Raw genomic sequence first — 72,089 nt, 5'->3', positions numbered from 1 at the left:
GTCTTTGTTTCATTGTCGCATAAAGTTTGGTGCTTCCAAAGATTATTGACGTATATATATACAAAACATACCTAATTTTTCCTGCTAGTTAGAAAAAAAATGGCGGACGTAAGAATACTCACTTTTATAGTGCCTTACTGAGTCAAACGCTGTCTCTGACCTAGTTTACACCGAGCACTTGGTACGCGTATCAAGTAGTAAATAACTAGTGAATGTGTTTAATCATTGGCTGATCAGCTTAAATTCATTACTTAATACGCGTACCAAGTGCCCGGTGTAAATTTTAGGGCTCTGTCAAACCAGTAGCATAATGGGCGCTAGACAGAGAAAGAAATTGACCTGGACCATGTCTCCTCTTTGTCTTTCTGACGGACACTTTTCAAGAGCTTTTTGCAGGAAATGCGCAGTCCATGCTTTATGTCGATGATTTTTACAAAATTTGAATTAACCCACTATTGCAGCAAGCTCTTTAATTGAAAAAAGCCCAAAAGAAATAATCAAACCATAATAGGTCCAAAATTTGGTTTATTTCGAACTTTCTATGAATGTCCGAAATTATGACAAACGTATATCCCATGGACGTCCATTAAAGGACTTTCTATGAACGTACAAAGTTGTGCCAAACGTATATTCTATGGACGTCTATCGAATGTCCGACGGACCTTATTTGGACTCTTAATGGACGTCCGAATGTCCAGAAGCGGATATCCATTGGACATACAATGGATGTCCTTGTGCTATCTGAGTATTAGTAGAATATATTTTTATTTATTGTTTATTATTATAAGTAAAGAATTAATAACTTAAAACTTTTCGAATGATTATACTGTCCGACAAAGAACGACCGCAAAAATCGCCCGTTTCGTGGTCATCGAGTTTTGATACGATTTTGGTGGTAAATGATTGTATATCATCAAATATTCATCCCCTAAAAATTTTGAATTGAGCATACCTTTTATTACTGAGATATGAAGGATTAAAGTTGATATTATTTATGAATAAAGGTTACGCCATTTTATACGTTCAACATAAAATACTTTAACGTTATTTCTAATATCAAAAAATGTTTCTGATGGAAATTGTTCAAATGGTGGGAAACTAATTCATCGTCACCTCAAATTGACTATCAAGTCAAATAAAAATTGTGAAGGTCATTTAGAAATCAACTTGCGAACTTCAATAAAATGTTTTTCAACTGATGTCGGATATCTGTCTCTGCGATCTAATTACTCGTAACCTTAAATGGACCTTTAAGGAATAATTTGCAAGATCATGTAGAGGTCAAAGGGACATTTTCAGAAAAATTCGCGCATGTTTGTCATTGTCTTTTATATTATTTTTATTTGACGCTTGACCTACGAGAGTAGAGAGTAGAGGCAATCTCTGTAAGCGTGTTTTTTTGTATAAATACACTGGACAGCCCCCGAGATCACGCTTGTACGTTTAATAAAAAAATCACAGAATACTACTTTTGTTAACAATTTTTGCTCAATAATAATAGCTCAATAATAATTATGTAATCTGTAAAATATCTTGGTGAAAAAGCTACCACTATTAAAACTATTTAAAAAATTATAGTAAATACCGCAGCATTTCAGAAATCGGTAGTATCTATATTTGAAATATTGTTATAAGGTCATCGGATTTATAAAAAATATAAGACAAGATAAAACCGTGTTGACATAAGATAACGTTAACGTCCCAGATAACACAGGACGTCCTGAATATGTCCCAGGATGTCCTGGGATCTTGTCAGGATATAATAGTTGTATTATTGTAAATATTTTATATAAATATTTTATGTATAAATTTAACTTCTAAAGTAAGTTTAGAATGTTAAATTCTGTAATAGTATTAATATAAATTGAAATTTTACTCATGTCTTGAGGACATCCTTGGGATGTCCTGAGGATATATGTATTCTAGCTGAAAACGTTATTCTTAAAATATTGTATAAAGAGTTTTATTAGCTACAAAATGTTTGAAGATAAACTTAAATATAATGACTGTATAAATACCAGACATTTTAGATAGCACAGAATGTTCTAAGAATGTGATATCCTGAAAGTCCTCAGGACATCCTAAGACAGTCCTTAGGACGTCCTAAGAGAGTCCTCAGGACATCCTAAAATAGTATTCAGGGACATCCTGGACGTATAGTAATTTTTGAAAAAGACGGATAAATTAATATAGCAAGTGAGAAATCTTTGAATATCGTACGTATTTCTAGAATGTATTGCAAAATCAAATGTGTAAAAATGTTGACTTTAAAGTCAGATTGAATGTCTACACTTATTGAAACAATATGGCATATTAACAATACTAAAAAATTATAAAAGATGACATTAAATAATTTTTTTATTTTATTTTATACAAACGGCGCAAAAACAGTTTTTTAAATAAGTTATTCCACATGCTATTTCGCGCGCATATGTAAAAATGATTTTAAAAAACTGTAAAACTTTATATTTATTTATAAAAATATAAGTTAACTATATATATATGTTTCATCCTTCTGACAACATTTATTGTAATAATCTATAACAAATATGGATATGCATAAACAAGAAGTCATGGATCATCACGAAGCGTTAGGATGCGTATGGTCTTCGAAGTCAAGCAACGTCGGCGATGGTTGATACTTGGATGGGTGACCGTTTTCTCGGGTACAAAGATTAAACATGCTTTAACAGGTACAACTGTCGCTGAAACATGTACAGTCTTCTTTCTCTTACAAAATTATCGTAGAAATAATTTGAACTTTTAATTTTTTGTTAAAGTTTTTTTTCAATTTTCAAAAACTGTTAAAAATACTTAGAAATATTTAAAAAATTTTCTAAATTAATCGGAATTTTTTATTTTTTAAATTTTTCTGAAAAACGTTTCAATTCTTATAAAAAATCGATACATTTATCAAAAATCCTAAAAAAAATCTAAAAAATCTGACAAAAGTGGTCATTGTTTGCTATTTCTGAGGATGTCCTGAGGAAATCTTATAGTATCCTCAGGATGTATAGGATGTATAGGATGTAATTATTCTTAATTAAGTTTTTGTTTTTGTCTTATCTACTTTACTGTTATCAGAGAACATTTTTATTTATTGTTTATTTCAAGTAGAGAGTAACTTAAAACATTTTAAAAGATTACTATTAATTTGTAATATTATTAATCTATTATAAGATTACAAAAGTACACAATTAGAAAGTAAACAACTTTTGACAAAGGATTCATGTTCAGCAGGCAAAAATACGTCGGAAATGACTATTCGCATTCGTGTTACAAAAGTAGTGTCGGACAGCGTAGCATTTGTACTGTAGTTTACTTTCTAATTGTGTACTTTTGTAATCTTATAATAGATTAATAATATTACAAATTAATAGTAATCTTTTAAAATGTTTTAAGTTACTCTCTACTTGAAATAAACAATAAATAAAAATGTTCTCTGATAACAGTAAAGTAGATAAGACAAAAACAAAAACTTAATTAAGAATAATTACATCCTATACAGTATAACATCTTTCAAAAAGCTTTCTGAATGATATCTGATAAAAGATTTCTTTCAGATATCTTTCAGAAAGCTTTCTATTTTAAGGTTGCTCTCTAAGAGATATTCTAAGATTGCTGATATTCTAAGATTGATTAACAAAATTGTTAAACAAGGAAATATGTATCATAAATCTTTATTCATTGATACCAATTTCTTATACATATGGTATACATGATGAGGTTATAAAAAAATTTAAATAACAAATATTTTTCTTTTTAAATACAGGTTTTTTTACTGCAAAAAGACTTATTTTTGAAAATGTACCGGCTGCACTTTAATAAAATAGAAAGTATTGTAACAGCTTTAAAGATGTGTAGAGAGAATATATTTATATTTTTTGATAATTTCTGGTAAAACTCACAGTTGCATAAATGATCAAAGAATCAATACGTTCTTGAGTAGAAAATTTTCAGGGACTTTTTTCACTATCAGTCTTCCCCTTGGTAGTAAAATATGACATAGGATTATAAGCTGTTTTACAACTTTAGCATCTGTAACAGAAAGGATACGTTTTATTTTACACAATTGTCTTTATATAGTGTCCCTGAACATGTTAATCAACGCTCGTAAAAAGGTAGAAGGAATCGAGATGAACATAAAAGTCCAATATTGTTTTTGGTTAGGTCTTTGGTTAGGTCTTGAGTTAGGTCTACCAATATCGAGGTATTAATTTTTTAAATTATTCAAATAAGAGCGCGCCGAGGGAAGAGCTTGATCCGCTAGAGCTATAACACGGAAGAAAAGATCTATCGTGAATGTACGATAAGCTTTCATTAATTTATTGTTCACAATTACGATAGAAATTAATTAGATTTTTGCAGACGCTATTTTCTGACGCAGATTTCTCATACGCTAATATCTTTATTATTAGTGGACCTAACCCAAGACAATATTGGACTTTTATATTCATCTCAATCTCTTCTATCTTTTTACGAGCGTTGACCAACATGTTCAGAGACACCTTGTATAATAGAACATTTATTAAACTTTTTATTATATTTGCTTTAAAAAAGTCTTACAACTCGTACATATCGTATGTTTGTAAAAATTAACTAAGATTGAGAAATAATTAAAAAATGCTGTGATATGCATATGTATTACACTTACAATAAACACTACCGACATGTTCAGAATGATTTTGATTCAGACCTACTCTATTCTCTTTAGTTTTTTGTAAAAAAAGAAACACAATATTCATTTATCTGTATAGGCTTTAGTTTGTTCAAGAATAGTAGTTTTTAATTTATAAGATAAAAAGCGTTGCCCATATAGCACGGAAACCTTTCAGAGATATTTCAGAAAAGTTTCAAGTGAAAAGTGAAACATTTCAGAAACGTTTCCAAATGTTTCTGAGACAGCTTTCAGACAGCTCTGAGATAGCAAAATGTCCGCGATGCTTGCTCTTGAAACATTTCTGAAAGTGTATTAAAAGGTTGCTGAAATATATCTGCAACCTTTCTGAAAACATTCAGAAATGTTTCAAGTGTAAGCATCGCGGACATTTTGCTATCTCAGAGCTGTCTCAGAAATATTTTGAAACGTTTCTGAAATGATTTACTTTTCACTTGAAACATTTCTGAAATATCTCTGAAAGGTTTCTGTGTTATATGGGTGCACTACACGCAGAAAAAAAATTTGTTACCAAAGCTAAAATTTTTAGCCATGAAAGATGTGTCTTTAAGACACAATAATAAATACCACGTAAGCCCCGAGAGCTCACTACGATAGCATAGGTTGATCCGTTTTATGTCACCGTGGTCTGCTTTATGTAGCTTGTGAAGTGTGAATTGCATTACGAGAAAGGTGCCGCGTGCGTCACCTAGTGACGGTCCGCGAACAATATATGTGCTAGATTATTTCATAAGAAAGTTTTCAAAGATAACTCAATTGAAAGTTTTCAAGATAGCGTGTGAAAGATGTCAAAAATAACTCAACTGAAAAATTTATTAAATTATTTTATGTGAAAGGTTTTAGAAATAACTTTCTTAAAAGTTTTCAAAATCTATGTCATGTGAAAGGTTTCGGAAATAACTCAATTTAAAAGTCTGTAAAAATATGTCAAATGAGATGTTTTAGGGATAACTCAACTAAAAGTTTTAAATTTATTGCATGTAAAAGATTTCAGAAAAAACTTTTGAAAGTTTGTTAAATTGTTTCATGTGAAAGATTTCAGAAATAATTAAACGGAAAGGTCTGTAAAAATATTTCATACAAAAGGTTTCAGAGATAACTTGTACTGAAAGTTTCGACAAATTCTTTTCATACGGAAGGTTTCAGAAATATTTTTGTTGAAACATTTCAAATGACATATCACAGAATTCTTTCAGAATTGTTGCACATGAACTGTGAAAAGTTGAAACGTTTCTGAAAGCTTTCTGAAACAATCTGTGCTATATGGGTGGCAAACTTCTTTTAAAACGTAAATTGTTTGTCACCTTTTATCTTATGAATTAAACCACAAGTATAAAAAAATATATAATATTAAACTTATATATAAGGTTGATTGATCAATTAGAGCAAAGAATTTTGTGAATTAATCAATCAAAAAATGCTTTGAAACGCTTGCAGTATCAAGTGGATCGTACCTTCAGTATTGTTTTTTATTCATACATTTGATCTGTTTTTTATATTTGCATGCTGAACTGGTGCAATAAGTTAAAATGGGAAAAAATATATTTGCCTTGCTTTAACTTATTACATCTGTTTAGTAATGCAGCTATAAGAAATCGATCAATTATTTGACTGAAAAATTAAAATGCTTTGATCTATTTAAAAATTATATAGACTATTACTTAAAGCGAAACAAATATTATATAAAAATTCTAACCGATTGACTATATAATTTCTAAGAAAATAAAAATTATAATTAGCATTTTATATATTTTATGACAGGTGTGTATTAAACTAGATTGATATATTATAATATTAAAAAAAATTTTTTGACATAGGGGAGCGTGGGGCACAGTGGCTCAAGGGGCACAGTGGATCATTGGTTATAACTGCGCTAGTATTATGGCTCCAGCAGACCAGCGCGATTCTGTCGCGCGCGACGCGCGATGTCCAATGAGCAACCGCCTTTCCACTCAACTCTGTACGCCCATTGGATATCGTGCGTCGCGCGCGACGGAAATCGCGCTGGTCTGCCAGAGCCCTTAGTTCTAGAAAGATCGCTCTTAAAGCACATAGGTTATGGTTTGTGTCACTACTTGTTAAACCAATGATCGATATCGACAGGTGTATACATGTGACAGAGATCCTGTAGTAAAGTAAATAAAAAAACTTTTTTTCGATATTGTGTTTGTTATGTACTTTTGTATTATTTTTGTGTGAATTCTGATGTAGTTGAGCATTTTTACCCATACAGCACAAAAAGATTGCAGGACTATTGTGGCAACATTTCAACGCAAAATTGCAATATTGCATAAACGTTGTAAAATGTTGCTGCAAGATTGCTGCAAGTTTGCAGCAATGGTAAAATTTCCGCTTTCAGAAATATTGTTACGTAATATTGTAGCAATATTGCAGTAAAATATGTATACAATATTATTCAGAAAAAGATTATTCAAAATAATTCATTCTATTTTAAATAACTATTTTGAATTTAACAAATACAGAGTTATTAGTGAAATTTCAACCAAAAGATAAACTTTGCAAGTTTTATTTTTTATATAAGTACATTTATAAGATGAGAGACAAAACTTGAAAAATTTATCTTTTGGTTGACGTAATCACTAATCACTCTGTTGTTAAATTTAAAATATATTAGTTATTTAAAATCGAATGAATTGATCGGATGATATTTGGGTGATCAAACGATCACCCGGTTGATGTCGCTATATTCACTCCGTATTGGTTAAATTTAAAAATATAGTTATTTGAAATAATTTTGAATAATCTTGTACTTTGTTATACACAAATCTACATAATAATAGTTTTACACACAAAGTAAAACTACACCAGAATGCATGTATCTCTATAGACGAAAATTTTTAAATAATATAGAACGATCACTTTCAAATTATTTTTGAAAAGTTACTGTAATATATTTATTCAAACTGTATTGAATATTAATTTTATTTATTTTCACTATTTTAATAATATTTTAAAATGTTGCTGCATTATTGCTGAGAGATCTTTTACGTTTTCAAGTACTTAAAAGATCTCTCTTCTGAATAACTCTATTTTGTGGCATCTTTGTCCTAAAAAATAAAAGAAAGCATTAATCTTAATTCTGAATCGATATAAAATGTGCGGGTTACATTGGTTCATAATTGGCGCAATAGATCGTGTGTTCACTGAGCCCCACCGATCGTTGATCCAATGTGCTTCATTAGTATATACAGAACTTATAAATAAAAATACGAAAACATATGAAACATCTAGCAAATTCACATACACACATTTACAGTGGATTATTTGACATAGTTCCGAAAAAATGTATACAGTAAAAAGTAGCTTACTGATATTAATTTTTCAACTCTAGAATATGTTACTATAAAGTATAAACAGTAAACTAAAAAAAAAAGGTTTATAAATGCCAAAAATTGTGGAGATATGTTAACTGAAAAAAAAGTAACCCACTGTGCCCCACGCTCTCTTACATAAAAATGATATGAATATTAAGAGCAAGTTTTTTGTATATCTTTTATATAAAAATTTATTTTTTTGCAAAGTAATTATATAAAATATATTTATCGGTAATAAATATTTGTGTCATTCTTTTTAAATATAATTTTTTTATAAGTTGAGTTATATTATTTAAAAATTATTAAACAAAGTTGGGATAAGTCAATCACATCACAATTATATTTAATAATACTTCTTACAATATGCGTCTGTATTTTCCATTTCTATCTACGATAATGCTTGAACAAAAAGCAAATTTTGCTGAGTGTTATTCCATAGTAATTCAAGACAGAAAACAGTGCTGAAAGCAGTATTGTACAACACCATCACTCGATATGCCATGTAATTCTCGCATTATTTATTAATCCACTTACTTGTGCATAAGCTTGAAAGAGAGGTAAATAAGAGTAAGTAATAATCTTAGTAATTATCTAAATGTACCGTAATATGCCGTACGAGGTATTTTAAGCTACTTATTGCGTGTAAAGGAGAGAATGTATTAACGCTAAGCTTCTCATGCTATCTTGAAGTTCTTCGTAAAGTTATAAGAATATTATGCAATGATATACTTCCGCTTGGAACTAACGCTTGACTGCTGAGAAATAGTGAAAATTGAGGAAATCTATTCCAACCAGTATGAAGAGAATTACGCTAGAGAAAGTAATCGCGTTTCTAAAGGTGGATTTAATGTTTGCTTGCTGTTGGCCAGTATCGCGGAACGCGACAAAGTTTCAGATTATTTGTAATAAAATATTTCGTTTAATTTCTGGATTGCATGGACTATTATTACTTATTGAATTAATATACACGATTATTTATCGTAATGATAATATTCGAATGTTTCTGCAATCATGCTGCGCAATAGGCATTTTATTAGAAATTCCGTTGCAGATACTATTATTTACTCTACAGCATGATCGTCTGCAAGTAAGAAATTAGAATATTACTTGTTAAGCATTTCTAATTGAGTAATTATTGTTCTAATTTATAGTCATAATGTATGATAAAGAAATATTTCTTTATTTTGAAGTTTATATTTGAGTAAAATTTTTATATAAAATACAATTTTTATACACTGAGAAAAAAATTTCTTTAAATACATTTAAGAAACTCGGTTTTCTTATTACAAAGAAATGATTTATTTCAGTTTAATAACGATACTATTGATGTCATTAAATCATTACTTAGAGGAACAAAATCAAAAATGTACGAAATGATTTACTTAAAAGAATAAAATATTTATTTGCTAGCATACATTGTTTTGTTGCTGTAAAAAAATATTTGTTTGTAATAAGAAACTGAGTTTCTTAAATGTATTTAAAGAAATTTTTTTCTCAGTGTATAAAATCTGCTTATAATAAAATACATTAAGTATTGTTTTTTTTGATTGTGTACAGACAGTGATTTTTCAAATGGAAGATTATTATCAACGAGCGAAATCAGAAGAAAGAGATGTATTTCAAAAACTCATTGATAAATATATATATTTTTATGTTATAACATTAGGCATGATTACCTTAGCACTGTTTAGTTCACTTCTGGAACCATTGTTTCATGGATCTAATTCCTTTCCGCTTGTAATAAAATATCCGTTTTCTGTTGATCAGCAACCGCTCTATGCAATCGTGTATTTCCATCATACACTTGGATTATATCAAGCTTATTGTCAAGTGAGCTCTTTTGTTTTTCTTGCACTTCTGTTATGGTTTACATCGGCGCGATTTGAAATACTGATCAATAAATTTCGAATGGTTACGAAATACTCTGAATGGCAAAGTTGTATTAGAGAACATCAAGAGCTTTTGAGGTATGTTAAAAATTAGTCGAAAATTGGATCTAGAGTTATTTGAGTTTAGCGAATCCATGAACTTGAATTCAACACATTATGATTATTCATATGCATTTACGTGATCTCACAATATTTATATATATAATATAATTATAAGTATTGAGATAATAAATTATATAATCGGAGCAAAATATATATAATCTAATGATAACATTAAAAAAGTAAAATAAAGATATTAATAATATATAATGTATTGAGAAACATTTATTCATTTTAGTTAGAAAATAAAGTACGAAAAATTGAAAACAAAAAGTTATTAAACATATAAATAAAATTAAGATCATCTATTTGGTTTACACCAAATCTTGGTGTTAAATATAATTTTTTTATTAATTTAATATTCTTAGCTCATATAAATTGTACGCCAACAATTTCGTCAGACTTGAAACACAAAAAGTTATTAGATACATTATAAATATATTACAGATTTGCCCAAGAAGTGAGTTTATCTGTTTCATACCTAGTGCTTGCATCACTCGGAATTAGTACTTATTCGTTAGTATTTGCTGGTATTACTATTCTCAGCGTATGTATATGATTTTTTAAATTATAATTTAATCTTAGATAATAATATATTATTATATACATATATATGTATATATATAAAACAAATTTTAAGTAAAAAATTTATAATTTATAAGTTTACATTTATTCTAATTTATTAACCTTGATGGAATAACATATTCTTTAATTGTAAATTATAAATTATTGTTAATATTTTTTTAAATATTAGCGACTACCGTTAGCCATAAAAGCAGAGTTTTTTGGTGTATGTATTTCAACATTGGCAAAAATACTTCTATGTGCATGGCCAGCTGATTATTTAATGACTGTGGTAAGTTTTGGGATTAAATAAATCAATAAAATAAAATATCCATCAAAATATTCTAGTATATTTAAAATTTATAGTATATTTTAGAGTTCTGATATTGGTGACGCTGCATACGATTCGTTATGGTATAAACATGACATTGATTCACAAAAGATTATGTTATACACGTTGCTCCGTTGTCAGCGACCTGTAATTATAACTGTTCCGGGTTTATTATCAGCTTTAACATTTCAACATTATTCATCTGTAAGAGAATATTTTGTAGTTACTTTAATGTCTTTAATTTTGTTTATTACATTTTGAATTACGTAATTTGTATTTGTAATTTACTTAATTTTTATACATCTCTCTTTTTTTTTAGTAAATATTAATAATTTGTAAATAAATATAAAATGATATATAATAATGTATGTATGATAATAATGTCCTAATTATTAAATACATATATTTTTGTATATGTAGCATAATTTAGTTGTTTTAATTGTAATGAGCTATTTCAAATAATTTTACAGTATGTCTCGACAGCATTTTCGTTCCTGACAACTTTTCGAATAATTCTTTCTGAAGATAATAAAAAATGAAATACTATGAAGAAAACATTTTTTCAATTTTTTGAATTTTTGTAAGTGTGCAACAAATAGAACAAAATAGAACTAGTTTTATATACAATAAAATTTATTTGTCAATAACATTCTTCAAGTTTTTTGTTGATGAATCTTTCAGTTACGAATGTGTGTGTGTGTCAAATTGTATTGTTATGATTCAGTGTCAGTACATTATTTGCTGGTTGAATATAATTTATAAATCAAGAGGCATGGTAGTGCCTCGCGCCAAGTATACGCGCGCGAGATACTGCCGTGGCTCTATTTATGCGAGACGCTGTTTGTGAGATTCTGTAGATTAGTGTAGATCATCGAATCTCAATAACGGCTGAATCGATTGACTTCAAAATAAGCTTAATTTCATACAGCACAGAAGCTTTCAGCAACATTGCTGCAACGTTACAATATTACGAGTTGCAATGTAATATTGCAGGGACGTTTCAGAACATGTTCAATATTGCGCCAAAATGTTCCAGTAAGGTTCCAGAAGTATTATATATAAAATCCGAAAATAGAATATTAAAAAATATGCATCAAGTGTTCCAATATACGTACAACTTCGTGTAAAAAAACACTTGTGACATTTTTAAATAGCTTTGTGAGAATTAAATATTTGAATTTGTGTGCAATATTTATACCAAAGATTATAATCTTTTTGAGATTTATAATAGAACAGTAAATTAAATAATTTTTTAAATAAGAAAATAAAATTATTATATATGATTGATTATGTCAAAAATTGTTCAATTTACTGTTTTATTATAAATCTCGAAAAGTGCAATTAATCGCCTATAAATATTAATGCTAATAAATTTATATGTACAGAGTGTTTGGTAAAGATTTATGCAATCTTTATAAACAGGTAGAGCGCATTAAATTGAACAGAAAAGTCCTTTACCGTTTTTCCATTTTTCGCAATAGTTAACGAGTTATTGATTATACTGGCACACAAAAAAGTGGTGTTTCTTTTTGAAATTAGAAAAAATAAGCCAATTCAGCGAGTCAAATACATAAGAATTAATTAGTTTGGTCCGCCAAACCAACCACTTTTTCGTGTACCTGTATAATCAACAACTTATTAACTATTGCGAAAATTGCAAAATGGTAAAAGACTTTTCTGTTCAGTTTAATGCGCTCTACTTGTTTATAAAGATTGCATAAATCTTTACCAAACACTCTGTATATGTATTCATTAATATTATTGCTTTTGATAATAACTAAAATAATACTTAGTAAAAATAATGCTACTTAGATATTAGAATATTGTGTAAGTTTTTATTCCTATATAAAATGTAATAATAATTTTTAAATTTTCTAATATGCTTTTAATATATTTTAGATTTTAATAGATAAACTTTGAGAATATATAAAAATATTCAAGAGAAATAAGAAAGAAATTCATTGCAATTGCGTAAATTTATAACTTTTTATCCGAATTTTGGATGCAAAAAGACTATAAAGTTACACAAATTGCAACGAATTTCTTTTTATCTCTCTTGTCTTTATATATTCTCAAAATTTATCTACTAAATTTGAAGCATTGTGCATATTTATAGCAACGCGTTTTTAATGCATCAAATACATTGCACTGTAACATTGCAATAGTCTTACATTGTAATATTTTTCAGGGCGGACATTTCAGTGTTGCCGTAAGCTTGCAGTAAAACATTACAGAAACCTTACATTGAAATATTATAATATTGCATGGACGTTACAAAATGTTTCTGCAATGTTACTGCAAGCTTGCGGCAACGCTGAAATGTCCGCCCTGAAAAATATTGCAATGTAAGACTATTGCAATGTTACGGTGCAATGTATTTGAAACGCGTTGCTACAAATATGCATAACGCTTTAAATTTAGTAGATAAGCTTTGAGAATATACAGGGTGAAATGTAATCGGAAGCCATCCCGTAATAGAAAGATAGAAGGAATCGAGATGAACATAAGAGTCCAATATTGTCTTGGGTTAGGTCCACCAATAATCGAGATATTAACATATAAAATTGGCAAATAATTTAATTAATTTCTAACGTAATTGTGAACAGTAATTTAATGAAAGCTTATCATACATTCACGATAAATTTTTTCTTCCGTTATGGCTCGAGCGGATTGAGCTCTTCTCTCGATGCGTTCTCATTCGCATAATTTGAAAAATTAATACCTCGATTATTGGTGGACCTAACCCAAGATCTAACTCAAGACTAAAAAATTGTGAATTTACGCAATTGCAATAAATTTTTTTCTTATTTCTCTTAAATATTTTTATATATTTTCAAAGTTTACCTATTAAAATATATTAGAAGTATATTAGAAAATTAGAAAATTATTATTACATTTCATATAGAAATAAAAACCTACACAATATTCTATTATCTAAGCATTATTTTTATTAAGTAGTATTATTTTATTGTCAAAAGCAATAATATTAATGAATATGTATACGTATATGAATTTCTTAGTATTAATATTTATAGTCGATTAATTGCACTTTGTTTGAAAAGAGGAAGCGTCTCTGCTCCTCGTCGTATCGAATCGCGCGGGTAGCAGAGGGCGACTTCGGTGCGTTGGAGCGTCACTGCCTTGGCGGCTCGCCTGTTTCGACTACTGCTACGATTACGCTCGCTGTACGAGCTTAGCAGCGAGTTGTTTTCCCTTCTTGCTTTCTTTCTTTTTGGATCAAGAGACGCTTCGGATCGCCACGAGATTCCTTGGAGGCCCGAACAACTATCCTTACCATTCCTGTGCGAGATTCCTTGGAGGCTCGATCATCCGTCCTTACCACTCCTGTGCGAGATCGAACCTGAATCCTTCGCAGCTGAGTCGGAGTTTCCTGACTGGAGCGCCTGCCAGTCGACGGAGCATTGTCCTTCGATCCTGCAGTCTAATTCTCCTAAAAGACGCGCCTAACAACCGAACGAAGTCCTTCGATGCCCGTCAAACTCATTCCGTAACCCAGAGCGGCCAGTACGCCGGTAAACTCGATCATATTCGAAAAACTGACGAAACTCGTAGTAAATTACAAAAGTCAGCGGATCCGGGGTTATTCTCGTCCTTGGCACTAACTGTATTACTCTCGCCAAAGGGACGGATTCGCTGAACTCTCGAAAATTATAATTTGCGCTATTCTACAGCTACTCTCGTGTTACATAACATTATAGATAACGTTGCGTTCGCAAATCAGGGCAATTTCTCGTCCGAAGCATTAAATTGCTGTCTCGCTTTGGAAAGATTTGCTGGACATTCAAGCTCGATAACTTTCCATTACTAAACGGCAGATTTTCAATTATTTAATTTCAGCGAGATCTGAGAGGCGAGTCATCGCAAACAAGTTTTGTTTTTTAAATATATAATTATATCAGACTGGATTAGTTTTGATTAGTAAAGATATTAACTTACGGATTTTAAACGCCGTTATTATTAAGTTAATATTTCGTTTTTAAATGTTAATTTGAATATAAAGTAAATAAATTCTTGTTATTTTAAGTTAACGTTATAATTCATTGTGTCTGATCCTCGTTGTTGATCGCTTGCCGAGATATTCCTTATTACTATTCGCACATTATCGTACAATTGAACACATTTTCTGAGATTTATAATAGAACAGTAAATTGAACAATTTTTCAAATAAAAAAATAAAATTATTATATATAATAATTTTTTTTATTTAAAAAATGGTTCAATTTATTGTTTTATTATAAATCTCAAAAAGATTATAATTTTTGGTGTAAAATATTGCACACAAATTTAAATATTTAAATCTTATAAAACTATTAAAAATGTCACAAATGTCTTCTTACACGAAGTTGCACGTATATTGGAACACTTGATTCATATTTTTTAATATGTTTATTTTTGGAATTTTATATTTTTGCAACATTACTGGAATATTTCGGCGTAATATTGATAGTATATGTTTCTAAAACGTCTCTGCAATATTACATTGCAACTCGTAATATTGTAATGTTGCAGCAATGTTGCTGAAAGCTTCTGTGCTGTATGGGATAGCTTGCATCCAATTTATATAACAAAAGTGTTTTTATTGTATCCAATTTATATAACAAAAGTGTTTTTATTGTATCCAATTTATATAACAAAAGTGTTTTATTTTACGTGATTTACGAGTGAAGATATCGCGATTTAAGGTTTCGCATCAAGAGTAAAATTTTTAAAAAACGTCGTCGTCATTATTATTATCGTCGTCCGAGACAGGTGGTGGGGATTTGTACTTTTGGTTTTCGCGCGATAGATGGTTACAAACGTAACAGGGGCACGAGAATTGACAAAAAGTGCATGTTCGTGTCCGCGGAGGAACAGAATGAGAAATTATGTGTCTTGATTGACGGTCGAGTCCGCCTGTCGAGGTAATCTGCGATGAGTTTCACGGTGGTGATGTGACAGTTGTCACAGTTCGAGGTTAGTGACATGTTTTTTTTTTGAAGATTAATGTGTCTCATCTGGTGGGGATATTAGACACTGATGACTGTATTACGTTTTTCCCTCTTCTGTAAGGTTTGATCTATACTCAGGTAGTAAGGTGACGTTAATGCGACGTTAATAATTCGTCATTTAAGGTCGCAGACGTCATGTTACCAAATTAAGACGTGATAGTAACGTCATTTTTTGACCTATTAATTACGTCAGTCATTTATCCACCTTACAACGTATTTCCGACGTCATATTCTTGAGTGAGTCCCAGATGCGCACAGTAATAAACGGATACAGCAAGCTGAGTGAAACGGACATAGTAACAAACGGACACAGACCAAACGGACACAGTAATAAACGGACACAGTGCGAAACGGACACACTAACAAACGGACACAGTGCGAAACGGACACAGTAACAAACGGACACAGTGCGAAACGGACACAGATCAAATGCGCACAGAGCGAAACAGACACAGACCAAATGCGCACACTGCACATGCGCACGGACCAAATGCACACACGGAAAATCGCAAACTCATGTGATGCAATGAATGCTTTGCACGCACGCACGCGCGCGCACACACACACACACACACACACGGGGGGGGGTGCAAGGGGGGTTTTCGGCCCCCCTCCCGCACCCACCCGTCTAAGTCGTTAACCTATGTGGACTTTACTCTGCTTGCAATGTACATGGATTGTATTTGGTCCGTGCGCACGTGCAATGTGCGCATGTGCAGTGTGCGCATTTGGTCCGTGTGTATTTGGTCCGTGCGCATTTAGTTTGTGTCCGTTTCGCTCTGTGCGCATTTGGTCTGTGTCCGTTTCATTCAGCTTGCTGTGTCCGTTTATTACTGTGCGCATCTGGGACGCTCCCATATTCTTGACTAATTAATAACGTCAGTTAATTGATCATTTTACGACGTATTAATAAGGTTTTATTAGTGACTAATTACTGACGTTAACTATAATTCTTTGTAATAATTGACGATTTGACCTCAAATGACGAATTACTGAGGTCTAGTGGACGACACCTTGCTACCTATAACTACACAGGCACACACAAAAAAAAAAAGTGGTTGGTCCGGCGGACTAGACTAGTCAATCCTTATGTATTTCGACCCGTTGAATCCGAATCTAAGATCAGAATTGCAAAGTTAGCTCGCATTTTCTAACCACAAAAAAAATTCTTTTTTAATTACACAGGCACACAAAAAAAAAGTGGTTGGTCCGGCGGACTAGACTAGTCAATCCTTATGTATTTCGATTCGCTGAATCCGAATTTAAGATCAGAATTGCAAAGTTAGCTCGCATTTTCTAACTTCAAAAAAAATTTTTTTTTAAATATTGGTCCGGTGGGCCAGACTAGTCAATTCTTATGTATTTTGATCTGCTGAATCCGAATCCAAGGTTAGAATTGCAAAATTAGCTCGCATTTCCTAACCTAAAAAAAATTTTTTTTGAGGTTAGGAAAAAATGAGCTAATTCAGCAATTTTCACCTTGGATTTGGATTCAGCGGGTCAAAATACATAAGGATAGACTAGTCTGGTCCGCCGGACCAACATTAAAAAAAAAATTTTTTTTGAGGTTAGGAAAAAATAAGCCAATTCAGCAATTCTGACCTTGGATTTGGATTCAGCGGGTCAAAATACATAAGAATAAACTAGTCTGGTTTGCCGGACCATCATTTAAAAAAAAATTTTTTTGTTTTAGGTTAGGAAATGCGAGCTAATTTTGCAATTCTGACCTTGGATTCGGATTCAGCGGGTCAAAATACATAAGAATTGACTAGTCTGACCCACCGGACCAATATTTAAAAAAAAATTTTTTTGAGGTTAGAAAATGCGAGCTAACTTTGCAATTCTGACTTCAGATTCGGATTCAGCGGGTCGAAATACATAAGGATTGACTAGTCTAGTCCGCCGGACCAACCACTTTTTTTTTTGTGTGCCTGTGCTATTAATCATTATTTAAAGATTGGTTAATAAACAACATTATTAAAATTAATACAATATTTTATATACTTAATATTATTAATATTTTAGAATTATCCCAGACAGCACATAATATTTATGATAAATATTTATTAATATTTATTAATATTTATTTTTTCAAAATATTATATAAATATTTTACACATATTTTATATACACGAAAAAAAAAATCTTTATTCAACATATTATTAAAATAGACTAAATATTTTATATAAATTTATGATAAATAAAAGATAAAGATTTGTATAAGTAATATTTTGTAAATATTTATAAATATTTCATAAATATTGTTATAATATTTATGATAAATCTTCATGATTTGTCAAATCTAAGACCACAAAAATATTTATAAAATATTTGGATAAATATTTATAAAATATTTAAATAAATATTATAAATATTTTATAAATATTTTATAAATATTTTATAAATATTGCGTTTTGTCTGAGGTATAATTTAGCTTTATCAAAAGAACAGAGCAAACACATATTTTTATAAGTTATTCCACATGTTATTTCGCATATGTAAAAATCAGGAAAAAAACTGTAAATTTATATTTATTTATAAAAATATTAGTTAACTACAAGTTTCATGTTTCTCGCATCTATTGAACTGATCTATAACAAATATGTATTTATGAGCATCAAGCGTTCATGGATCATCACAAAGTGCTAGGTAGCATACGATCTTCGAAGTCAAGCAAGACGACGTCGATTCAGAGTTGGATGGGTGACCGCGGAAGTTAGGCAATCCCAAATGTGACTATGGTGTGGTGGGTCACGATGCTTGTCGAGAAACAACGTAAATTTTTTTTTTACATTATAATTATGTTATTTCGATATTTTCACAATGCAAGTATACTGCACATATAGGACATGTGCCCAAAATATTTTCTAAAATGTCAAAATAACGGCGACTTTTACTACCTGGGATAGTCATAAAAATGACGTAAGTAAACGTCATTAACCTGACGTCATTTTTGACGTCGAGACAAGCTCACGTCGTCATTACGTCAATTTGACGTCATAAACTGACGTCGAACGGGTCAAAAACTGACGTTATATTCACGTCATTTCGACGTCAGCTGGTTGCCTGGGATATTACATATAATAATGTATATACAGAATATACATACATACAATATACCATATACACATGTATATACTATGAATCTTCTATGTACATTAACCCGGTTTCATTTGCACATACATTTTACATCCAATGTATATACATTACATTAAGAATGTATATACCTGGAATATGTAATATACATAAATGTATGTACAATGTATGTACTAAGTATATTTTTATGTTTTGTGGGATATATATATAAAATATGTAAAATTTTCTTAATTATAGGTAATAGTAAATTATTAATAAGCTTTAATTTTATCGTAAATTACTATTATTATGCTTACAATAAGCTTTTTATTATTTATTTTTGAGATTGAACATGCATCAGTTTTTTTTAACAGTCAGATATATGTATATAATTATCTTTATATATGTATATAACTATCTACGATACTAGCTTCTTGAAAATGACGTCAACAATATGAAAATAATGACGTATTTTTGACGTCAATATATGACGTCGTTAAGATGAGACAAATGTACGTCAGTTTTACGACATTTAGACGTCATTTTATCTCGATATTATGACGTCTGGTTTGTCATAAAATGACCAAAAAATGCCGTCAATTAGACGACATCTTGCTACCTGGGTATGTGTATCTGTAAGGAGGTTTATATTATTCTGCCAGTTTGCACAATAAATTCGTATACAATTTTAAGTATGTTAAGCTTTATCTTTTTTAGTCAGTTCCACACGTTATTTGGTTTACTTGCTCCTTCTTCGTCGAGTCTTTCTATAAGCTTTGTTTTTATTCTGGTTTGTGCGTGTGTGGACATTCAAACACAAAATGGTTGACCAATTCGTATTGGCTTCCGCACTGACATCTGGCGGAGCTAATGTATCCTTTTCTCCATAGGCTAATGTTGAGATTGAAATGATTTGCCCTCAGTCGGTTAAAAAAAACTGCTGCTCTTCTGGGTATATTTGTACCTTTAAACCATGGGGTACTATCTTGCTCTTTATAGAAGTGTTTGAAGTAGAATTGTCCTTTGTCCTGTGCTTGTGTTTGTAGTTCTTGTTTATTATGCCATTGGTACTTTAATGTCCGGATCATGGTCTTGTAATGTTGCTTATTTTGCTATTCTGTCTGCCTCCTCATTGCCTCTAATACCTTTATGTGCGGGTATCCAGCACATAATTATATTCCTGTTTTGTGTATTGGAAACACGGGTAATCCATTTTCTGGTTTCTATTGTGTAGTAATTACGTTTGGTAGTAATTTGATTGTTCTTAAGTACCTTAAGAGAGCTTTGACTGTCTGTCACTAATATTGTTGTTCCTAGTGTTTAGGTATGCCCACTCCACGGCTTTGGCAATTCCTCACATTTCTGCTGTGAATATGCTGCTGTTTTTGTTTAAACTGGTGCAGTATGCTGTATTCACATTTTTAACTACGAAGGCACTGCCAACGGATTTATTATTTTGACTTTTTGATCCATCGGTGAATATCCAGGCTGTGTCGTTGTCAAGGTTGTGCTTGTTTTTATTTCTTTAAGTATTTCTGCTTCCTCTATTTTTTCCTTATGAATTATGCCTGTTTCTGTATCTACTTGTATTTCTTCTGTTAGTGTCCAGTAATCTGTATTGAAAATGTCATCTTTAATGTCAGTCGTTAGATTGTTTCTTTCTTTGGTGATTCGTTGCCACGTGTCTGTTATTGTGTTTTTTTGTTTCCATGGTATCTGAAGTCTGCTTTTGTCTTCCTCCATGTTCCATTCCTGCACTATTTCAGCAAGTGTCGAATCCTGTGTTTTGATGTGTTTAAGTAGGTTGTTTCTAGCAAGATATTTGTCTCTGAGTTTGATAGATGTAAGCTTAGATTCTGCTAACATTGCGTTGGTAGGTGTGCTAATTCTATACCCCAGGGCAGGTTCTGATCCCAATATATTGGACTTTCTCTATTTTTTGGATAGCATCTGTATTATTGATAGGTAAATATACTGGTAAACCGTAGTCAATTCTGGATCTAACCAGGCTTTTGTACAGTAATAGTGCTGTATTAACTTCCATACCTTTTGATACCTTGTTTGCATATTTAAGTATTCCATTCGCCTTAATGGCTTTCTCTCTTATGTTTTGGCACTGTTTTTTAAAGCTAAGTTTGGAATCCAGCCATATGCCCAAAAATTTTGTTTTGGCGCACAGTTTTATTTCCTTGCTTTATATTTTAATACTTATTTTCCTGTTGAATATACCTTCCCTGTTGAAGTCTATTAACTATTTTGATTTTTTCCGGTTGAATTTTGTTCGAGACTATAACCATTATTTTAGAGTTTTAACATTTCCCCTTTTTATCGGTTCTGTTTTATCCGCGAGTAGTGAGAGCTCCTGACAGCCATCGAGCTCCTGGTAGTTCATTTCTTCGATGCACCGAGTCGCGCAGCGCTGTCACTAGCTCCTCACGCGCGCGATTTTCGTTTGCTCTCATCGCCGCTAACTATGCATCTCGGTAACTATGCAAATAAACATGCAAAAAAGGGCACGTCCAAATCCATGCCCAAATAAGTCTCGATATCGGTTCCCTACCGCCCCTTTTCTCGCCTCCGATCGTAATTGTTTTACGATGCATAATTCTTCAGTCTCTCGCAGCCCGGCACCTAAATCAGATCGTCCAGCCGATCTCTCCCGTCTTCCGCCGATCCTAGCTGCGGGGATTCACTTCCGCCTTTTCCTATCATTCGCGCCGTGATAGTGCGAGTGAATTATTAGTTAATCCGCTCCTGCCAAGCATTTCTTAATTTTCATAGCCGCGTGAATGTTGTGAGTGTATTACGTCCGTGCGCCGGTGATCGTATCTTTCCCGCGAACGTCCTCTGCCTCGCGCACAAAATCTCCGTCGGATCGCGCGCAAGATTTCCGGATTCGCGAGGGCCTCGATCTCGTGGCTCTGCAAGATTTTCGCGTCGATTAGGCAGCGCAATATCAGGGCGTATAAAGATATCCGACACATTGTAAAAGATACGGTTCGCCCCTCGCTTCGAACGTTCGTTTTGGAATAAATAATTCAGTGTGAGTGACACCAACGCCTCCTCTACATTCCTATCACCTCCCGTGAACCTCCCGCATTCCTGACCACTCACTTCGCGTCTCTATCGGGACGGATCCCGACATTCCCTCCGTGCGATCACGGTTACCCTACGCACGCGCGAACAAATTTGGTCCTTCGAGCCGGATCGGAGTGAGTTTTAAATTTGCGGTCACGCGGAGGTGATTCGAGTGATTTACGTGATAATCCATGTCGCTCACCATGGCGGACATTCTTGAGAGGCAAAGAACGATCTAGAGGATGATCGAACGTGCCCTCGAGAACTTCAAAAAAATTGGAAAGGGCAATCTGACCACGGCGAAGATTCGTTCCCGCATCCTGCTTCTCAAGGACAATTGGAGCCAATTCGTGACTGGGCATGCTGCCTTGAAGGAAGCAATTCCCAAGGTCAAACGAGAGGAGTTCCCGTACTTCAGCGAGGACCATTTCGAGAGAGCCCAGGATGCCTACCTCAACGCTCTGGACTACATGGCGGATTGCTTAGAGGAGCTCGAGCCGACTGTGAGTCCGAACCATTCAAGTACCTTCTACGTCGACCGACGTCAGGATGCGCCCGCGGATGCGCCCGCGACTGCACCCGCGTTTTCGTTGCAGCATCTCCCTCCCATTCAATTACCGCCGTTCGATGGTAAACCCGACGAGTGGGCACAGTTCCGCGATCGGTTTACTACGTTGATTCGCGACAATAAAGACTTGAATGATTTCGCTCGCATGCACTTCCTATCCTCGTGTTTAAAAGGCCGCGCCGCGGAATGTATTACGCATCTTCCTATTACCGCGGAAAATTTTGAAATCGTGTGGGCCGCGTTAACTTCGCGCTACGAGAACAAGCGGTGCACACTTAACATTCATCTCTCCGCTCTGCTCGGTCTTTCTAGCGTACCGCGTGAATCGGCTTCCAAGTTGCGATCTTTGTATGATAGGGTTAGGGCCGCTCTAAAATCCTTCCCGAATTTAGATCGTACTACCGACAACCTCTGGAACGATATGCTCGTGTACCTTGTCACGCAGAAACTCGATCCGATCACGCGGAAGGCTTGGAATTTACAGGAAAGCGGTCGCGACGATTCGCCTACGTACGACGCTCTTGAACGCTTTCTCGAACATCGCATTCGCGCATTGGAAAACAACGCAACCGGCGCCCCCGTAAAGCCCGGCGCAAAACCCGCTCCATCCGATCGCGTTCACGCTGCTACCGCGTCAGCAAACGTGCCGCCAAAATGCCCGCTGTGCGACACGCCCCATTATTTAAATTCCTGCGTTAAGTTTAGGGAAAAGAATCCAAATCAACGTCGAGAAATGGTGAAGCAGCAAAAACATTGTTTCAATTGCTTGAGCGAAAAGCATACCGTTATGTCGTGCAAAAGCAAATTCTCATGTCGAGTGTGCAAGAAACGGCATCATTCGCTTCTCCATCTCGATTCGGATTCTTCTTCCAGCGCCCCCGAAGCGGCGTCACCTAGTTGCTCGTCGTCTGTCGCTCCGGCTGAAAAACCCGAGGTGAGTTCTCTTACCGCTTTGACCGCGCCGCGACGTCGAACGCATGTACTCCTCGCGACCGCGTGGGTAACGGTGCGGACGCCGTCGGGCCGCACCGCCGTCGTGCGAGCCCTGCTCGACCAAGGCTCCGAAATGACCTTTATTTCTGAGTCATTGGCGCAACTCCTGCGAGCAAAACGCCGTCGCATGCCCATCTCCGTCACCGCCGTCGGTGGTGTACACGCCGGCACTGTTAAACATGCGACACAGATATTTATTTCCCCGCGTAACGCTTCTACTTATTCCACTGACGCGCTCATTCTCGGCTCGTTAACCACTTACGTGCCAAAGCGCGGTGTAGACATTTCGGCGTTCACGCATCTTTCGGATTTATCGTGGGCCGACCCGGATCCGACAAGCTTCGATCCTATTAGTATTATCATTGGGGCTGATCTATACAGTGCTTTACTTCGTGGCGGCGTCCGCCAAGGAGACGTCGGCCAGCCGATCGCCCAAAACTCCGTTCTTGGCTGGATTATTTCCGGACCGATTGATGTTCCCGCGGCGAGATCCCCGTCGCATTCATCCGTACAGAGCTCTCACGCCAGTATCGCCACACACCAAATTTCGTGTTCTCCTGCTCTCGAGGATGAGCTTCGTCGTTTTTGGGAAGTCGAGGAACTTCCACGCCAATCTATTCTCTCGCCGCAAGAGAGACAATGCGAAACGCATTTCCGAGAGACTCATTCTTGCGATGCTGATGGGCGGTATATCGTTCGCCTTCCGTTTAAATCCTTTCCCCCTCTCGATATCGGAGCGTCGCGTCTCCAAGCCGAGCGTATGTTAAACACGTTAACGCGGCGGTTTAAAAACAATTCGACATTGGCAAGCGAATATCGAAACTTTCTCGCGGAATATGAACGTCTCAATCATATGCGACCTTCGTCTCAACCGCGGAGCGAAACCATGCAGTGCGTTTACATTCCGCATCACGGAGTAATCCGAGAAAATAACGCTACCACCCCTCTCCGCGTTGTGTTCAATGCATCAAGCGCCACTTTCAACGGGTCTTCGTTAAATAACCATTTACTCGCCGGCCCAAAATTACAAACCGACATTACGTCAATTTTATTGCAATGGCGACGATACCGATTCGTATATTCCTCCGATATCGCGAAGATGTATCGCCAAATTCGCGTCGATCAACGCGATATCAATTACCAACGCATTTTATGGAACGCAACACCGCATGAACCGCCTACTGACTACCAGCTGTTAACAGTCACGTACGGTATGTCCTGCGCGCCCTTCCTCGCCCTTCCTCGCCCTTCGCGTTTTGAAACAACTCGTCGACGACGAAGGTCACCGATTTCCGCTCTCGGTATCTATTCTACGCGAGAACATTTACATCGACGATATTCTATTCGGCGTAGACAACGCGGAGTTCATTTGATAAGCGCGAGATCAAGTAATCGCTCTCCTGAAATGCGGCGGATTTGATTTAAGAAAATGGGCAAGTAATTCGCCCGATCTCCTCGCGGATCTTGATCCCGCCACTCTGAGTTCGGCAGGCAAAAAACCTTTCTCCCCTGACGAACAAATCAAAGTTCTCGGGTGGAATCCTACCACCGATATTTTTGAATTCAGCGTTGCACTTTCGAGCCCCGTTCCATCTAGCAAACGTATTTTGTCCGCTATTGCAAAACTGTACGACCCTCTCGGATGGGTCACTCCGGTAATTATAACCGCGAAAATTCTTATGCAGCAATTATGGCGACAGAAATTAGATTGGGATGATACGCTTCCCCCTATCCTGTTGTCTCGGTGGGAAGATATTTATTCTCGGTTCGTGCATTTAAAAAATTTGCAGATCTCGCGATGGTGCGGACTCGGATCGGATGTTGAATCCGCTGAGATACACGGTTTCGCCGACGCGTCAAACACTGCTTACGCTGCTGCCGTGTATCTCAAGGTTGTTTCGTTGGGACAAACTACAATTTCCTTGCTAGTCGGTAAATCAAAGGTCGCGCCGTTAAAACCGCTAAGCGTGCCACGACTAGAATTATCCGCTGCGTTACTACTGGCTCGACTTGTCAATTTCATGCGCGAATCACCCGGTTACAGCAATCTTCCGTACTTTTGTTGGACGGACTCCATAATCGTCCTCGCGTGGGTGACTCAGCATCCGTCGCGCTGGAAGACATTTGTTGCCAATCGCGTCAATGAGATTCAGTCTCGTCTTCCAAACGGGAAATGGCAACACGTCTCAACAGAAAACAATCCCGCGGACTGTGCTTCGCGCGGCCTACTCGGCAACAAAATTGTCAACCACGACCTGTGGTGGCACGGACCATCTTGGCTGCGCCTTGATGCTTCCGCATGGCCTTGCTCCGACGCTCGACTACCTCCACAAGCTCCATTGGAGGAAAAGGTGATAGCCTTGCAATGTTCTCCACCGATCGACACTTGGGATCTCACGACGCGATATTCCTCATAGCCTAAATTAATTCGCGTCACCGCCTATATTTTGAAATTCGTACGCTTATGCCGTCGCTCCTATTCTAACGACAATTCATTGTCGTCCTCCTCAAAAACACTTATTATTTCCGCATCGGACTGCAACGATGCACGAATATTTTGGTTAAAAAAGATTCAATCGAGCACATTTCCGGCTGAAATACATTCTCTGGCCAACAATCATCCTCTCTCGTCTAAATGCTCGATTATCGCTCTCCGGCCGTTCCTTGATAAGGACGGAATTCTACGCGTGGGTGGGCGATTGACTAAGGCCCCCTTGTCATTTTCTGTTCGGCACCCGATTCTCCTAGCGACTCATCCATTGGTGTCGCGAATTGTAACTCAAGCTCATCTACGGGCATTGCATGCCGGACCTCAGCTCACGATAAGTTTGTTACGTCGCGATTTCTGGATTCTCCGCGCTCGTAACATCGTAAGATCCATAATTCATAACTGTGTCGTATGTACGCGCGAACGCGCCGCGATTCCTACCCAACTAATGGGTAACCTTCCCGAGGCTCGTGTGTCGGCGTCTGCTCGTAGTTTTTTGCATTGCGGGATAGATTATGCTGGTCCCGTGCAGATTCGCGCCTCTGCGGGTCGAGGCATTATATCGCGTAAAGCCTATATCGTCCTTTTCATTTGTCTAGCGACCAGAGCGATACATTTAGAGTTAGTCGGAGATTACTCCACCTCGGCTTTTTCAAACGCTTTTTCCCGTTTTTGCGCACGTCGCGGCCTTCCCCAAGCCATGTATTCTGATAACGGAACAACGTTTGTCGGAGCTGATCGCGAGATGACCAAAGCGTACAGAGCGGCTGTGCGCGATCATAATTTTTTAAATTTAACCGCATCCGATAATGTGACGTGGAATTTCATTCCACCATCTGCTCCGCACTTCGGCGGCTTGTGGAAGGCCGGCGTACGAAGCGTTAAAAACCATTTGCGTCGCGTATTAGGCACTCATAGGCTTACCTTCGAAGAATTCACAACTTTGTTATGCAGGATCGAAGCCTGCTTAAATTCACGTCCGATCGCGCCTCTTTCGAATACGCTTGACGATTACGAATATTTAACTCCGGGTCATTTTTTGGTCGGATCCGCTCTTATTGTAAATCCGGAACCATCGCTTCTTCAACTCAACGAGAACCGCCTCTCGCGATGGCAACTCGTGCGACACATCACCGAGCGATTTTGGAAGTTATGGTATAATGATTACGTTACCACCTTGCAACAACGAACAAAATGGCGACAAGTCAAGCCGCAACTTCAGGTCGGTCAACTCGTTCTCTTACAAAACTCCATGTTACCTCCATGTAAGTGGGAGCTTGGCCGAGTGACACAATGTCACGCCGGGTCCGACGGATTAGTTCGCGTAGTTACTGTCAAAACAGCCACGTCCGAGTATCAACGACCTATCGTTAAACTATGCGTTCTCCCGATTGATAGCGAGGCGTCGAGCAACTAATTGCGTTTTTTAATTTATTAGTTCTGTTAGTTCCTAAGTTAGATTTAAGCGTTCTCCGATTAATTCTATGTTACTTGTTTTATCCGCGTTTAGTCATGTAATTTCTACTGTATTGCGTCATGGCGGGCGGAAGGGAACTCCGCAATTTTATTCTGATGTAACGACGTTTCGGAATTAACCACTTAATTCCGAGGCGAGCGGTATGTTCGAGACTATAACCATTATTTTAGAGTTTTAACATTTCCCCTTTTTATCGGTTCTGTTTTATCCGCGAGTAGTGAGAGCTCCTGACAGCCATCGAGCTCCTGGTAGTTCATTTCTTCGATGCACCGAGTTGCGCAGCGCTGTCACTAGCTCCTCACGCGCGCGATTTTCGTTTGCTCTCATCGCCGGTAACTATGCATCTCGGTAACTATGCAAATAAACATGCCCAAAAAGGGCACGTCCAAATCCATGCCCAAATAAATCTCGATATCGGTTCCCTACCGCCCCTTTTCTCGCCTCCGATCGTAATTGTTTTACGATGCATAATTCTTCAGTCTCTCGCAGCCCGGCACTTAAATCAGATCGTCCAGCCGATCTCTCCCGTCTTCCGCCGATCCTAGCTGCGGGGATTCACTTCCGCCTTTCCCTATCATTCGCGCCGTGATAGTGCGAGTGAATTATTAGTTAATCCGCTCCTGCCAAGTATTTCTTAATTTTCATAGCCGCGTGAATGTTGTGAGTGTATTACATCCACGCCGGGGGCTGCGTCTTTTCTGACACTGGCTATTGCTCTTTTGACTTCACTGGTAATTATTGTTGAGTCGGTTTGTCTGTGTACTTATGACCCTGTCGATTTTTTGGACCGGTACCCAGTCCAATTCATATGTTTCTATTGCTTGTTTAATTTCAGTATCTTTGTCCTTAGTTTGCTATTTGTGCCATTCAATGCATCTTTTAGGGTTTCTAAAGACGTTGATTCTCTTCCAAACATATGAAATACTGTGCTTAATATTTATACTCTCTATAAATGCTTCCAGGGCTTTCTTTTTTTTGTGTTTGATGAGTACTCTTGTTTCAGCCGTTTTTTTTTTCCTATATGCTATGAAGTCTGTTAGGGTTTTAGTGCGGCAGAATTTTTTTAAAATCAGCTTTCTTTGTTCTATGGCCTCCTGGCACTCCTTATCCCACCATGGTTTGTTTTTTGTTGTGTCTGGCTTTTTGTTTTTTCTATTATTTTCGTCTAGGTTGTGTGAATTGTTGTTCTTGTTGTTCTTATTTATTGTTACTTTATCTAAATTGTCATTATTATTATTATTTCTTTTTTTTCTTATTGCCCGTGATGATTGTGACAGCTCATACTTTTTGTGAGTATCTCATATAGTGTCCAGGCATCTGCCTGTGTGTTGACAATATCGTGGTATGCATTATCCATTTCAGACTTGTATTCATCCCATCTCTATTAGTTTTCTTGATGTATACTTTCGTGTTGCTATTTTGCATTCAATCGGAAAATGGTCCGAACCCCATGTATCTTCCAGTTGTTTATGAGTTAGTTTGTTGCAGACGTTTGCGGTACATATAATAAGATCTAGGTTTAATGTATTTGTGTCTGGTGTTCCCACATAGGTTCTAGTGTCAGTATTAATAATATATAAATTATTGTCAAGGCATATTTCGGCCAGCTTACTTCCATTACTGTCTGCATTATCACAATTCCATGTCTTGTTGTGAGCGTTGAAATCGCCCACAATGATAGCTTGTTCTTCGTTAAATTGCTTAAGGAAAGTATTTCATTGCCTGTGGTTTAGGAGGATGCCTGGTTTCCTGTATACGGTGATGATAGAGATGCGAGAGCTGCTGTGCTATGTCTTTATTATAATATCCGTTGCTTTTGTATGCGGTGGTTGGTACTGTATTTTTCTTACTTTATACGGTATTTGGTTCTTGATGCAGATGGCGACACCTCCCGCTCCTATGTGGCGACTAGCCATGCGCATCTATGTATCGCATGACCCGCGCCTACGTGGCGCTGTGGGTCCTTCTTCTTCCGGCGGGAAGATAGTCCGCCATTGGTCTCGCGATCAGCTACACGCCTTACCGGCGTGCTCCGTATTATCTTTACTCCGTCTAATAAACGTTGTTGCCGTTGACTCCAGTGTCCTGTTATTTACCCGGTAACACACGGAAGTCGTAGGGACTTCCGTGCGACGATCCCTCACACGATCTTAATTTAATTACGCCACGTGCGTGATAACATTCATACTTATCCCTACAATTGGTGACCCCGACGTGATGTGCGCGGGAAAATTGTCGCGAGTGAAAGCTACGGAGTGCGTGAAGGCGGACTCATTCCTCCGGAGCCTTACTTAACCGGAGGGCTCGGCGAAGTCGTCGCAGCGTCCTTCTCAGGACGCTCGATCTAGACATACCGGCGCCGGCCTCGCGCCAGGCGAGCGCGCGCGCGGCGATATTTTTGTGTCGCGTGGGTGCAGTCTCTCCACCCTTGTGCACCGTTGCCTGCAGTTTGGGCCCCGCAGCAACGTTCGGCGCGCTACGCCGCGTCAAGAAATCCGTCCTCCGACGGTCGTGCGCGAAGCACGTATTCGAGAAATCCGTCTTCCGACGGTCGTGCGCGAAGCACGTATTCCAGAAATCCGTCTTCCGACGGTCGTGCGCGAAGCACGTCTTCGCCGGGAAGGACCTGGTGTTTGGGGACGCGCGCGCAGCTCGAATTTCCACCACGTGGAGAGCGCCCCACGGACCGCCATTTTGGGGGTGACTCCGGCCATCGTCATCGTCTCCGTTGCGGCGCAGGGACAGTCTGGGCCACTGCCTCTGCGGTCATCTTCCCGGTACCCTTATTTTTGTTCGATACTGCGTGGATTATCGTGAGAGATTCTTTTGGTCTCCGATAATCCTCGCAATGGCGTCATCGCGCTAGATAGTCTAATTTTTGTAATTCTGGCGTTTCTCAGCGTTAGCGCGCTTTCATTTTTTTGTCGGGTTGACGCGTTCCTGTTGCTACGCGCGTTAGTTACTCCCTTGTTTCCTAGCCCGTGGCCGCTTACGCCTTGCTCGTGCGGCATCTGTTTCTCGGGCGACATTTCTTTTGTCACCACGCGCATTGCCATACGGCCTCGCGCGTGGTCCTAGGGTTCGAGGAGGCGTTTCGTTTCTGTTCTTTTTGATCGTTCGCGCGTCGCGCTCGCATTTCGTTCGAAAATGCCTAACAAGGTAGACCGCATGCTACAGGCGGAGCTCGCTGCGCTGCGCGACGAGAACGCCCGACTCCGGAGCGCTCAAGAGGCCCAGCAAGCCGCCGACGTCGCGGCGCCTGGGAGTGTCGCGGCGCTGTATCGGCAGCCTAAGATCGCGAACTTCTGTCGCGACAACCCCGCGATCTGGTTCGTTCAGGCCGAAATAACTCTGAGAAACGCCGGAATCAGGAATTCGGTGACGAGGGCGGATTTCATCGCCGAAAAACTAGACTTACAAGCGCTCCAGACCGTCCAGGACTTGTTGACGGCGGAGCCGCGTCCCGCGGATATTTACGAGCAGATCAAGGCTCGACTGATCGCGACGTACGGTAGCTCGTCGGAATCGCGTCTGCGACAATTGATTAAGGGTCAGGTTTCGACCTGCGGCAAGCCGTCGCTCATATTAACGCGCCTTCGCGCATTAGACTCGGGCTGCTCGGAGGACGTATTGCGGACCGTTTTTTTGGATCAGTTGCCGGCTTCGTGCCGGGCTGTTCTCATGGTTTCTGAAGTCTCCGACCTGAATCGATTAGCCGTTATGGCAGACAAGTTCGTCGAAGCTTCCGACGCGGGAGCTGGTAATGTCGCCGCAGTCGCCGCGGGCGCGCCCGCTAAGGGCCGTAAACGGGAGAAATCCGCTGCTCCTCTGAGCATAGACGAGAGACTTGAGAAACTCACTAAGCAGTTACAAGCTCTGAGCAATAGAGTCGATAAATTTAGTCGAGCGCGTTCGACGTCGCGCAAGCGAAATGCGAATAGAAAGGGTGACGCGGCAGCGAGTTCGGACAAGCAGTCCGGCTACTGCTACGTTTATCGTAAATACGGCTCGAAGGCAACGTCTTGCCGAAAACCGTGTACGTGGAAGGACGAAGGCGACTCGGAAAACTAGAGCGCCCGTCCCGCGCGGAGACGGTTCGGGACGAGGGGGCGACACAAAGCCGTCTGCACGTTTACGATCGGACTTCCGGTCAACGTTTTCTGGTTGACACGGGCGCGGAGATTTCGATACTCCCCGCCTCGTTACGCGATCGGTCAGCTCCTTCCGAGCTTCAACTCTTTGCCGCGAATAACACCAAGATAAACACTTATGGTGAACGCCGTCTTACTCTTGACTTAGGCTTGCGCCGCCCAATCACGTGGTGTTTCCGAGTCGCTGACGTACCGTATGCCATCCTCGGCGCGGATGTGCTTTCGCATTATAAGCTAATCGTTAACTTACACGGGCGTCGGCTTGTCGACAGCGTCACGTCTCTTGCGACCATCGGCCGGGTATTGAACGTCCCCGAAACCAAAATATCGATGGTTGACAATAGTTCTACCTTCGCGGACATCCTGGCGAAATTTCCGCAGGTTATTGGTTCCGCGAAATCGGCTTCCCCCGTCGCAGGTGCTGTCAAACACCATATTTTGACTACCGGTCCTCCATGCACGGAGCGGCCTCGTCGGCTTCCTCCCGACAAATTAAAAGCGGCTAAGGCCGAAATAAAACGTCTTATGGAGTTGGGCATTTGCAGGCCTTCCTGTAGCCCGTGGGCTAGCCCGGCGCACTTGGTGCGCAAGAAAAGCGGCGAATGGCGTTTTTGCGGTGACTACCGTCGCCTTAATGCCGTGACTATCCCGGACAAATACCCAATTCCATATTTACACGATTTTTCCGCCAACCTGTTGGGGAAAAACATTTTCTCGTCCCTTGACTTATTCAAAGCCTACCATCAAATCCCGGTGGCCGAGGCTGACATTCCGAAAACGGCGGTGATAACCCCGTTCGGCTTATTCGAGTTCGTGTGCATGACTTTCGGTTTGCGGAATGCCGCTCAAACTTTCCAGCGGTATATCCATCACGCGCTGAGAGACTTGGACTTCGCTTTTGTATACATAGATGATATCCTTATCGCCTCCTCCTCCGAAGAGGAGCATAGGGAGCATCTACGCATAGTCTTGCAAAAACTCAAAGAATTCGGGTTAGTAATCAACCCGTCGAAATGCATTCTTGGCGTGCCGGAAATTACGTTTCTCGGACATCTCGTCAATAAAGATGGCATCAAGCCTTCCTCGGAAAAAGTTGCTGCCATCAGCAACTTTCCGAAACCGCATACCGTTGCGGACTTACGCCGTTTTCTCGGTGCAGTAAATTTTTACAGACGTAGTCTTCCACATGCTGCCCGTGTGCAGGCACCTTTACATGTCTATCTTACCGATTCGCGTAAGAACGACAAGCGTGAAATTTCTTGGACTCCCGAGGCTGAAACCGCGTTTGCTACAACAAAATCTGACCTGGCTAACGCCGCGTTGTTGGCTCACCCTTCCGCTTCGGCAGAAACTCGTCTTGTTTCGGATGCTTCGGATTTTTCGATGGGGGCCGTCCTCGAGCAAAAATTTCCTGAGGGTTGGAAGCCTCTGGCTTTCTTTTCACGTAAATTTACGCCCGCCCAAAGGAATTACAGTGCGTATGATCGCGAACTTACTGCTATCTATGAGTCCATTAAATTTTTCCGACACTTCCTCGAAGGTCGCATCTTCAAAGTCCTTACGGACCATAAACCTCTTGTTTATGCCTTTAATCAGCGTGCTGATAAGGCTTCTCCGAGGCAAGCTCGACAGCTGTCATTTATAGCTCAATTCACTACAGCGTTCGAATATCTTGCAGGTTCGGACAACGTAGTTGCCGATAGCCTTTCTCGAATCGAGGCTCTCCGCCTCCCAGTTGAGATCGAGTTGGTCGACCTTGCCGCTCAGCAAAGAGAGGACGAGGAGCTTAAGCATTTGCTGGCCTCCAACTCTTCTTCTTTAAAGCTTAAAAAATTAATTTGGGGAACTTCTAACACGGAGCTCTACTGCGAATTGTCAGGGAACTCGATACGGCCCTACATTCCGGTATCTCTAAGAAGACAGGTCTTCGACCTTTTCCATAACCCCGCGCATCCTAGCGCGAAGGTTACTGATCGTGTCATCCGACAACGTTACATTTGGCCTAACCTTTCTCATGACGTTACAGATTGGGCAAGCAAGTGCATTGATTGCCAACAAAGCAAGGTTTCCCGACATGTCAAGCTCGAGCCCGCGCAGTTTACCGCGCCAGATGGGCGCTTTGATCATATTCATTTAGATATCGTCGGACCTTTGCAGCCCAGTAACGGTTTCACGTATTGCCTGACCATGATCGACCGCTTCTCTCGCTGGCCAGAAGCGATTCCTATCGCAGATATTACTGCTCAAACGGTGGCTAAAGCGTTTTATGCGAATTGGATCGCTCGATTCGGTGCACCTCGTATACTTACGACTGATCAAGGCACTCAGTTCGAGTCGCAACTCTTTTCGGCCCTGCTCAAATTCATAGGTTGCAGACGGATTCGCACTACGGCATATCACCCTGCGTCTAACGGCATGGTCGAACGTTGGCACCGTTCATTGAAGGCGGCCATTATGTGCCATGACTCTCCCAATTCGACTAAGGTTCTCCCGACCGTTCTACTTGGTTTACGTACGCACGTACGTCTCGACACCAAAGTCTCGCCTGCCGAGTTTCTCTACGGCACCGTCTTAAGAATCCCTGGTGAATTCTTTCTCCAGGAGGATTTCTCTCCGGATCCTCAGATCTTTGTCGAGGATTTCCTGCAGCACATGCGTCGGGTGAAGCCAGTTCCGGTCGCGCATCACTATAAAAAACGCGCATTTGTTTTTAAGGATCTATTTTCTTGTTCTCACGTTTTCTTACGCAAGGACAACGTTAAGAAGCCCTTGGAGCGACCGTACTCCGGCCCCTACAAGGTGCTCAAACGTACCACCGACAAAGTTTTTTCTATTGAGGTCAACGGCAGACCTGTGTCAATTTCCGTTGAACGTCTTAAACCCGCGCACCTCTTACCCGGCGATTCAGACGATCCTCCGTTAGTTAAGGTTCCGTCATCGTCCGAGCAAGCGGATAAGACTCCGACCTCTGTAAATCCTCCTCAAGGATCTCTTAAAACGTACTCCGGTCCAAAGAAAAAAGTGCAATTCAAGTTGTAACATTAAAGACTGTGAGAATTCCGTCACTAAGTATATAGTCTTGCGTGCGCTAGTTTTAAGTCCACATTTTTGTATTAGTCTTAAGCGTTTTGTTCTTGTATCAATTAGTATTCTTTATTGTTCCGTCTAGTCTGCGTCTACTCATTAGTTCTAAGCAACGTTACGTTCAAAGAATTTCTATTTTCTAGTACCTTTCGTACTCAAGTTGCGTCTACTCTCTAGTTCTAAGCAGCGTTACGTTTAAGAAATTTTATACCTCTTCGTTTTGCAATCGCATTCAACCTGCGTATACTACATAGTTGTAAGCAGCGTTAACTTGTAAAAGATTGTTCCTACCGCAACGAATTGTGATATTATTTATAGCCACTTAAGTGCCTATTGTAAACATTCTCTCCATCGTTAACACTCGGGGGGGAGTGTGTGGCGACTAGCCATGCGCATCTATGTATTGCATGACCCGCGCCTACGTGGCGCTGTGGGTCCTTCTTCTTCCGGCGGGAAGATAGTCCGCCATTGGTCTCGCGATCAGCTACACGCCTTACCGGCGTGCTCCGTATTATCTTTACTCCGTCTAATAAACGTTGTTGCCGTTGACTCCAGTGTCCTGTTATTTACCCGGTAACACACGGAAGTCGTAGGGACTTCCGTGCGACGATCCCTCACACGATCTTAATTTAATTACGCCACGTGCGTGATAACATTCATACTTATCCCTACACCTATACTGTTGTTGTCTTCATTTGCTCTGTCGTTTCTTTGAATCTGGAAGCCCGGGAGGTGCCAACTGTCTTTACCTTTGAGTTTGGTTTTCGTGATACACAATATTTCTGTGTTTTTGCTCTGCTGTCTTATTTCTTCTTTTTTACCTTTAGTGCCTTTGGCGTTCCAAATTGTGAAGATCATTGCCTGTTCATCGGTCTTATTTGGCTTTGTTTCTTCTTGTGTATTGTTCTGTATGATTGCTGCCTTTAATAATTCGTAATTTCTTTTAGAGTTTGTTTTTCTTCTTTAGAAGTAGAGCTGTTTCTGATTAATTTTATCATTTCATCTATTATGTTCGGTTCCTTATTGGTTGGGTCTTTATTTTCCTTAGGATTCAAGTCCTTAGGCTGTGGTTGTGTTTGTTGAGAGTCCTTCTTTTTCCAATATGCTGTTGAGGTTGAAGGTTTATCCCATTCTTCTTCTTGTTTTTTGTTTGTATAATCCGTTGTTATCCATGGGGGTTGTTTTGGTATTTGTTCTCTTTCATGTGTATCTTTAAATTGATTTTTGGCTGGCGTAGTATGATATCTTCTTTCCGTATAGATATTATCCCTTTCTCTTGTTACTTCTTGTTCTTTTCTCCTGATGTATGTTTCTTTTGGTTTATTGCTTACAACTGCATCCCTATAATCTGTCTTTTGTAGCTGTACGTCTTTTCTAGCTGTTATTATTGGGATTTTTTTTCTGCAGCATATCTCAAGACTTGTCTTTGAGTTATATATGTGGTGCACTTTCTATCCGTTGCTTTATGATTGCATCCGCAATTAAGGCATTTTGGTGGGTTGTTGCATTTGCCGTGAAATGGTTCCCCGCACACTAGGCACATTTTGGTTTTGTTTCTGCATACTGCTTTTATGTGTCCAAATCTGTAACAGTAAAAGCATTGTTTGACGTCTAATATGAAAGGTCTTATTTTAATGCTCGTTATACCTCCATACATAGGAAGGTTACTAGGCAGCATGCTTCCCTTAAATGTCACTAAAATATTTGTAGGATTGATGATAATGAATGTGACTTAGAAGTGTAGGGAATATAATATGGTTTATTAGTAGAGTTACACGAGATGTGAGCCCTTCGGATGGCTAGCAACGACTGCTCGGGTGTCACTCTGCTCCCGGTTTTATAATCGCCAATTCGGAAAAACAAGATACCGACAAAGAATAATTGCGTTTCTTTGTAGCGGCCCGCTAAGAGATCGCGGTTGCCGACGCACCGCTAAGATACTGCCGCTAAATGGATCGCCGTTGCGACGCACTTCTATGATCCTACCGCTAAACGGACCGCCGTTGCGACACACTCTTATGATCCTATCGTCAATGGATTACCACCGCGACATGGACACATCAAACGAAAACGCACGAGCAATTGTCTTAAAACTAATTTTCCTACATATTTTGTGTTACCTGACTCTCCATATGCTTTTTTTCCTTACTAAACCTTTTAGCGATGAGCCTTTGTGCTATGTTTTATTTTTAGTTATTTTGAAAGAAAGAGAGGAAGAAACACTATTGACAATTAAAGTAAAAAAAGAATGGATAAAAGAAAAGAGTGAATGGTGAGGAGAGAAATATATATATATATATATATATATATTGTTGCGTCGAGTCGCCAAAAGATACTCCGCGCACACACACTCACTCGCGTCGAAAGGAAATCAATTCACTTAAAGATCTCAAGAACTTTATTGCTAAATGAACTCAAACAGAGAAAGCGCGTGACACGTCCTCCACGGCAGGAGTCCGACGTTAAACTGTCTACAATTCCTATTTACAAATATTTCCCGGCAACCAGCCGTTTAATTCATTTATTTCAATAACAAATTCTTCCCGGCAACCGGCCGATCGAAAATATCGATCGGTCCGTCAGCTGACTGGCGCTTCAGGGATGTATCGGGCGACACGCGGCACGCAACAATATATTATAATTAATCTCAGTGCTTGGAATTTACAGAGTGCTCAACAGAATATGTGGACCTTGAAGGTATGAAATAACGTAATTTTTCCCTAAATAATGATAGGATGAAGTTAACGGTTTATTTTTTCTGTCAGGAAGTATTTGTAGTTATAATTTTATTCTAAAAAATACTAGTGTGGCTCATAGACCTTATATAAATATGGACTGGCAATTGCCTACAGTTTATGTATAGAAAACGGTGTCCAGAAGAGAAGCGAGAGAGAAACAGACTTTTTAGTACTTTTTTCTCTAAAGTTACCGGAATTAACTATCGCGCATGTCAGCGCAACATATGCATACATACATACCCAGCAAACACAAAGTTACATGTAATGTGCTTGTTAGTTGTAATTTCCCACTCAATAATATAATTGTAATATAACACACGTGTTATATTACAATTTCCATATAGAAATAAAACCTCCAATAAACGTCCATTAGATGTCTGCCATGGAAGATTTAAACTTCCAGTGGACGTCCATTAGACGTCCAATATAGAGCCATTAGAAATTCATAGTTCCGCACTGCGTACGTTTATTAGACCTCCATTAGACGTCATCAAAGAGGTCTATTAGACGTTGTATGGATTATTGATAGAGGCTTTACGAAACCTCGGTGGATGACTGGCGGATGTTTTGTGGATCATTAGTAGAGGCTTTATGGAGCCTCAATAGATGATTGACGAAATAAGAATTTAAAAAAAAATTTCATTTTTTAAAATTATTTTTATCAATGTTCTCGAACAAATCTGTCGAATCAAATAGATTTCTTGACCGGATGGAAGGGCACTAAAGTTTATTTGCGCACTGATTCTACATGATTATTTCTTTGACTCACTAACTAATTAAGATCCATTTTCATAGTTGGCGCATTTTCTTCATATCATTACTTTTGTAGAGAATATATATTTTTTTGTTTTTTGGGGGGAAAAGGAAAAAAGATAATTTTATTAAAATTTCATACATTTGTAGTGCCAAATTAAAATTATTTTGTACAAAAATAGGTTTTTGCGAGCGTTTTTTGCGCGCGTATACTTGGTGCTTTTTTACTTTTTTTTTTAAATTAAACAAATAAACGGCTCCCTTTGTAGCATAAAGTATAAAATGTGTATTTTGTATAAATATATGTGTTGCTTGTATTATATCATCAAAAAATTACATGTTAACAATTAATAAACTTGATTGGTACACGGTTACCCTGACACAAAAGTTTCTGCAATGTTGCAGAGACATAACACTGAAATGTTGAAACTATTGCAGTAACGTTACGTTATATCTCTGCAATGTTTCTGTAAGATTGCAGCAATGTCAAAATGTCCGCTTTGATCTGCAAAAACGTTTCTGAAATATTACGGAAATATGTTGTGGCAGCTTTCGGTTAGATCTCTGCAATGTTTCTGTAAGGTTGCAGCAATGTCAAAATGTCCACTTTGGTCTGCAAGAACGTTTCTGAAATATTACGGGAACATAACTATCCTAGGTAGTAAAAATCGCCGTTATTTTGATGTTTTAGAAAATATTTTGGGTACATGTCCTATATATGCAGCACTTCCATTATGAAAATATTGAAAAAACATAATTATAATGTAAAAAAAAAATAAATTTACGTTGCTTCTCAACAAGCATCGTTGTCACTCTGGCATTGCCTAACTTCTACGGTGACCCATCCAACTCTGAACCGCCTTCGACACTGCTTGACTTCGAAGATCGTACGCAACCTAGCATTTCGCGATGATCCATGAACACTTGATGCTCATGAATACATATTTATTTGTTACAGATCAGTTCAATAGATGTCAGAAACATGAAACGTATAGTTAAATAATATTTATAAATAAATATAAATATATATGTATAAATATACAGTTTTTTAATTGATTTTTACATGTGCGAAATAACATGTGGAATAACTTATAAAAATGTTTTTGTTGTTTTTTTCATAAAACTAAATTATATCCCAGACAGCACACAATATTTATAAAATATTTACAAAATATTTATAATGATTTATAATTTATTTGAATATTTTATAAATATTTATCCAAATATTTTATAAATATTTTTGTGATCTTGGATTTGACAGATCATTAAGATTTAGCATAAATATTATAAAAATATTTATAAAATATTTATAAATATTTACAAAATATTACTTGTACAAATCTTTATTTTTTATTTACCATAAATAATTTATATATAATTATATATTTATTTACTATAAACACATCTATAACCCACATGCATATATATGAGAATGCCATGACATGAGACGTAACTTGCATAATGCTTTTTGGCGTTGTACCCGCGTTGCCGAGAATGTGCGCCAAACATATCATATAAAAGGTTTCAGAAATTTTGTATTTGTAATATTACAAAATACTATATTGCAGATACATTTCAAAAGTAAAGTTTCAATTAAGATGATTGCAGAAATGTTGCAAATGTAATGTTTACAAAAAAGGTAGTCTTAGAAATATTACAAATGTAATGATACACAATTGAAACATTGAAACGTCTCTGCAACATAACTGAAACTCTGTGCCATCAGAGTAAATATGCACAAGTCTTTTGAGAGATATATTCTTTCCTCACAAAGTTAGTTCGAATTATGCTGTATGATTATAACAAAATTGTAAAATTCAACAAGCAATTGTCATGGTCAATAATAAAAACTTATTGTGTTTTTGGAAGATGAATTTGTTGTTTGCTTATTGCTAGTCATTATCAATTGTCATTGGAAATACAAAAAAATATGTAATAAAATATTCCATTACATTTGTCAAATACTGTTCTCAAATATAAATATAAGATTGATATTCATAGTCAAATTTTATTTTAAGAAGTCGTAAGTAATACTTTTACAAATAATTATTTGTACAAATATTACAAATAAATATTTTAATACAAATTTTACTACAAAAACTTGACGCCTCTAAACCGAATAATTTGCTTTAATACAAAATTGCTTTCTTACAATTTAACTTAAATAATAAAATAATAATTATTTAAAATTACAATTTTTTACAATAGAAATCACAATGGCATTATATACGCGTAACATTATACACGTACACATGAGAGAGAGAGAGAGAGATAGATAGATAGATAGATACGTTTATTATGCCCAAGCCTAGGCTAAAGAGCAAATTGTGATTACAAAGCATAAAGTACAACGTATTTGTATAAAGCCAACGAAGCACAAGTGATATTGATTGATTTATACATAAGTAATAATGATTAATAACATAATGATTTAAATATAAAAATTATAATAATTAACAACATTCTAATCATAAATAAGAGCTAGTAAGAGTTGACAGTATTAAACTCTAATCATAAGTAAAACTAAGGTAACATAGAGATAGAACAAAATATGAGAAAAATAAGGACGCTGAGATAGACCATACAAGGAAAACGCAGTAAATGACATTTAGACAGATTCGTAAGCTAAAAGATATGCGCGAAGAAGACACTTAAAAGTATGTAGTGAAGGCGCAGATACAATATGATCAGGGAGAGAGTGCCAAAAGTAAACCGCAGATAAATGAAAGGAATTTCTATAAGCACAGGTTCGATGAGGAGGAATATGGAAAATTTGTGATGATGAAATTGTGCGATTTGATCTCCTAACTGAAGGATCAAGATGTATGAAGAGTTCACGAAGGTAGGAAGGAGACTGAAGATAAAGAATGCGGTATGTTAAGCAACCTAGAAAATACAGCCTTCTATTTTCAACAGAGAGCCACTCAAGACGACGTCTATACGATGTAATATGTTCATCGCGCCTTAAGTTGAAGATGAATCTAATACAGCAGTTCACAAGCCTCTGTAATCTAATATTCTGTTCACCAGTCAAACCATGATAAACCAAGCAACAGTAGTCTATATGAGGAATAATTAAAGTATTGACTAGTTTGATTTTAAGCGCAGTTGAGAGAGAATTTTTATTGAACTTAAGCTTATACAAGGCATAGTGAACATTTTTAGAGACCCGTAAAATGTGTTTGCTCCATGACAGGCTTGACGTAAAAATGACACCCAAGTTCCACACTTCACTAACGAAAGATAAGGGAGTGTTATCAACTATAATAGGAGGGAGAAGAGAGGTGTCAATGTTTCTAGTGTGAGGTTGACTAGCTAAGATGATTGCGTTAGACTTAGTTAGATTAATTTTGAGACCATTGTTGTTTGCATACTCAAATATAGCATTTGCATCTTTAGAGATCAATTCGAGGCCACGAAGGACATTCATAGGAGAGCAGGAAAGATAAATTTGCAGCGAACAACATATGACTGGAAAATGACAAAACATTGCCAATATCGTTTATGAAAAGTGAAAATAGCAACGGACCCAATACAGAACCTTGAGGTATACCAAGGGAAGTTGGAAGCCATTCAGAGCGATCACCAGTTTCATCTATTACAGCCTGAGATCGACCAGTTAAGTATGAGTAGAGCCAAGTGACAACTAACTCAGAAATACCAAGTACTTTTAGTTTGGTAAGAAGTCGGAGATGCGGGACGGTATCAAACGCCTTGCTAAAGTCGAATAAGACTAAAATAGTGATGAGTCCAGCATCGATCCCCGCCCTAACATCATCACAAACACGAAGTAGAGCGGATTGGGTGTTATAGTTGGACCGATATGCCGATTGCCTCGGATCCAAAAGATTATAATTATTTAAGTAGTCCACAATTTGGCCAGCGACTAACCTTTCAAGGATTTTAGACATTTCCGGTAAATTGGCAATCGGTCGAGTGTCAGACGGGGACCTAGGCTTATTAATCTTGGATAGGGGACGGATGAGAGCAAGCTTCCAGTGAGATGGAAAAACAGAGAGTTCCAATGACTTATTAAATAGATCTACAATCCAGGACGAGATACGAGGCCATGCTAAACGCAGAACATAAAGTGGAATGCCATCAGCGCCCGACGCATAAGAGTGAAGGGGGCTATGAGCAATTAGATTATATATCATGTTAGATGTGACAGGAGAGAACACAAATTCAGGACGACAAGGTGGACAGGATAAAGAAGAGATGGCAGAAGTAAATTCAGCAAAGCATAGCGGCGAAACAGAAGAAATAGAAACATAATAAGAGTTTAGCTGGGATGAGGTGAAAAAATTGAGTGGAGAACCAAAGGTGGACCTGGCGAGACCAAGTCGAGCCAGTTCCCTCCAAAGTTTGGCAGGATTGGATATATTGTCAAGGGAGGCAAGAAGAAACTCGTTCTTAGCACGCCTAATATCAGAATTCAGTTGGTTCCTGAAGTGTTTGTATCTAAGATATCCGAGCAGACTGTTGGAACGCTTGGCCTGCTTGTATAGAGTATTGCGAGCACGTAGGCGGCTCCTCAAATCCTCAGTAAGCCATCGCGCCGGCGGCCTTCTAACCACAAAAGTACGAGCCGGAGCACAAACATCAAGTGCATTGCCCAGAGCCCGGGTCAGCATTGCACTAGATTCATGAACATAAGATTCATAAGATAAACTGCTAATGACTGTAGAAGCACTGTTAACTTCAACTTTAAGAAGCTCAAGAAACTCAGAGTCCACTATACGCCCGTAACCTCTCCTCCTAATAAGGTGCTCAGTGTCAGCTTGAAATCCTATGGACAGGGCGAGAGACAGAAGGTCATGACCAGCTATAAAAGGACTAGAAGATTTCACAAAAGATACAATCTTTTCGCAATCATCAACTATGAAGACATCAAGCCATGTATCAGAGGTAGCTGTATGAAAGGTGGCTTCAGATTGGACAATATGTAGTGATAGGCCAAACATAAGATTCCGTAAATAAGTTGCCTCGAATTGATCAGTCAACAAGTTGCAATTTAGATCACCTCCGATAATTACATTTTTATACATGTGAGAAACACAGTTGAGCGACGCAACAAATTTATTAAGGTAGTAGCCTTTTGGACTTCTGTAAACGGATGCAAACAACAAAGATTCATCATTAGGTAAGCGAATTTCAATAATCAAATATTCAGGTTCGTTAATGTGATCACCGTCCGACATAGAAACAATAGAAGCTTTAAGTGATTTATGTACGTAGCAAGCTACCCCTCCCATCCATTAGGCCCACACGATCATTGCGAATTAAGAAATAATTATTTAAGGCCACTAGGGAGAAGCTCATTTACGTAAACCCTCCGATCGGAACCATTACCACAAATATCGCCCTGAACAAGCGTACGCCGCATACGCTTCTTGGTTATAACTACATCTCAAACGGCACGCGAGGTCAGAGCAACGATAACTGAAGTAGTAGATGATGCAGGCAATGGTTGAACACTGGATGCCACTGGTAGAATCCTTCTGACAACAGTCCTTGCATCCAGGATGTGGCAGGATAATTCCGGTATGTCAAGGGTCTTGAAAATATTACGTGCGCAAGTCATGGGCGACACAGACATTGCCGCCGGAACACCCGAAACAATAAGCGAGTGCTCGGTATGATTCAATGCAGAGTGATGGGCATTGATCTCATTTTTCAAATGTCGAACCTCGTCCACAAGAGTTGTACTCTGCCGCTCCAATACCGCAATTCGCTGACTATTGCGCTCAACACTGCTGGCAATGCTGTTTAACTGACTAAGTTTATTATTGAGTTCGCCATTAGTACCACGCTGTTCTTCAATGAAAGCTGCAAATCTTGCATCAGTCTCTTTAAGTTGAGCCATCAACTTGATCAGCAGCTCACTAACAGAAGTGTCTGTTGCAATGGTGTCAGTGGCAACATGCGCCTGCAATCCCGACTGAGCAACATCACTTACAGCGGAAGCCATCCCGACAGAATCAAGCTCAAAGGGACGCACCAAATTATCAACGGCAGGAGTGAGAGGCAAATTTAACGATGTAGAAAGTGACTTGCAACACGTGTCAGCATACCTATTGACAGAGTAAGATTTAACACATCCAGGATGGAACACTCTCTTGCATCCGCACTCAACCAGTGAAGTCGCGACGGTTTTTTTACATTTAGCACAGACGGGCAGCATAAGTGAGTCAGTATTCAAACTCTCCGACATTCAAAGTATGAGCACTAGCGCACGAAAAATAAGAATAAGAACTGAGAGTGTAATGTCAAATCACTGTCACAGATAGCAGATAATCAGCTGAGAGATCACGTTGGAGTTAGATCTTTTTAAGCCCAACAGGTGTCACGATGTTGAAGATGAACAGCAGGCAAAATCGATGTATTGATGGATGTAGCGTGATCACCACGTGCTCGGATGATGCAGGCGCAAGAAGCGGTTCGACGGCCGCGGCGAGCCAGTAGCGGAGAGATCGTCAATAAAAAGCACAAAATGCACAAAAATGCATGAAACGAGAAAGCACCCACCAGTTCCACATGCACCAGCGTCAAGTAATAAGCGCCCTTGACAATATGTCTGCAAAAGAAAAGGCCCCGGAGGGCAAAGAACAGCAGAAAAGCCAAAAATGACGGAGCGACAGAAAAACACGTCCACAAGCTACTTACTCGGCAGAGAGTAGAGGAGATGAGAAGAGAGGAGAGAGAGAGAGAGAGAGAGAGAGAGAGAGAGAGGGAGGGAGGTGAGGGAGGGAGGGAGGGAGTGAGGTATTGAGGCGGGATGGAGGGTATGGGATGGAGGGATTTGATGTGGTAAAGTCGTTATTCGTCCTTTCTTCCGTTCGTGCTTTCTTCTTTCTTTCTTTAGTTCCTGGGCGGGCGGGTTCCGACTTGGCTGCGGCGGCGGCGGCGGTGCTTGCCTGTTCGTGTGCTGCGGTCCCCCCCGGGGCGGTCGTGACGATCGTTTTCAGCACTTCTTTCTTTCGTTCTTTTTCTTTTCTTTTGTTCTTTTCTTTTTCTTTCTTTTCTGTTTTTTTTTTTTCTTTTTCCCCCTTATCTATGTTTTTTTCTTTTTTATCATTCTTCGTCCTGCTCTTGTTTTATTTCCTTTTTGTTTCTCGTTTTTGATCATTAGAATTTTATTTCTGTTCTTTCTTTGCGTTTTCCCCCACCCCTCCATCTCCCAATCCTCGTCCCCTGCTCACTCCTTTCCCCACGCAACTACCGCGTTACTAATCTCGTCCGGGTGTGGTCTAACTTTTTAAGATGCCTACACACAGCTTTCCCAGGGATCACGGCTAATGCTCCACAACAGGCCCCCCAACTCCCGTGACACCAACTCCAACAGATCTGTTGGCCTAAAGAGGCCGACTATCTCCATCAGCATCTTCAAAAGGAAGTTTAATTAAGTTATTCCGAGGTACGCCGGACAAGATAATCACATGGGGAACAGTACGAAATGTGGGGAATCGGTCGGTATGTAATCCCCGCAAGTCCGCTGGGAGGACTGAATAGGATTTATCTTATGGTCTGTTGAGGAGATACTCCTGTGTAAGTTCATATTGAGCGCTTAATTTTGCCAAAAATATTTTAATGTTTATGAAAATTGTCATCTTTCCTTGTTTAGAATTTATTGATCCAAAATGGGAATTTTTGGGAATTCGCATTTGATGATAGGAGTTAAAAAAAAAATCTAGTGTTTGTGAACGATAACTGCCGCTGAGATGCTTACAAGAGACTTTCTTCACACCATTATTTGTTGCCTTGATTGGTTGACAGGAGCGATAATGATATTTCACGGACAGGGAATTTCGTTTTCGGATCTGCTGCCCTTTCTTGTCCTTGTACTGGGAGCACGCACTTTGTCAATAGCTCGCATGGATGACCGATATTCTAATAGCAAAAAGGGAGATAGTACCAGCTGATCTGTTAGGGGTGTAGCAGTGAGCTAATCTTAACCTTGGGAGTCTAGGTGCAGTCAGGATTATAGGAAAATCATAGTTCGTTTAAAGGTGAAAATGAGTGAAACTAAGTTTCGATGGGAGAATGAGTTTCAATTTCGTGTAGGTAGTTCAATTACTATTCTTCAGCATGTTGAGGGCTTCTAATGCCTTAGTGTTGTGGCATATTGCGATGCATCTTAGTTGTTTTTAAGTCATTCGAAATGGTTACTGGGGTGGTTGGTGTTGAATGATCTGGGGTGGGAATTAGGTAGAGTGTTTTATTTAATTCTCTTCGGAGTTTTTTTCCCACGTTTGTAACTTGAGTCTAACATTTGCTCTGGGTCGTTTTTGGGGTGTGGCTCGAGGCAACACCTTCCTGGTGGGGCTTGTGGTGGCTCTTCTTGCTGTCTCTCCTCTCCTCTCTCCTCTCGCTCTCTCTCTCTCTCTCTCTCTCTCTCTCTCTCTCTCCTCTCTCTCTGCTCTCTCTCTCTATATATATAAGTATAGGGGATAATATTATAGTAGATATAGATACACTTTTTCTTTTTTGCTCTTTTCCTTTCTCCTCCTTTTTTGTTCTTCCTTTCTACTTCCCTCCACCACTTTCTGTACTCTTCCTTCCCTTCTCATTCACTTCCTCTCCCACCTAATTCATCCTAAAAAAAATTTTTATTTGTAGTTAAATTATAATTGTACTTTTAAAATTATGTTTATTGTCCTTTACAATTATTGATAATAAACCTATTTTGTCCATGTTTCACTTAAAGCGCTTGCAACATATAATCATGTGCCAACTTGTAATAGTGAACTGGTAAGTGTGGCTGTCACAGAAACTTCTCAAATTTGCCAAGCCGATACATGATTATATGTTCCAAGAGCATTAATTACAAACAAAATAGATTCCTTAACAATAACTGTAAAATTTTTATTTTGAATGTGATCTGTGAATGTATGAAAATTTTTCTTACCATATAGAAATTTTAAATCCAAACTAAATAGTGAGCATTGTAGCATTGGTAGGAACAAATTATTACTGTCCAGTACTAGTTGCTTTGTATGTAACATTGTAGAACTAGTGGCTTTGTAAGTAATGTTGTAGAATTAATGATTTTGTATACTTCCTGCTGCTCTTCCGTCAACTTTAGCTTCTTCGGAATTGGGTTAAATCTAAGATACACCTTGACAGTGTAAGATTTATAATTCTTCCTCTTTCTTTTAATAAACTAAAAAAGAAACACAACACAAAGTATTAATCTTATGGTGAACAAAAGCGTGGCTGTCACAGAAACTTCTCAAGTTTGCCAAGCCGGCACATGATTATATATTTTAAGTGCATTAATTAAACAATAACTAAAATTTTGAATGTGATCTTTGTGAATGTATGATGAAAATTTTCCTTACCATATAGAAATTTTGACTGGAATAAATCATTATTATCCAATACTAGTAGCTTTGTAAGTAAGGTTGTAGTATTAATGATTTTATATGCTTCTTGCTGCTCTTCCGTCAACTTCAGCTTCTTTGGAATTGGCTTAAATCTAAGATACACCTTGACAATGTAAGATTTGTAATTCTTCCTCTTTCTTTTAAAACTAAAAAAGAAAACATAACACAAAGTATCAATTTTATCTCAGAATAGTTTATTGATGACAAAAATGAAAATTCTGTATAACTTATCTGATTTGCAAGGTATATTTCCCTCTACAATGTAATCCATCACGATGTACTCTATGATGTAATATGCATAATTATGCATAACACTAATAAAAACTAACTCGCCGCTAACCTCGCACACGTCAACACGTCTCTAACCTCGAACTGTCACTCGATCGACACGCGGCGGCGCGGACTCGATCATCACCAATCACGATACACAGGGTGCGTTCCGTTTCATGGCGCATGGTGCATCGTTCATCCTTGTTATCAAACGTGTGAGCACAAAAGATAAAGGAGGATACAACAGTACAAATCCCCACCATTCGTCCTAGGCCCCGGGCGACGACGATAATAATGATGACTACGACGTTTCTTAAACCAAATTTACTCTTGAGCGAAAAATTCTAATCGCGATACCTCCGCTCGTAAGTCATATAGCGGAAAAATAAAAACACTTTTATTATATAAATTGGATGTAAGCTATCCATTAAGCCTATTTAGAAATCAATCAATTCAGTCGTTATTGAGATCCGATAATTACGGTCTTCTCGCAAACGACGTCTCGCGTAAAAAGAAGCACGGTGGTGCCTCGCTGCGCGTACACTTGGCGCGAGGCACTACCGTGCCTCTTGATTTTAAGATGCTAATACTGCTCTGTGATTGATGTCTTAAGACAGTATACTTAATACGGTCTCATATACATACATATAAGATAATTGACTATGAATACCGGTTTAATAAGAATATATTAAGTATGTATTGTACTTATGTCCCAGCAAACACCCCAGGTAGCAAGCCCACGTCATTTTGACGTCCCAAAATGGTCTTTTTTTGGTCATATGTCGTCAAAATGACCATTTTTTTACATGACCTAAAATTAACGTCATGATGACGTCATTTCGAAGTCATATTTCAGTCATGATCTGACGATTATTTTCCCAGACAGCACACATCCAAAATCGGGACATAAAAACGTCATTAAGACGTATTTTAGACACGGTCTAAAGCGGTGTCTATACAATGAGATTTAAGGCGTAAGGCATAAATATTATATAAGCATATTATATTCAACTTTAAGAGAACTTTTTTAAGAAAACATTTAGATACCTTGGAAATAATTTTAAAATGGTTAAATTAACCATTTGAACGTTTCAAAGTCTTCCCAGGTAGCAAGCTCACGTCATTTTGACGTCCCAAAATGGTCATTTACTGACTATTCTTGACGTCACGAAATGACGCCCTTATGACGTTAAAATGACGGTCGAATGTCACAAATTCCTGACGTCATGAAATGTACCGTATTTTGACATCATAGAATGACGTGAACAATATGTTGTCAAAAAGATCTCTAAAAGATGTCCTGTTTCTGAAAATGATAACATAAAGAGACTTCTAAAAGATAACATATAATGTCAGAATGTTAACCAATGCATCGTTTTTTGAGAACAGAAAGATATCATGAAACTAATAGCTAAAAGATTTCTTAAATCGGATATCTTTAAAATGCAACTAGAGATTAAAAAATAAAATAAAAAATTTTTTTTTTTTATTATTCTTATCAACAGTACGTACTAAATTTGGGACAAATTTTTATTAATTAATTAAATTTAAATTATATTATTTTATTTTATTCTTACTTGCCGCTGGTAGGTTTTGAACCCGGGACCTTAGGATTACAAATCCTTGTACTCTATCTGCTACGCCAGTTTGAATCATCGATATGGGTATATACTTGTTATTGTCTACATATACCTATATATGTTATAAACTATCGCAATTATATTATTTTTTATAAAAGCAATTAAATTGTGCAAAACATATTAAAAATAAATAGCGTTAACTTATTTACTTATTAATTTCATTGTTAAATTTAACTTTTTCCATAATCTTTATAATTTGATGGAAATTGCGATCTATTTAGCACTAACTCAGAGAACATTATGACGTCTTAAGGGGATCCGGGAGTGACAGAGTTACCGACATTTTTTGGGGAACTTGGATTTTCGAATTGGAGTAACAGAATGCAAAATCCTTTTAGGATTAAAGTACGCACAAAAATGAAGGGGGCGACGTACGATTTGTTCTGATAAATAAAAAAAAATTGTTATTTATTAGTCACCTAACGACAATATTTGCTTCATACAAAAAATCTATAGTTTATATGTATAAAATAATCACGTCGCCCCCTAGAAAAAACTCTCAGGAATAATATCGTGCAATTAGAAATAAGATTAGAATCCTAGAAAAAAAGATTCGCATTCCGCAAATTGGAAAATGAAAAAACGAAAATTTGGGTTATGTACACGTAAAAAGTCGATAAGTAGAGCAATATGAGAAAAATTTTTTTCGTTTTCAATATAAAATCTAATTTATAGATTAATATTAATATGTGTACTTTAATTTTGGAAAAGGATTTCTAAATCTATACAAGAAATACATATAAAATCTCATTAATGATGTGCACGAATGACTCTACCTTATCGACCTCGATCAAATTTCAAAGGCACTCCTGGATCCCCTTAAAGACGTCTAAAAGACGTCTTATATTTCTATAAGACGTCTTATAAAACTATCAGAAAGACGTCTTTCAGACGTCTTTAAGACGTCTTATGACCCGATTTAAGACGTTTTTAAGACGTCTAAAAGACGTCTAATTTTTTTTATTTATGACGTTTTTGAGACGTCTTATATAAAAATTATTTTAGACATCCCTGGCGAAAAAATTTCTACAAAATTCTAAAAAACTACAAAAATTTACAAAAGTGTTCCAATTCTGGCATTTTTTTGTAGTTTTTACAGAAAAATGCTAAATTTGAAACACACTTTTTTAAATTTTTGTAGTTTTTTAGAATTTTGTAGAAAATTTTTCCGCAAAGGATTCCAAAAGCTAGGTTTATTATTTTTTATTTTTTATTATTTTAAACAAAATACTTTATATTTGTATTTCATTATTTTTATTTTATTATTAAGATAAGTTTTTTTTATAAATAAAAAATTTTATATTATATATTTCAATTTTATTTCATGTTTTCGTGATTGGAAATTACAGAATTTTACAGAGATAAGTACTGGATTCAGTCACATATTTTACAGCAACTTAAGCGCAACACTATCCCACACAACACGCAGACATAATTAGGATGTAATTTGGATGTCCGATACAAATCCTGAGGACATCCGACGGATGTCCTATTTACATCCAATGGACGTATTTAGGATGTTTTATATTCGTCCCAAGGACATACCAAGTACATCCTTAGAATGTCCGAACCGGACGTAAAACGGACATTATTTGGACACATAATAGCCTCATATATGTAATACTTCTATATAGCTAACGGTCCCGACAATCGGCGAAAACATCACGGTACAGGGGCCCGATTTTTGAAGTCATTCGCAAGAGAAACGTATACGCAAATACTCGTTCTAACAGAAAGTTGTAAGTTGATTGGTTAATAGCCATACGATAGCCAATAAATTTCTAACTTTTCTGTAAGAACAGAATTTGCGAATACGTTTCTCTTGCGAATAAATTCAAGAATCGGGCCCCAGGTCTTTTTCTCCACGAATAATATTCGCTCTCTTTCTTTCTCTCTCTCGCTCTCTCTCAGAGTGTCGTGCACAGGCGTTGGCTTATGCTTGCGCACAACGCTGCAGAAAGCTATCCGCGGAAGAAAGATAATAGTATATACATATATCTGCACCGTAATGTTTTCGCCGCGACTGCACTATTTTAACTAACGTTTCAGACGGAAGGCTAGCAATGTACAAGTATTACATATACAAACCTTACATAAAAAATACTATTCAAAAGAATTTGCATAACGCTTATTAAAAACTATTGAAATTATTTATCATTACAAGTTTTCAATAAGCGTTATCAAATGTTATCATTTTGAATAGCATATAACTTAAACAGAGATCAATGAGTTTATTTTTATTGTAAGTGGTGTGGCAAAAAAGGGATCAAGTATTAATTTTTAACCACTGCTGTATGTTGCAATTGTCAATAATTATTCTGTCAATATTTTATTTTTATATATATTATAAAAATATATTTCGTATACATTTGTATATATTATAAAATATATAACTTTATGGTCCTTAAAATATATTTTAATCGCAAAACAATTTTACATTATTTCAGTACTGTTTGTTTAGATATCACAGTTTAGTCTTTCTACAATGTAGAAATACTATTTCTACAATGTAAAAACACTAAACAAACAATACTGAAATAGTGTCTACAATACTAATACTAATTAATAATGCTAATATTGCAAATTTTTGAATTCTTTAAATTTTAAAGTTTAATAGAAAAACAGCCATGTTAAACATTAGAAAAAAAACATTAATGATTATGCACTATTTCAATATCTACATTTTTTGGAATCCTTTCCGAGGCACGACGGAACCAGTTGATTATGCCCAATTCTATCTCTCGATCATCAATTTTAAATTTATGCTTCGTAGCAACTGTAAATGAAAAGTTAAGTATTGTATAATATATATAGTCAACTTTTTGTCATCAACTATTAAAATATACATATTTACCAAATATGGTACGTGCCACAACAGATCCTTCCACTTTTTCATTATTTTTCCGCCCTTGCCAGGAGAACTGTACGGCAAGTTGCGGAGAAAACACGGTTCCAAGTATTCGCCTGATCAAGTCTCCACCATTTTTTCCTCCTCGATTGGAAAACATTGTCTCCTTAAAGAATAAAAAATGTAATTTAATTTTAAGATTTATTATGATTTTAAAGATTTTTATTTTGTTTCTAAACACTTACAAGCTGTTCACGTGCGACTTTATTATTTGACAATAATGTTGCCAACTCATTCCAATCCTGCAGAGTTTTCACTGGAAAAGCTGGCAAAATGTTTTCCATTTCTTCCCCTTGTTTCGTGTCCTTAGTTTTTCTTTTAAAAATGTCTTCTTGATGTAAAATATCTTGTTGCATCGTTATGATAACGTCACGAATTTCTTGTATATCCAATTTTACTTTCGTTAAGTCACGAATTACTCGTTTTTCGAATTCTGTATGTAAGAAATTGTTGAATAATTATAACACTTAATGAGTCCATTTATAGGTACGTTCCGAATAAGCTTTCGCTATTTTTTTAGTTACAAAGTTGGTAACCCTTTAACTAACTTTGTTTTGTTCTGTTATGCATCAGCTGACTCAATTGAATTTATCGTATTTATTAATAAGCAAAATGAATATTGTTGTATTAAACGAAGCCTTTTCAAGTTCAAGTTCAAGTGATGAAAATGATGAAAAATTAAATTAAATTTTATTAATATGATTGAAAATAAAAACCGATGCACACATAAAAAATCAAGAGTTGCAAATTTTATTGAAACTGTTGTTTATATGTATAACAATGAAAAATTTCAAGAATCTTTTACGTATATAACTCAGATAGCACAAAATATTCATAAAATATTAATAAGAAAAAATATAATAAATATTTTGTACATATTTTATGTCCGAGTTTGTCAAGTATAAAAAAATTATGATAAACATTTATGAAAATATTTAAAATAAATATTTATACTATTATTATTAAAGAATATAAAAAATATTTCAAGTTTATATACCATAAATATTTTTCAGTATATTTTAAAAATATATTCTATATATTGTTGATAATAATTTTTGTATTATTTCTAAATAGTTTATGAAAATATTTATATAATCTTTAAAAAATATTTTTTTTAATGAATTTGTAAAATATTTATAAATATTTATGATAATATTTTGTGCTATCTGGGAATTATATGTAATAGAACATAAAATATTTTTATAAAAAAATTGAAAATTAATAAATAAAAATTGTAATTTTTATTATTAGAATGAGACGCTTGACTTTTAATTACTTATTATTGTTATTAAGAAATGATTTAGAGGGTGGAAAAAATTGTGGCAGAATGCCCATTTCTGCAGAAAAGCAGTTGTACATAGCCCTATATGTGTATTAGGCACATCAGATTCATATAGGTAACTACTTTGATAAGGCTTCGTTTAATACAGCAATATTCATTTTTGCTTATTAATAAATATGATGAATTCAACTGAATCGGCTGATTCATAACGGAACAAAACAAAGTTAAAGAGTTACCAACTTTGTAACTAAAAAAATAGTTAGCGAAAGCTTATTCGGAACGCACCCTATATCTTCTATACATAACATTAGAGTAATAAAATTGTTTACCAGTTTCGCCGATATATGTAATCTGTGATTTTATTTCGCGAGGATTCAACGGTTTGGATCGTTGTTCTTCTCTTCGATGATCCTTGCTGCATCCTTGTCGTACACCATCTAAAAGGGAAGACGGAAAACTTTCTAATATTTATGTGCGTTCTAATAGTTTCGAAATGACCAATATTTTCAAATAAGCATTTTTAAAAAAGTTTCAAATAAAGCATTTTGGATATTAAAAAATATATTAACTGATGATGTTAATTTGACCTTGATGTCAATCTGTTATTAAAGTATTAGTTATGCAGATAATACACGTAATCAGTAAATTTGGAAATCATTATCTATGCCTTGCTTAAGTAGTTACCCAGATAGTACAGAGAGTTCAAAAAGAACTCAATTGTATGTCACCAATTATGAATTCTTTTTGAGAGGCAAAAAGAATTCATAATTGGTGACATACAATTGAGTTCTTTTTAACTCTCTGTGCTATCTGGGTAATTTGTTAACAATTTCAATTAGATGTTTACCTTCATCGACGATGTTATGCTGATTCTGTGAAGACTTAGTGGAAATAATGAAACTCTTTTTTCTCAGGACCTCATAGGGAGTAACATTTGTCTGCAGAACTCGTTCATTTTTATCTTCGAAGGCTGCAGGTAACTTCAGAGCGTTTGATTTTCGCAACTTATTTTCCTTGTCTTCGTCGCCTGACGAACTATTTGAGGTAGTGTTTTTTGAGGACTTATAAGTTGATAGCTTTAAATTGTTGTACATAAGAGTCGCCGGTGTATTTTTTTCGTTTACTCCATCATCTGATGAATCGTCATCGCTAACATATCTTCGATTACGTTTAGGTAATCTTTTTCCTAGAGTTTTTAATTTTTTGGACGGGAAATCGGATGAAATTTCAGCTTGATTTAAGTTCGAACGAGCTGTGTCAAAATCGTCTGAAAAGTTGATTTTATATTATTGGCTTGAGTCAATTATCGGTTTTTAAAAATCAGAAGCAAAGAAACGAGTAAATTGGTTTATTTATTAAAGTCTAATTATATTTTCAGTAAACATTACCTAAGGTCATAAATACTGATTGTCCAATTCGCAAATCAAAATGAATGTACACAGAAAAAGAAGTAATATAACCAATAACATATGTAATTGTGGGTTACCAACTACATAATATAATCAATACAATAATATTTACTGTTAATGCAAGTACAATGTTGATTTTTATGCAATACCATATTTTATTGTATTGAGTATATCTGTAGTTAGCAGCCCGCAACTACATATCTTATTGGATATATTACATTTTTTTCAGTGTACAAATAACTTTTTGTGCACTTAGAAAAGTGAATATACATTATATTTTTAAAGTTTTTATTTTATTTAAAATATCGTAAATTGTATTCTATTTTGCGTACCAAACGTGCCGAGGATTCTACACTTGTGGGTTGTCCAATGTTCCTCAGGAACTGTCCTTCGAATGACATTCTTCGTCGGGAAAGAAGTTTTGGGCCAGTAACATTGCGAGCGTCCCGATGATTCGTAAATCCAAAAATCTGGCACAACTTCTACACTGTCATCTTCCGTAAAATGGACGATGCAAAACTGTGACGTCATCTACATAGGTCATCATATATTTACATAATAAAAATTGGAAAATTACTGACTGTGAATGAGAGGAAATACTACAATATTGTTGCGGTGTTCGAATGCGTAGCTTTCATCAAAAATTGGAAGAACAACCCCTTTGTTTTGTATGTCTTCTATTGGAAAGGATCGTAAAGAACTGTATTCGCCAGAGAATTGTAGTATTCCAAAGCAAGTGGATGGTGCAGGAGAATTAAAGAACGGTTTTCCGTTTTTTAAAGTTTTACCAATAATTACAATCCTATTATTACGATGGCATATGTTACTCACTATAACAATACTCTCATCTTTTATTATACAGCAGTTATTGGGAGCTTTTGTAGTAATTGTAAAATATTGAAATTGAATCTTTTTGTACATCGGCGCTGTACAATCATTTATCAAGCATCCATTGTAACATTGTTTGCCTAATTTATAGGTTTCGATGCGTTCAACGGTTTCAACGGTGACACTATTTCTTATTTCAGAAATTCTATTACTTAGTTGCTGAAGAGGTTTATCATTTTTTCTCATAATTTTCTTTATTTGTTGTAGATAATTTTCGAAAATAAACGCAGAAAATGCATCTAATGTTCCCCATTTTAAAGCATCATCAGCCAGATGCAATAATCCGTGTGTATTGTATGTAGCATTGTTTTCTCCATACAATTTTAAAAAGTCAGTAAAATACTCTTCTAATAAACGCTTTGCGTATCTGTTTTGTTCCATATCTATTCCGGGAGTTGCTAAAATACGTATAGCTACAGATAATTTCAAAAAATGCTCATATACGCCCTGTCTTACAATTTTACGAAGAACCACCCCTCCAGTATACAAGGCAAATTCTCGATGTTCAGTTGCCTTTATTCGATCAAGTTCATCCAATGATCTGGGTTTTCGAGCAAATTCAAACGGGATATGTGCCCTCAATGCAAGCTGCCTACGTGACATGTCGACAACTTGTTGCGCTCCCAGTTTCATCGGATTTAAGTTTCCTGTCATCATTTTCAACATTTTTTTTACTTGTCCTAGTACTACCAAATGCATGTAGTCGAGAGGTATTTGGGAAATTATATCTATATTAAGTTGTAGTAAGGGACTTATTCCAGTATGATGTTGAGCTTGGGTTTGATTGACAAATGATTCAGCGGTACGTAACGGAGCATTCATTTCAACAAATACTACTTTTCCTCGATAGATACCTCTAGTTTCACATTTGGGACACCCATAATATCCGCTGTGACCTTTTATACAACAAATATAAGCCCTCGCAGGAGCGTCACATATAAAGCAATCGATGTAGAATGGTATATTATTGTCAGCATAAGTAAAACCATTTTGTACAAGATTTTTGGCTTCTTCGATAAAGTAATGTAAAAAGAGTTCAACGCCTGCAGGTTTTTCATATCCGTGAAAGGCTCCAATCAAAAACGGTGATTTGTTTACAAAATTTCGAAAACTTCCAAGAATAGGCCATAGTTGGCTTTTGGAACTCTTTGCAAGTGGTAATCCATCTATGTTCACAGACAAATGTATTTCTTCCGGTAGACATCTAAAGCCACCACTGACATTAATTATATGCCGCAAGCCTTCCTCTATTCCAAAATGACAGTATTGCCCATGCTCTATTGGAATAACGTTCGACTTTTTGGGAGTTTTCAATAATGTTCGACCATCACGGGGAAGGATTTTCATAACGTTTTCTTTTCTTAATGTGTGTAAAAGATTCGTTACGGCGGATATATTTATATTGTTTTTATGACTCCATTGTACTAGATTTGTCTTTAATCTGTCAATATTTATTCTATTGTCAATATCACATTCCAACTCCAATGAATCTTCGCTATCGTATTCATCTGACGATATTGCTTCTTCTTCTTCTTCTTCTATTTCCTCCTCTTCTAAAACTTCTTGTACTTCATCTTGTATTGATCGATTACATGCTTCGTTGTACTCTAACTCGAATGAAACGTCTTCGTTTATACACAACTGTCTGTCACTGCTATTGGCTGACTCTGACATACTCGTTTCAGTTTCATTTTCCAATTCATTATGGCTATTATCAATTTCAATTTCCCGTACCGCTTGTTCTAAACGTTTGTTTCGATGCTGACAACTATAAAACTTTGTTTTTTTTATTTTCGGCATAATTCCGTTCAGTATTCAATTCCAGAAGAAAATAATTGGTAACAAAATCTGCACAAATTTGACGGACGTTTGCGTCAATGCAGTACCTTCGTTGTATTTTGCGTTTGAAGAACCTGTCAGGTATAAACACTTGCATATTTCAATGTCCATTTATATTTTTTACTCGTAAGATAATTGTATAGAATGAATGTTTATATCTTAAAATTAAATCAAATTTTATTTTGTTTCATCAAATTCGTTTCTGTAAAAAAAAGTTATTTCTACAAAAGTAATTCGTAAATTAATTTTTAATTTTAATTCATATAATATTAAATAATTTTTACAAATTATTCAAGTTGCATAAACTTTAAAAACTTCATTGTTTACTATTTTTTGGAATATCCTTAAATAAAATTATTTTTATTAATTGAACGGCACTTCATTACGCTGGTTATCATGCACAAAAAATGAACTAAACCTAAAGATAACCAATCACAATAATGTTATACATATAAGAATCATGCCTATCAAATGCAATAGATGGAACAACGCGTTCATCGTTTTATTCTATGGGAATTACAAGCATGAAAACAGAAGTTTATGTAAGTTAGATTAAATATAGTATTTTATGTATAGATGTTGAATGAAAAGTGGTACTTTCATTATATACTAACGATATATTATAATTGCGGGTTTTTAAAAAAATTGTAATAAAAAGTTTAATCTTCTTTTCTATTGTTCATAACTATTTTGTAAACCAGATTTCATATTGTAATAGGTATACGTATTTATTTAAAGAAAAATTTCAAGTTTTATGTAATCGGACCGAGGCTACCAATATATATACAAATCTTACCAAGGATTAAATAATATTTCCACACAGCCGAGGAAATTTCGACAAGAAGACGGTGAATCATGCCTATATTAATGATTAATTTTTTGCGATACCAGAATTTTTATAATATTAATATTGACAAACACAACAATATCGATGTAATTAAAATAAAAAATAAATAAGTAACAATAAAAGCTAAGAAAAAGAAATATGAATTTATGCTTAAACTGTGTTGCGTCGATGATCACGCACGTCCAACAATACAAGAATATTCAGGCATATTATACACGAGGCGTCGGACGATCGAACGTTCTCGCGTGAACGGACATGCATGGGCAAGTCGTGCGATGCAGGCCGGTGACGCGTCGCGAGACCACCAGAATCTTCCCGAAATCCTTCTCAAGGTATATAAGAGGGGACCGGTGAGACGAGCGTCACTCCTGTCGGGATACTCGAGCGGTTAACAACACAGTTTTTATATCGTACGACGAACTCTACGTGCAGCCAATCAGTCGAGAACGCGCAGTGCCCGTGTATAAGTGATCCAGGAGCCGGGACTCACAGGCTCCGTCACCACACGTGGCCATAACGTACGACGCTCTCGAGCCAATATTCGAACGCTATATTCGGAAAGTAAATGCGCTATCGTGTGCGAACCAATATCTGTAAAGTGTATCACGAATTGAAATAAACTGATATTCTGTTACGCGAAATTACGGAGTGAAGATTAGTTTTTTCATCCCGACAAAACATTTGGTGCCTCCTGTGAGATGTGGAAGCCGCACCCCACACGTACGAACACGTGGATGGTGAATTAAGAGGTCTTGCCAACATCATTCACGCAACCGGAAGCGGCCGTCCAGAGACAGAGGAACAGCAAGGCGTCCAAGGCGAGCGCATATAAAGAAGTCAGCAAAGAAGTGAGTCGTTCGATCCGTATAATTACCAATTGCGATCAATTATGGCGGATAGGGTGAGGCTCCTCGTACAGAAGCGAACCACTTTAAAATCACAAATAACCAATCTTACGAACCTTCTAGATCAAGGTAGATTAGAAAAAACCGCATTAAAATTACGCCTCGCGCGATTAACCACGTTGTTCCACGCGTTCGAAGAGTCTAACGACGAACTCATATTAGCCGACGCGAACGGAGGGCATGCGGACGAATTTACGGCAATACAAGATAAGTTTTACGCGTTAGCAACTCGGATTGAGGATATATTGAATGCAGACAATGCATTAGCATCCACCGGTAGCGCGTCGGGCAGCACGTCGAACCACGACGACGTGAGATCGATCTCGCCGTCGAGGAAACGCAAGACCAAGCTGCCTGAAGCTCCATTGCCGACATTTGATGGTCGTTTCGAGGGTTGGCTATCTTTTAAAAACGCTTTTAGAAATATGATAGACTCGCAAACCGACCTGTCCGATATCGATAAATTACAATATTTAAAGGCGGCCTTAATCGGCGAAGCGGCCAACAAAGTAAAGATTTTCGAGATAGACGGAATAAATTATTCGAGGGCATGGGAAACGTTAGAGCGAGCGTATGAGGTAAAGCGAATTCTCGTGTCACGACATCTTTCATTGTTGATAAACTCGCCTCGATTAGAACGCGAAGATACCAGCGGCCTAACAAAACTCGCGGACGAGACGCAGCAGCATGTCGCATCGTTAGAGGCATTAGGCGTTCACATCGCGTCCGAAGTGCTAGTCCACGTGCTCGAAGGAAAATTACCCAAGCGTACGAGTGAGAAGTGGGAGGCGACGCTGGAAAGAGACGAGTTCCCTAGCATCGACTCGATGTACGAATTTTTATACAAAACGGCAGTGAGCGCGTCGAAACGGGAAAGAGCGAAATTATCCGAAAACGAGAAAGACGATTCGAACCCATCAACGAGAAAAAGACAAAGAACTTCAGGTAACCGAGCCTTCGTGACGAATACAGCGGGGAATTGTCCGGCGTGTAAGACAAAGGCACATCCCCTCTACGTGTGCGACGCGTTCAAGCAATTGGCAGTGCCTAAGCGTATCGAATTAGTCAAAGGCGCCCACCTGTGCTACAATTGTTTGCGTTCTCACCGAAACAAACCGTGCAGATTCTCGGGCTGTTCAACTTGTCGAAAGCGTCATAACACGTTGCTGCATTTAGAAAAATACCCGAACGCAGGTAGCTCCGAGAGCTCAACCGCGAACGTCGCGAAAAAAGAATGACAACGAAATTCGGGCAGCGACGAGACTAATTCGTCTCCATTACCGACCGCGACGTTCCCACAATTAATAGCGAGCGCCTCAATATTCGTAAAGGACAACAGGAATAATCTCGTTAAAGGCCGCGCTCTCTTAGACACGTGCGCAACGGCCAATTTTATCTCGGAACGTTTCGTCCGGCGGCTACGCTTGCCAGTAACTTCGCATTCTTTGCCGGTCGGGTTAATAGATTCATTGAGTACGAAATCGAAAGGAATAGTCTCGATCACGATACGGTCCATACACCACGGGTTCCATAAGAACCTAACGTGCCTCATTATACCGAACATAGCCAATTTGATACCTTCTGAAGTATTCCCTCGTGAGACGATTAACATACCATCGAATATTCGTTTGGCCGATCCAGAATTTCATCTACCGCGTCCAATAGATTTATTGATCGGATCCGGCGCGACGGTCACAATGCTCTCCGTCGGACAAATCGATCTATCGCGCGATGACAATGATTTATGTTTGCAAAAGACGCGTTTAGGCTGGATAATTAGCGGAAGCACGACCACTCACAAACCTTCGAAATTTTCGAGCTGTCACTTAGTTAATTTAGAAGAATTATTAACGCGGTTTTGGGCCATCGAAGGTAGTAATGACGATAAGCCAAGATCAAAAGAAGAAGCGGAGTGCGAGGCACGCTTCGTAGATTCCGTCACACGTGATGAATCGGGACGCTATACAGTCCGTTTGCCATTTCGGAAGAGCGATCAAAATTTAGGAAATTCGCGGCCCGGAGCGAGTAAACGTTTAATAGCTTTGGAACGCCGACTTAACGCGGACGCGGCGCTGAATACCGAATACACTCGCATATTCGAAGAATATTTAGAATTAGGACACATGTCGCCAATAACGAATACAAACGATGACGGATACTACATGCCGCATCACCCGGTTATAAAAGGTTCCAGTCATACGACCAAGGTTAGAATCGTGTTCGATGCCTCAGCCACCACGAGTAGCGGCCTTTCTTTGAACGATATGTTAATGGTCGGCCCCACCATACAGGACAAATTATTCACCCATTTAATCAGATTTCGCTCGTATAAATACGTTGTCACCGCGGACATAGAAAAAATGTACCGTCAAGTATTAGTACATGAAAATGATCGCCGGTATCAGCGAGTGCTCTGGCGTAGAGGAGGGAAAATCGAAACTTTTCAGCTCAATACCTTAACATTCGGAGTATCCTCGTCGCCATTTCTCGCCATACGTACGATTCAAAAATTCGCGGAGGACGAACGTGCATCTTTCCCTAAGGCGGCCGAAATCCTAAAGAGTCACTTATACGTCGACGACTTGCTAACCGGGGCTAATTCTATCGATGAATGTCGTAACATACGCGACCAAATTATCGCCCTACTCGCGGCTGGCGGGTTTTCAATAAGACAATGGGCCTCGAATGATGCGCGAATAATTAACGATTTAGATACACGAGCACAACATGCGAATTTCATTTTTAAGATAGATTCCGCGTTAAAAACGTTGGGCATATCGTGGAATACGCGCGAAGATAAGATTTGCTATTGCGCTAAACCAATCGAAGTCGCGGAGAAGTTAACGAAACGAAAATTACTGTCGGAAATTGCCAAAATATTCGATCCGCTCGGTTTGCTCGGCCCAGTAATTCTTCATACAAAAAGGATAATGCAAGACATATGGCGGTCGGGGTTAGATTGGGACGAATCCGTTCCGCAGAGCATGCATACTGAATGGCAAGAGTTTGCGCGACAATTCGACGCAATTAATCAATTCGCCGTCGATCGTAATTTAGTCATAGATGAAAATTGCGGATATCAGATTCACGGATTTTGCGACGCGAGTAACGTCGGTTACGGAGCTGCTATTTACATACGATCTGAGGACCGTCGAGGTCAAGTCGCCGTCCGACTATTATGCGCCAAATCACGGGTCGCTCCCTTGAAGACAACAACGATACCACGTCTCGAACTATGCGGCGCACTATTACTCGCTCAACTAGTACAAGAGATTCCTCGAGCCTTCTCAAGGGCCCCGAATAAAATCGCGCTCTGGTGCGATTCTACTATAGTTTTGCACTGGATAAAAACTCCATCTAACGTGCTTAAAACATTCGTCGCGAATCGGGTGGCCGAGATACAGATTCTCACCGACGCGGGCGATTGGCGTCACATTAGATCTGAAAATAATCCGGCCGACGCCTTATCCAGGGGACAGTTGCCTCACAATTTCATGCGAAACAAAACCTGGCTGACGGGCCCGTCGTGGCTAATTGAACGCGAGCACAAGTGGCCTTGCATAGCGATGCGGTTAATCGAAATTCCGGAAGTCAAGCAAAACTCGTGTTTAGCTACAATAGTTTATGATGAGACTATTCTAAGGGCGTATTCGTCGTATGCGAAGTTATTAAGAATCGTGGCATACTGTTGTCGTTTTTTGCACTCACAGAAGTATTCCGGCCCGTTATGCGTAGAGGAAATCGAGGCGGCCGAAACGCGCGTGTTAAGGCTTTTACAATCGATTGGCCTTCCGAACGAGTTCAAACATGTAAAAAATAAAGCACCTGAGTCTCGCAGGCATAAAATCGATCGATTAAATCCATTCATAGACGGAAACGGCCTAATTCGAGTAGGGGGACGTATCAGTTTATCTGACGCATCATTCGACCAAAGGCATCCGATATTACTTCCGAGCTATCATCCAGTCACAGATAACATTATAAGAGAGACCCACGCAAAGCATTATCATGCGGGCATACAAATGACATTACATCTTATTCGATAAAAATTTTGGTTACTCGACGGACGTAATCAGGTGAGAAAAGTCATACGCACTTGCCATCGGTGCTTTCGTTTCTCCGCAGTTCCCAACGAATACAAAATGGCCGACCTCCCGCAGTCTCGTGTTCGCGAAGCGGTTCCTTTCACGAAAACGGGAATAGACTTTTGCGGCCCATTTTACATCAAAGAAAGAAAGGTTCGAAACAGAGCGAAAATTAAGGTCTACATCTGCGTGTTTATCTGTTTCACTATAAAGGCCATACACCTCGAGGTCGTAAGCGATTTAACCACTGACGGATTTATAGCGGCGTTGCGGCGTTTTGTAGCTAGACGAGGGATGCCGGAGCATATCCATTCGGACAATGGTACCAATTTTGTAGGCGCGAATAACAAATTGAAAGAAATGTATGCCCTCCTAAATTCCGACACACATAAGGAACACGTGGCTAAATTCGCGAATGATCACCGAATCACATGGCACTTCACGCCACCATATGCTCCCCACTTCGGGGGATTGTGGGAGGCGTCGGTTAAACTCTTCAAACATCATTTTAAACGGGTGGTTGGAGACAGTTTGTTTACGTTCGAGGAGCTCAACACCCTTGTCGTAGAGATCGAGGGGATATTGAATTCCCGACCGATCACGCCTTCATCTTCGGATCTGAACGACTTACTGGCGTTAACGCCTGCGCACTATTTGATCGGTCGAGCGACCATGGCTCTGCCGGAAGCCCGACTGACGGAAATTCCCACCAACCGCCTGTCCACCTGGCAGCACATTACCAAGGTCCGCCAGGATTTTTGGTCGCGCTGGAAACTCGAATACCTGAACGAATTGCAGCAGCGATCGAAGTGGATCAAGGATGGCCCGGACCTTTCCACTGGAACAATCGTCCTCATCAAGGACAAAAACCTGCCCTGCACACAATGGCTACTGGGGCGAATTATAGAATTGCATCCTGGCAGAGACGGGGTCAACCGGGTCGCCACAATCAAAACCGCGAGCGGGAATCTACACAGAGCGACAAAGCTCTTATGCCCGCTGCCTTATGCAATACCATTATAAAATTTCAGTTTGCATTGTATGTATGCGTATACAAACAGCATTGTCACCTATATGTTAAAAAAAAAAAAAAAAAAAAAAATCTACTTAGATAATATATATAATGTAACTTGCGGCCGCAAACAAACAAACAAACAAACAAATGTAGGAGCTCCGATCATATTCATATTCGATATTAAAGTGATCACGAAGCGCACGATCCTACATGACAGAGAAGTCGTCTTCTCAAGCGAAGTCATGTGACGCAAGGAGAAAGTCTCCAAACGTCGACGCAGGTCGGCCCGGAGTACAATCTCCTAGGCGTTGCCGGAGCGTAAGGAAAGTGCATAAAATTGCTTCAAAATAAAATAAATGCGAGTGTACGCGCTTACATATTAAAGCGATATGCGATGTGGATCCACAACTTATTGATCGATACCCTCTCAACGGGGGGAGGATGTTGCGTCGATGATCACGCACGTCCAACAATACAAGAATATTCAGGCATATTATACACGAGGCGTCGGACGATCGAACGTTCTCGCGTGAACGGACATGCATGGGCAAGTCGTGCGATGCAGGCCGGTGACGCGTCGCGAGACCACCAGAATCTTCCCGAAATCCTTCTCAAGGTATATAAGAGGGGACCGGTGAGACGAGCGTCACTCCTGTCGGGATACTCGAGCGGTTAACAACACAGTTTTTATATCGTACGACGAACTCTACGTGCAGCCAATCAGTCGAGAACGCGCAGTGCCCGTGTATAAGTGATCCAGGAGCCGGGACTCACAGGCTCCGTCACCACACGTGGCCATAACGTACGACGCTCTCGAGCCAATATTCGAACGCTATATTCGGAAAGTAAATGCGCTATCGTGTGCGAACCAATATCTGTAAAGTGTATCACGAATTGAAATAAACTGATATTCTGTTACGCGAAATTACGGAGTGAAGATTAGTTTTTTCATCCCGACAAAACAACTGAGTAAAAGCAAAAAAAGTATGAAAACTTACTGATACAAATTATGTTTTACACAGCCTTGGGCAGCATTAATTGCAAATATAATTAAATTATTAATTATTAACCAATAACAATTATAATTTGTAGTTAAATGGCATAATAATTACTATTTACTACTATTAACATTTTGACATGTAAGTAAAACCAATTCAATAATCACTAATAACATTTTAAAATGTTAATTAAATCGAATTTAAGAACAAATTACATTTGAGAAAGTAATAAAAACAGATCTTTTATTGCTAATTACATTTTGAATTGTTAATTACGTTTTTATTTTGCAATTAAATCGATTTGAAGAATTACTTTTGACAAAGTATTTAAATCAATTTAATTACTAATTAAATTTGTAATTAAAACCAACATAAATATAGTAATTAAAGTGGCCGATCTTAACATGGCTGATCTTTAACTTTGATTTTCTTTCTTTGCCTTTCCTTATGATATTCAAAGAGTTGCTGCTTGGACAGATTTATGCAGATCTAAAAAATATTTTTTGAATAACTTATACGTTATTCAGAAAATTAAAAATACTATTTTTGGATATGTATAAATCTGTCCAAATTATACATTTCTATTCGATTTACAAGGTATTAATGTAGTCATATGCAAGTCTTTAATATCTAAGCATATGTTGCCATCATGTTGCTGTAAAATTATTGTTTGTCGCAGATGACTCCTGATGACAACAAAATGCCTTCATATTGTCGTCATATTGCTGTCACAATACTGTCAATTGCAGATGGCAAAGTGACGACAACTTGTTGCCATCATGTTGCTGTCACAAATGAATTCGTCGGGAGAGCAAACCAACATCAACAAGTTGCCGTCAACATGCTGTAGTCTAGTGTCGAATTCACGTGAGTACCTAAGACGCACAATGCTGAAGAGCTGTCAAACAATGCTGTCTCGAGTTTCTATATAGAAATTGGTTGCTGCAACGGTTGACAGCAACATGACGGCAACTTCATAGGCATTTGGTTATCTGGGTGTTTATTATAGGAACATTCCTGAAATGTATGTGTGCATTTAAACCATCACATAAATTTACATGCTTTACTAAATGAGTTATGCTGGAACTTAGTTTACATAGCAGTAAAAGCATAGAAAGTAAAAAAAAATTACATTTACTTTTTCATTACAAAGAAGAATTATAGGACCGTTTTAGCCAAGAAGGTAAAGTCAATCATTGATTGTTCAAAATGCATTCAAACTGCCATGACCAAATAGTATATATATGTACCATAAATGATTTATGTTGACACTTAATTTATGTTGTAGTAAAAGCAGAGAAAATAAAAAATACACTTTTAACCAAATTATATAGGCCGATGTAAATAAAATTGTCCTACGCTGAGCATCTATATTTAATAATCATTATATTAATTGCATGGACAGTCTTAATTTAAACGCATAATATGCGTAACTAACGTGTATATATACGTATATGTACAGGGTGTTGCACTTGACTACAGTGCAGTCTAACGGGTTGCATATCCGTACGGGTTGCTGTTCCGTCGATAAAAACGCGTGCCGATTTTATCAATGAGTGCGTGCGCGGAGAGAGCGGACTAAGTAGGCATGCTGTATACGACCCGCAGCCTGCGCTTCGTCAACGCGCTTGTGCTAAATCCCTTTTTTAATGTAGTAATGACGAGTTGAGAGAATAGCGCTTAAAAGTGTTTTGAATCTAGCACAGTTCGAAAGAAAATAATACTGCATGCAAATAAGATAATCAATTTGAATACTCGCTGCAGCAATATTGAATGATAATGTCAGAAGCGAAAAGTTACATGGATTTTTCTTCTTACTTTGTACGCTTGCAGAGATAATTTTAATTAATTTAAGATAAATAATAATTTAAGATAATATTAATTAATTAATTTTTTCATAGGTCAAACTGCACGTTCATAAGTAATAACAAAATAGGTAGCATAATAAATATTAGCAAAATACCAGGGTTCAATAAGTTAATATATTTTTTTAACTAATAAGATTAAAGTTAATGGCTTATAAAATTAATTTAGTTAAGTTAATAGTTACATGAACAGAAACTTGGTTAAAGTTATTCAGTTAAGAGTGAATTAACTCAAGTTAAATTAAAAGTTAATTTTAAAAAACATTATTAATATTACATTAAAAAGTTATAATTAATATAAATTAGAATATTGATACAATATAGATTATTAAATATATTTAATATTTTATCTGTAAATTAAATCTATAAATCTAAGTATTTTCTCTTCGTAGAATTTTATCTTTTTCTTTAGGACGATTCGTAAAAACTTGAAAGCAATAAAAGATTTGTAACTATAATGCACATTGTTTATCTTTCCATTGAAATAATATGTATTATAGATATAAATTGTGAGGACGTGAAAGCCATAGTGAAGATTGTGCCAATTATTTCTTTAAACTTTGCTTTGCTTTGCAAATTGATTATCTTATTTGCATGCAGTATTATTTTCTTTCGAACTGTGCTAGATTCAAAACACTTTTAAGCGCTATTCTCTCAACTCGTCATTACTACATTAAAAAAGGGATTTAGCACAAGCGCGTTGACGAAGCGCAGGCTGCGGGTCGTATACAGCATGCCTACTTAGTCCGCTCTCTCCGCGCACGCACTCATTGATAAAATCGGCACGCGTTTTTATCGACGGAACAGCAACCCGTACGGATATGCAACCCGTTAGACTGCACTGTAGTCAAGTGCAACACCCTGTACGTGTAATAGAAGTTAAGCTTAAAGTTTAAAGAATCAATGCAGTTTGCTATTCGACAAAATTAAATATGAATACGCAACTGAAAATGATCTATAATATATGTTGAGAGTACTATAATAAATTATTTATATTTCTTTCTTTATACTCGCCATAAATAATTCAGTTATGCAAATTATGTTTAAAGACTGTCGATGCAATTAATCATTATATGCTCAGCATAGAAGAAGTTTTACATCAAATGCTTACGAGTCTCCTCTACAGTGAGTGTAATTAATTGCATATAATTTGTATGCTTATTAATAATTTGTATAACTGAGTTTTCACTGATTAACATTTATTACAAGTCAGCCATGTACCATTAAAGTAATTCAGCATACGTCCGTTACATGGAATAATTTCTTAACCTCTTATAATATATGTTAAAAAAATTTGAGAACGCGCGTTACCGTTATTTGCGTTGCCAATGAAAATTCACTAATATTAAATTACTGCCCATACAGCACAAAGCTCCGATTAAGCTCCCAGGGAATTCATTTTGCTGAGCTCCCGAGAAGCTTACAAAATTCGACAAAACAAGCTCCCAGGGAGTTCGTTTTGCTAAGTTTTCGAGAACCTTACAAAATTCGACAAAACAAGCTCCCAGGAAGTTCATTTTGCTGAGTTCCCGAGAAGCTTACAAAATTCGACAAACCAAGCTCCCAGGGAGTTCGTTTTATTGAGTTTCCGAGAAGCTTACAAAATTCGACAAAACAAGCTCCCAGGGAGTTCATTTTGCTGAGCTCCCGAAGAGCTTACAAAATTCGACAAAACAAGCTCCCAGGGAGTTCATTTTGCTAAGCTCCTGAAGAGCTTACAAAATTCGACAAAACAAGCTCCCAGGAAGTTCATTTTGCTGAGCTCCCGAGAAGCTTACAAAATTCGACAAACCAAGCTCCCAGGGAGTTCGTTTTGCTGAGTTTCCGAGAACCTCACAAAATTCGACAAAACAAACTTCCAGAGATTGAACATATCGGGTAAATTAATGTACTGCATGTATAGTCATATAGCCGCGAGTAGTTCACAAGATCGCCACTAGGCGAAGGCACGGCGCTCCTTCTCGTGAGAAAATTTACTCCAAAAGGCTTATAAAAGAAAACCATCACTCACGGCTTACCTAGCAGTTAGTACTTCATTAGCAGCAAAGTGTAGTATATATTGTTTTCGTTACACGAAGAGAGTTCGTGGGCCTTCGCAACTCAGAGAGAGTTTCCGAAAATTGAGAAAAAATAAAATTTTTTTTGGCAGCTTCTATGTCCGCTTTTGAGAGCTCCCTGAAAGCTTTATTTAAGCTCGCAGGGAGTTCAGAAATAATGTTTTAAGAACTTCCTGCGAGCTTCAAAATAATTCCCGTGAAGGTTCTATATAAGCTCTCTGACAGCTTCATCTAAGCTCTCAGGGAGCTCTCAAAAGCGGACATAAGAGCTCCCGGGAAGCTTATATAGAAATTTCCTGAGAATTACTTTGAAGCTCGCAGGGAGCTCTTAAAACATGATTTATAAATTATAAATTATAAAACATGATTATCGCTCCCTGCGAGCTCAAATAAAGCTCTCAAAGAGCTCTCAAAAGCGGACATAGCAGCTGCCAGGGAGCTCCGTGCGAATTTTTTGGAAGCTTAAATGAAGCTTATGAAAAATTTGGTGAGCTCCTCGGGAGCTCCTCGGAAGCTCCCCGTGCTGTATGGGTGAACGGTACAAACATACCTTTTGGTGAATCGTACAAAGGATATTTTCTTTATCTTCTAGTGGAAAATATTTCAGCCGTGTACCATCAAAGAAATTCAGTATGCACGCATATATAAACCTCTTATAAGTTAAACAATTTGGATTCTCCGTAGGAAACTTGACTATGCCTGTTCTTAATCTGGATAAAAAAGGACTATTATAACCTTAAAAAAATTGGACTATGCGTTAATTAATTGTCGCGACAATGAAAATTTACTAATATTAAATTACTGAACAGTAAACATACCTTTTGGGGAATTGTACAATATCGTTATTTTCATTTATTTTCCAGTAGAACTCACACGGGACACTTAACGGAATTTTTTTGGCCACGAAATGCGAAGCATGACAAAACACGAGCAGTCTTGCCGACAATGCTTCCAGCAACTTCCAGTCTCGAATCTTTTACAGCAGCAAGCGATTGATCGACTATTTGTTGTCTCCTTTCCAGGGCTTGAAGGAGACAGCTCGAGAGAAAAGGAGACAGCAGATAGTCGAGCGCCGTCGAGCTATTCGCTATCCCCTCCACTTACAGCACGTTGCTACATGTAAAAAGATTCGAGACTGGAAGCACTGCTTGCCGAGCCGAGGCGCGATGAAGCGCGAGACGGTCAGGCGGTGATATATCAGTATGTCGATAATTGATTAAATGTCGACATATCTGTAATGATATTAAATTTATAAAAGTTTAAAGCGCAAAAAAGAAAATAGTTTTTAAATACAATTTATATGTATAATATTAATATTAATATAAACAAATATTAAATATAAGTTACTGTCTAATAATGTTAACAATAAATAAATAAATCGTTATACAAGTTAATTATTATTAATTATTATTAAACAACTGTTATTTTGTAATAAACAATTTTTTCAAAGTGCGCGCGTTAACATGCTGTTGAAATATTTAATTTATATAAGAAGCTACTACATTTTATGAATATTAATATTAATAGATTATTAAATTATAAGTAAATAAAAATTATTGTTAATAATAATTTTATAAAATTATTTCAAAATAATTTTATAAAATTATTTCAAAATAATTTTTTAATTAATATAATTTGATTAAAATACTAGAATTAGTATTAATGTATATCTTATTATATTTTAATATAAATAAATATTAATTTTAATAATATAAAAAATAATAATGGCCATAAACCGTTAGTATTTACGTTGAAAAATGTTTTATGAACTTCTTTGGGACAGTGAAATTCGCTCTCAATTCCTCATACTTTTTGTTTAATAATAAATATATTATATTAACGGAGTCCCCATGGGATCTCCGTTATCTCCAGTTGTGGTGAATTTGATTTTGCAAGAATCACGTATTTTGGACGTCTTTCGGACGTCCTTTTGCTGTGATTTAACGGGACGTCCGGATAACGTATTTCGGATATCTCGCGGACATCCGAAATACGAAGACATAAACAGGACTTTTCAGGACACATACAAGACATCCGAAGGACGTCCGTGTGTTGTGTGGGATTATCGTCCGGTTTATTAATTGTCAAAAACTGTTGTCAGAAATGTTGTCAGAAAGGTTAATTATTTCCAATAACAGCCTACACACGCGATACGTACGAGAGTTAAAAAGTTGTGTCGTATTAACGTATCCACACTCGGCTGCGTTACACAGCAAACCGGGACAAAACGTCCCAACACACACGCGATACGTGCAAGAGTTCAAAAATTGATACAGGATAAGCACGTCGATCGACTTGATCGCATCACACGGCAGATTTGGTTATGTGCGTCATTCGACGTCTTAAAAACGTCTTTCTCAGATGTCGTAAAGACGTCTAAATGGC

At 37.4% G+C, this 72,089-nt stretch overlaps 6 protein-coding genes across 8 annotated transcripts; 4 read left to right on the top strand and 2 right to left on the bottom strand.

Annotated features, from left to right (window-relative positions):
- The first annotated feature begins 8,511 nt into the window (after nucleotides 1-8,511).
- Nucleotides 8,512-11,536, top strand: LOC105833401 (odorant receptor 49b). The gene is made up of 6 exons (XM_012675130.3): nucleotides 8,512-9,100; nucleotides 9,571-9,980; nucleotides 10,449-10,548; nucleotides 10,756-10,857; nucleotides 10,942-11,100; nucleotides 11,367-11,536. The coding sequence occupies exons 1-6, from the start codon at nucleotides 8,810-8,812 to the stop codon at nucleotides 11,433-11,435; spliced, it is 1,131 nt and encodes a 376-aa protein (XP_012530584.1). The 5' UTR covers nucleotides 8,512-8,809; the 3' UTR covers nucleotides 11,436-11,536.
- A 15,271-nt stretch (nucleotides 11,537-26,807) lies between these two features.
- Nucleotides 26,808-27,524, top strand: LOC118646706. Its single transcript, XM_036290158.1, has one exon. The coding sequence runs from the start codon at nucleotides 26,808-26,810 to the stop codon at nucleotides 27,522-27,524; it is 717 nt and encodes a 238-aa protein (XP_036146051.1).
- A 24,468-nt stretch (nucleotides 27,525-51,992) lies between these two features.
- LOC118646506 lies at nucleotides 51,993-55,766 on the bottom strand. Its single transcript, XM_036289570.1, has 6 exons — nucleotides 55,538-55,766; nucleotides 54,644-55,063; nucleotides 54,126-54,233; nucleotides 52,700-52,947; nucleotides 52,461-52,620; nucleotides 51,993-52,382 (listed from the first exon to the last, which is right to left on the bottom strand). Exons 1-6 carry the CDS (start codon nucleotides 55,734-55,736, stop codon nucleotides 52,258-52,260), a joined length of 1,260 nt encoding a protein of 419 aa, XP_036145463.1. The 5' UTR covers nucleotides 55,737-55,766; the 3' UTR covers nucleotides 51,993-52,257.
- On the bottom strand, nucleotides 55,751-70,730 carry LOC118646505. 3 transcript variants are annotated; one of them, XM_036289568.1, is made up of 4 exons: nucleotides 70,523-70,730; nucleotides 70,255-70,439; nucleotides 65,783-65,807; nucleotides 55,751-58,006 (listed from the first exon to the last, which is right to left on the bottom strand). In XM_036289568.1, exon 4 carries the CDS (start codon nucleotides 57,891-57,893, stop codon nucleotides 55,779-55,781), a length of 2,115 nt encoding a protein of 704 aa, XP_036145461.1. In that variant the 5' UTR covers nucleotides 57,894-58,006; nucleotides 65,783-65,807; nucleotides 70,255-70,439; nucleotides 70,523-70,730; the 3' UTR covers nucleotides 55,751-55,778. The 3 variants fall into 3 exon arrangements, with proteins under 3 accessions (XP_036145461.1, XP_036145460.1, XP_036145462.1); XM_036289567.1 differs by lacking the exon at nucleotides 65,783-65,807 and having other exon boundaries at nucleotides 55,751-58,134; XM_036289569.1 differs by lacking the exon at nucleotides 65,783-65,807.
- LOC118646705 lies at nucleotides 61,382-63,730 on the top strand. Its single transcript, XM_036290157.1, has one exon. The coding sequence runs from the start codon at nucleotides 61,382-61,384 to the stop codon at nucleotides 63,728-63,730; it is 2,349 nt and encodes a 782-aa protein (XP_036146050.1).
- Nucleotides 63,827-64,792, top strand: LOC118646704. The gene has a single exon (XM_036290155.1). The coding sequence runs from the start codon at nucleotides 63,827-63,829 to the stop codon at nucleotides 64,790-64,792; it is 966 nt and encodes a 321-aa protein (XP_036146048.1).
- Nucleotides 70,731-72,089: the final 1,359 nt, after the last annotated feature.

This window comes from Monomorium pharaonis, chromosome 7, assembly GCF_013373865.1.
Source record: "Monomorium pharaonis isolate MP-MQ-018 chromosome 7, ASM1337386v2, whole genome shotgun sequence".
NCBI lineage: Eukaryota > Metazoa > Arthropoda > Insecta > Hymenoptera > Formicidae > Monomorium > Monomorium pharaonis.
This window is presented reverse-complemented; position numbering and strand designations above follow the sequence as displayed.

What these genes read in the sequence shown, in the direction of transcription:
- LOC118646705 (XM_036290157.1), top strand. Translation starts at nt 61,382, where the DNA reads ATGCTCTCCGTCGGACAAATCGATCTATCGCGCGATGACAATGATTTA.
- LOC118646706 (XM_036290158.1), top strand. Translation starts at nt 26,808, where the DNA reads ATGTATTCTGATAACGGAACAACGTTTGTCGGAGCTGATCGCGAGATG.
- LOC118646505 (XM_036289568.1), bottom strand. Translation starts at nt 57,893, where the DNA reads ATGCCGAAAATAAAAAAAACAAAGTTTTATAGTTGTCAGCATCGAAAC.
- LOC118646506 (XM_036289570.1), bottom strand. Translation starts at nt 55,736, where the DNA reads ATGACGTCACAGTTTTGCATCGTCCATTTTACGGAAGATGACAGTGTA. An exon ending in TACATATATCGGCGAAACTG is followed by an intron (nt 52,948 to 54,125) that starts GTAAACAATTTT and finishes TCTTACATACAG; the next exon opens with AATTCGAAAAACGAGTAATT. An exon ending in TGTGGCACGTACCATATTTG is followed by an intron (nt 52,383 to 52,460) that starts GTAAATATGTAT and finishes TTTCATTTACAG; the next exon opens with TTGCTACGAAGCATAAATTT.
- LOC118646704 (XM_036290155.1), top strand. Translation starts at nt 63,827, where the DNA reads ATGGCCGACCTCCCGCAGTCTCGTGTTCGCGAAGCGGTTCCTTTCACG.
- LOC105833401 (XM_012675130.3), top strand. Translation starts at nt 8,810, where the DNA reads ATGAAGAGAATTACGCTAGAGAAAGTAATCGCGTTTCTAAAGGTGGAT. An exon ending in TACAGCATGATCGTCTGCAA is followed by an intron (nt 9,101 to 9,570) that starts GTAAGAAATTAG and finishes GATTGTGTACAG; the next exon opens with ACAGTGATTTTTCAAATGGA. An exon ending in CTGATTATTTAATGACTGTG is followed by an intron (nt 10,858 to 10,941) that starts GTAAGTTTTGGG and finishes AGTATATTTTAG; the next exon opens with AGTTCTGATATTGGTGACGC.